The sequence below is a fragment of the Crinia signifera genome, chromosome 1 (genome assembly GCF_055691185.1).
Source record: "Crinia signifera chromosome 1, ASM5569118v1, whole genome shotgun sequence".
In the NCBI taxonomy this organism is placed as follows: Eukaryota; Metazoa; Chordata; class Amphibia; order Anura; family Myobatrachidae; genus Crinia; species Crinia signifera.
The window spans coordinates 325,349,394-325,413,944 of NC_139217.1; the positions used below are offsets into that span (position 1 = coordinate 325,349,394).

Here is a 64,551-nt window from a genome sequence, read left to right on the forward strand (position 1 = left end):
GCAAATGATCCACCGGGACACGCTGACGCTGTGCCCGCCCTGATTGACTGTGTGCTGCCTGGCGCCTGCCCAGCTGATCCTGCAGCTGCCCGCAACCCGATGTCTTCCCTGGCCGTCAGCGCGTCACGTGTCCACTGCTCCTGCTCTGTCCTCCCTGCTTGACTGTGATGACGAGCCACTGCAGGGCAGCGCAGAAATCAGGAGGACACTCCCCCTGCTGTACTCCGTCCTCCCTCAGCACTCCGTCCCAAGCGTATTACGTGCTGGCTGTGTGTGTCACATGTTGGAGGAGGCTGAGGAGAAAGAGGGACAGTCCAGAGCCACGAGTCACCCACAGTATCTGCTGTACAGTGCTGTGCAGTGATCCATATAAATTGTTTTAAATTGTTTTTAATTTTTATGCATTGTACGTATTTTTAACTCAGTCTTTTTTAATTATTCTTTTTTAATTGTTCTTAATTATGTCTAATTGTTGCTTTTTATACATCGTGGATTTTAACATTGTAATGTTCATTTACTGCTGCTATGACCATTGAATGTGTATGGGATAGTACAATAGAGGGTTAAATGCTGTATAAATTGAAAGCCGGGCTTAGGTGAGAATCTATAGGTCATTGGAGACCCATGTGACCCGGCCAGCCACCCTTAAATATATCCACGAATCTAGAGGCGGATCATCTTGAAAAAGGATACAGAGTATATCCGAAACGCGTTGATGACCACACACCGCCGCACAAGCCTGGAGTGACAGCGTCCCGTTGACATCACATCAGACGGAGATCAGCGCGGCTGCTCCCTTACAGCGTCCCGTCTACTTTACAGCAGACGGAGATCAGCGCGGCTGCCTCCCGGCTATCTTCAGCCTGTGTCCACGCGTCTGCAGCGCAGAGATTACAGGCGGCTGGAATCCTTTCTATTTGGACTTTTTATATGGTTTTAAGTTGTGTCTTCAGTCTGGAATTAAACCTACTTTGTTTACACCGCTGACTCCCGACTGGTGGATAAAGAAACTGATATGTGAACGCGTGACTGAAACAAAAAGTAAGTTGAGTTCATGCTGCCACTATCTGTTTGCTGAAGTAAAGATACCATTACGTGAACCCCTGCCAGAATTACATTGTAAGTTAAGATCCATTCGGTTGACTACAGGGGATGTTCTGAACATAGAGGAATATATAAGAAAATTCCCATTAAGAAGCCCTTCATTAGGACCTCTGTGCGCAAGGCTCCTTATACCTTTTTTTCTTGTATGCATATTTTGTTGGGTTGGGCGTTAACCCTATTTAAGGAGACCTGCTGCCTAGATCAGCGCTAGGTTCAGAAAAAAACTTTTTCCAGTGCTGTGCTGCTGGCTGCCTGTCTGGGGATGTCAAGGTGCATTTTACAAATCATACATTGGACATTGGACATTTAATAAATAACAATAACTATTGATGGGGTCCCACTGACGTGGGGATGGGGGGGTTTTGGGGATTGGTGGGGGTGCAAAACATACCCTTGCTCCGGGCACCATGGCACCTAGCTACACTGCTGGTCATAGGCCACGCTCAGTCACGCGGGTGTCCCAATCATTGACTTGAGGGCTTTAATATTTTTGTGTGTGTGTGTGCAGTTAGGACCTAATATAGGGACTTATTGAGTTTGCTGATGCAACGGCTTTCTCGACAGGCCACCCAGCATGTTGGGTTCCTCCCTGACTGCAACATATTTGCAATCGCACTACAGAAATGTGAAAGCAGAGCAAAAATGCAATGTGCTCACAGAACTATGGTAACTTCCTGCGCAGCCTAGTTGTTTTGGCTCACAGTGGCTGCGTGCGACACACACAGCCGTCGCAAATTGACACGAAAACAGTCTGGACATGCCTCTGTTACCTGGACCGCACCCACCCAACGTCTCTGTCGCTGCCCCGTCACCGTCATTTTAAACTGCAGTCACACGTTTTAAATTGCAACCACAGTTTAAGCCCTCGTGTATGCGCAGAATAGCAAGAAATCGCAGACTATCGATTTTCGATATTCAGCAAACTGTACTTAATCGCCACCATAGTACAACCATCAGATTGACATTGCTGACCCCACAACGTAGGGCTATAATTTTACAAGAGGATAAACTATAAAACAACAATGGGAACACTGATGATAGTATAGTGAGGCAGATAGCAAATGGTGTTAGTTGATATGGAAGGTAGCACTTTCCCTTAAATAAAATCTTTCCAATGCAAACAGTGTTAAATACGGAATGGATACCTGCTGTGGCTCAACACATTACAAACAGTCAGTTATGGACATTAGTGCATGGCTGTAGAAAGGGAGCCTTATCTTTAGTATCCCTTTTAGCTGCCCTTCTTGTAAGTTGAATGACTGAGTCTCACAATGTAGCCTGACCACCTAATAGTCCAGAACGCACTGCACCTGCAAGACTTTTCTCGTCAGGCAACACTCCTTCCTCCACACTGCTACTTGCTGTCAGTTGCTGATACTGCTGGCATAATAGAGGTAAAGCGAGATCTCATTTAGCTTATGTACCTTGCTGATATCAGATTTCACCACATGACCGCAATTTACAGAAGGGAAACTAGGTGGATAATGTGGTCTGTTTAAATGCTGTGTTTGAGAAATGACAGCTGATTGGGTGGAACTTTATTTCCAGCCACTTTATCTCTCTCTGTGGGCGGGATGCTCTAAACCGAAAATGTGGTAAAAACCTCATTATCAGGGTTTTTACCACATTTTCCTATGCTCTAAACCCCTTCCGTTGTGGCAGCGCTGCAGAGGGAATCGCCAGCAAAAGCTGGTGATACCCTGTAGAAGCCTATGGGCTTCTCTCTGCGGCGCTGTGTGAGGGATCCGCCATGAATCCCTCCCAGCATACCCAGAGGGACTCCTGGGTCTCAGACTCAGAAGTCCAGGGACGGCGCCGCATCGCAAAGGACAACTCTTATTGCAAGAGTTATCCTTTGCATTACTAATCACATATATTAGAGCATATGCAGTTGTTAAGAATGCGGTAGCCGGTAGAGAGAGGCTGGCAGATGATAGAGCATCCTTCCTTAAAGACTTAAGGATTATTGATTTTGACTAGATCTTCAAAATCACCTAGAAGTTTAGCCAGAAATTGCCCCTTGTGTGTGCAGCAGGCAATAGTGATGCGCAGCCCCGCAGTGTCACTACTTCCCAGCCATATAGACTGTGCGCTAAGTCGAGTCCCATGTGTACACTCCTTTAGTACATAGGCCAGGCATTCCCAGCTCTGGTCCCATGGGGTACGTTAATACCAGATGCCCGGAGGTGAAATAGACCATGGTGCCCCTCCCTAGTGGCTGTCACTGCAAGTGCACTGGCACAGCTGAGGGGACAAAGGAGATATCTTGGTCATATCACCCAAGTTACAGCCTTGTTGTGTGTGTGGTCTTCAAATCTGGTTACTGGTATCATCCAGTGCTGGGAGAAACAATGGGTTTCTTCGGGTTACGGTCACTAGGTCATCAGGGTTAAGGTCGACTGGTCGACATGCATCAAGGTCAAGACACCTGAAGGTGGAAATGGGGTTAGGTCGAAAATAGTGTTCCATGCATAGCCAGTGCAGCGTGCCATGCGAGGGTGCTTGGTGTATTTTTTTTTTAGTGTCCATGTTGACATTCGGGACAAAAACCTTGAAAAACTCCATGTCGACCCTTTGACTATCAACCTATTCCATGTCAACCTGTTGACCTAACCTCATGTCGACCTTGATGCATGTCGACCTTAGTGCTGTTCACCCTATTATGACCCATACCCTCTCAAGCACCTGAGTGATATCGCTAAACTGATTGAGCATAGAATATGTGCATTCGCAGCCCCCCCCCCCCCCCCCCCATCGTAACGGGGCCAAATACTTCCCGCTCCGATCACTTTTGAATTACGCCCTATATTCTTTAAGTATTTGACTAGCTTGTCCAACTCCAAATGTTGTGCAGCAAATCTTTAAAAACTTTCAACATATTTTTCTTCATCAATGGAGTCTGTATTATTATTATTATTATTGTTGTTTATTTATATACAGCCACCAAGGTTCTGCAGCACCTTGTGTTGTAAAAAGCAATGGTATGAATAATTTACAGATGAAGCAGCTCTCATCAGAGGGGGCGCAGGAACAAGATGCTCGCGTGCCCCGTTCTGACGGAGCCCTTCGCTGCCTCCCCGCCGCTCCACCATAGCTGCCTGCACCCCGCACTAACCATGCCCGTCTCCCTGAAGCGGAGACAGGCATGGTTTCTGCTCCCCGCCGTTGAGTGCACGCGCGCCCCTGTCAGATGCAGCGCCTCTCCATCAGCAATTCCCAGCGTTCCCTGAGAGGCGCTACATCTGTATATAATAAAATCAAGTTCTGATAAGAGAAATAGGAAGAGATGTATTAAACCTTTTTAAAGAGGTAAACTGGAAAAGCTTCCCCTAGCAATCTATCAAGTGCATTTTATAAAATGATAGCTAGATGCTGACTGATTGCTATAGGAGACTTCTTCCCCACATAGAGATGAAAGAGGAGAAAAAGAGTAGGGGGAGCGCAAAAGAATAAAGAAGAAACATTTGCGCTGGGGACAACATCTAGTTTATCATAATTTATATAAATGACTCAAATGAATAATCAGATAAAATAATTGGATTCAATCATTAAGTTGTTCTTTATTATTTATAATTGAAAATTTATGAAGGAAAGTAAAAATAGACTTTGCATGTAGATTAAAACATTTTATGTATTGAAGGTATACAGGAGAATCGGCTTAAGTGAAATACTGTTTAGTAAATTCTCCAGCAATTACTATAGAAAATATACTTTTCTCATCACTTCGGCTTAGAAGCTAGAACTAACACATTTTTAAGCCACACTTCAATTTTGGTTTCATTAGTTGACACTTCCATAACGTCCAAGAGCCTGAAACAAGATTAAGGAACATCACATAGCTACAAGATTCTGACATATTATTTAGTTAAGCCATTCTTTTTACTAAATATAGAAAAATATTTTGGCTCCATGTTAATAATATGTATTGACAGAAATAAATAACAATACCCTGTAACTATCTAGGAAATGCAATATCAATATATAGTCGGTAACTGTGGTATTGGTGGCGAGTACCTATGTGATCAGACACGTCTCGTTGCTTGTTAGAAGCATTAGGTATGTACTGCACATTTACTATTGCAAATGGTGATTTGTACATTGGAACACTCTATCTGCAGTTCATAAGTATCTGAAAGGACGAGCGGAGTGCCGGACCACCCACATAAATCCATCTATCTATCTATCTATCCTCTATCTATCTCTATCTATATACATACATACGGAGGCACTGCCCGCGGATTGCATCGTATGCAAATATGATTTGCATACGATGCGATTTAGCACACCCCCACTATCCAAATCAGCCCGAAGTGTGGCGAGCGGATGCGGTACGGATCCTCCCGACCTGTTCATACCGCCACTATCCATGTCGGCGTGGAGTTGATTTTATATAGTGTGGGGAGCGCAGCGAGCCACCAAGCCCTAAGCGTGGCAAGCGGACGTGGAAAACGAGCCCGAAGCATGGCGAGCAACACATCAAGTAATACGCGTCCCCTCGCAGGACTCTCTGCTCTATCCTTGCTTTAAGAACTCATCTCCACACTGACGTGGTTAGTCTGTGTATGAACAGGTCGGGAGGACGCGTACCACGTCCCCTCGCTGTGCTCGCCACACTTCGGGCTGACGTGGATACTGGGGGTGTGCTAAATCGCATCGTATGCAAATCACATGCAAATAATGTGCAATTTGCATAGGATGCGATCTGCGGGCAGTTTCGCCGTGAGATCCCGACAGTCATTAGCCCGACTTCAGGATCCCCACTGGCCGGACTCAGACAGCATGGCGAGCGCAACAAAGCCCCTTGCGGGCATGGTGGCTCGTTATGCTCGCCTCCTATTCTATTCTCCCTCTATGGGGGTCGTGGACCCCCAAGAGGTAGAATAGCCAGTGGCCGTCGGGAACCCGTCTGTCGGTGTTTTAACCGACTGTCGGGACCCCGTCCGGCACCTTTAGTTTTTGCAGAGAAACCCTGCTTATGGCAGGTAGAGTTTCTTTAGATGTATGAGAATTGTTGGCAGAACTTCTGATTAAAACCTGGAGTTGTCCTGATGGAAATGTAAACTCTCTAGAATAGTTTATTTACCCTTTGCAGATTGACAGATAGAAGGTAGGGGGCCAGATGCACTAAGCTTCAAAAGTGATAAAATGGAGAGAGATAAACAATCAGCTCCTACCTGCCATGTCACAGACTGTATTTGAAAAATATCAGGCAGGAGCTTATTGGTTGGTTGTTTATCACTCTCCATTTTATCACTTTTGAAGCTTAGGGCATCTGGCCCAAAATCTCCTCTCAAGGTAGATGCTCCTATTACTAGGTTGACAAAGACTACCACCGTCCCATTTCCCAATGCTTAAAATGTCAAATGTCCAAAAAGGGCTTGGTATTCAGATCAGTTGAGCATATTGCAGACTGACCTGTCCCATTATGGAGAGACCTGGTATGTTGTTCCTGCATTCAGCATTATTGCATCTTGATTTAACAGCCTAGAGGGTTTTTATATAGGCAGATACAAATCATGATGAATGCTAGGAAGACGGTCAGCCATATGTTATCAAAGATAATTGCATGACTTCTTTTTATATTTGGGAGGATTGTGATGCAGGGATAAGACTGGATAAAAAAAACTTGCGTTATTATTTTTGCAGGGAGTTCTCCGTCTGAAACCTCCCATTGTCCCTCCTGTACCAAGAAATCTGAGCCTGGCTCTTCAAGCCTTACAACAGTTATCTTTTTTGGCCTTTATCAATAGACTTCAAAAAATTTTAACCTGGAAAGTTGCTTTTCTTTGGCCTTATCTTTGGGTCTCAGAGTATGGTACTTTCACATGCTTTTCCCCCTTTCTAATTTTCAAAATTTTTATTACAATAGAGCAGTTTTGAGTAGCTAACCTTCATTCCAACCAAAGGTAGTCTTCAAGCTTTATGTGAAATTGTTGTTCCAGCAGTTCCCCAGATTTCTGGTCAGAATGTATAGGACTATTTACTGTCCTTGGAGGTAGTTAGGGCCCTTAAGATTTATGTTATTAACCCCTTCCTGACAGAGCCAGTTTTTGCGTTCCTGACAGAGCCCTTTTTTTCAAATCTGACATGTATCACTTAAGTGGGGATAACTTTTTTTTGCTTTTACTTATCCCAGTGATTTTGAGATTGTTTTCTCGTGACACATTGTACTTCAAGTTAGTGGTAAATTTTCGTCGATACAGTCTGTGTTTTTTTGTGAAAAATACCAAAATGTCGTAAAAAAATGGAAAATTTTGCGATTTGCAAAATGTTAAATTTTCTGCTTGTGAGACAAATAATCTTACCACTCAAAATAGTTAATAACTAACATAGACCATATGTATACTTTATGTTGCCATCATTATTTCAACCTCATTTTCATTTTTTTGGACACTAGGAGGCTTAAAATATGAATAGCAAATTCTCAAATTTTCAAGAAAATTTCAAACACTGATTTTTTTAGGGACCAGTTCAGTTCTGATGTGACTTTGAGGGACTTGTATGTGAGACACCCCCATAAATGATGCCATTTCAAAAACTGCACCCCTCACAGTATTCAAAACAGCATTTTGGAAGTTTGTTAACCCTTTAGGTGTTTCACAGGAATTAAAACAAAGTGTAGGTGAAATTTCAAAATTTAATTTTTTTTGCAGATTTGCAATTTTAATACATTTTTCTAAGGAACACAGCAGATTTTACTAGAGAAATGTGACTAAAAATTGATTCCCCCAATTCTTTGGTTTTCATAAATATCCTATATGTGGCCCTAGTGTGCACGTTGACCAAACCACAGGCTTCATAATAGAAGGAGCACCTACTTGATTTTGGAGCCTCCTTTTTATGAGATTATTTTTTAGGCACCATGTAGGTTTCTAGGCACCATAAGATGCTAAAAGTTAGGAACCCCCCCACAAGTGACCCCATTTTGCAAACTACACCCTTCAGGGAATTCATCTAGGGGTATAGTGTACATTTCAAACCCCCAGGGGTTTCACCAATTGTGGTAGAACTGGGCAGTGAAAATGAAAAAAATTAATTTTTCATTTTCACAGCTCAGTTGTATCAAAATTGGTGAAACCCCTGGGGGTTTGAAATGTACACTACACCCCTTGATGAATTCCCTGAAGGGTGTAGTTTGCAAAATGGGGTCACTTGTGGGGGGGTTCCACTGTATGGGTGCTTCAGGGGTCATTCAACCAGAATCTGTGCTGCAAAATCCAAATATCACTCCTTCCCTTCTGAGTCCTGCCATGCACCCAACTGGTATTTTTTGGTCACATGTGAGGCATTGCCGTACTCGGGAGAAATTGGGGCACAGATTTTGGGGTGCTTTGTCTCCTTCATTCCTTGTGAAAATGAAAAATTTTGAGCCAGATCTGCATTTTTGTGTAAAAAAATGTAATTTTTTACACAAAAATGCAGTTCTGGCTCAAAATTTTTCATTTTCACAAGGAATGAAGGAGACAAAGCACCCCAAAATCTGTGCCCCAATTTCTCCCGAGTACGGCAATGCCTCACATGTGACCAAAAAATACCAGTTGGGCGCATGGCAGGACTCAGAAGGGAAGGAGTGATATTTGGTGGTGGAATGAATGGTGGGTGCTATGTCGCATTAGCAAGACCCCCGAAGCACCAATACAGTGGAACCCCCCCACATGTGACCCCATTTTGGTCACCAGCTTTGGGAGGGGGGCTGGCGCTGCGGCTGGAGGGGGGTTGGGAGGGGTGCTGGCGCTGCGGCAGCCAGGTGGGTGGGAGGGAGGGGGGGCTGCCGGGTGGGAGGGGGGGGGGGGCTGGCGATCGGTGGTGATCGGTGCTGTACTTAACAGCACCGATCACCACCGATCACTGTGTTACCGAGCGGCTTAGCCGTCGGTAACACAGAAAACGCTGCAATTGGCTGTTCACATTTGAACAGCCAATCGCAGCGATCGCCGCGAGGGGGGATGTCTGCTGTCAGGGACAGCAGACATCTCCAAACTGTCACCGCGTCTATAGACGCGGTGACAGTTTAAAAGCATGACGTATATATACGTCTTCGGTCGGGAAGTACCTCCCGACCATGACGTATATATACGTCATATGTCGGGAATATCTTTCTAAAATATATATATATATATATATATGTATGTGTGTGTGTATGTATATATATATGTGTGTGTTTGTGTGTATATATATATATATATACATACACACACATATATATATATATATGTGTGTATATATATGTGTATATATATATATATACACACAAACACACACATATATATATACATACACACACACATACATATATATATATATATACATATATACACACATATATATATATATATATATATATATCATTCAGTTCATAGTTCATTATGTTATATCATTCAGTTCATAGTTCATTATGCTTTTTAGGCAGCTCATGAAGCTGCTGCTGCGGCTGGAGGGGAGGGGGGAGGGGGGAGCGCTGCGTGCGCTGCTGCTGCTGCCGGGGGAGCCTGCCTGCTTCTGGACGGGTGAGTGCCGGGTGGGAGGAGGGGGCCAGCTCATCGGTGGTGATCGGTGCTGTATTTAACAGCACCGATCACCACCGATTTCTGTGTTACCGAGCGGCATAGCCGCCGGTAACACAGAAATAGCTGTGATTGGCTGTTCACATTTGAACAGCCAATCACAGCGATCGCCGTCCGGGGGGGGCATCCCTGCCCCCCCCGGGCGGCGAGGGGGGATGTCTGCTGTCAGGGACAGCAGACATCTCCTAACTGTCACCGCGTCTATAGACGCAGTGACAGTTAGAAGCCATGACGTACATGTACGTCAAATGTCGGGAAGCCATGACGTACATGTACGTCAAATGTCGGGAAGTACTTCCCGACCATGACGTACATCAGGCCCGCCGGGCGGCTTTGCTGGGAGTCAAGTACAGTGGAATTCTCACGAGAGGTCGGTAGTTCTCGTGAGATACCTCTTAACAGCAGCCGGAGATTCTCAGTCCTATTCAGCGGCAGCCGCCGGAGCGTGGGACGGCTGCAGCAGGAAAATTTGTAAGATAAATTTTTACATATGGCCCCCGAAGGATTTTTTTCCCATACAAATGGCCCTTTGCACAAAAAAGGTTCCCCACACCTGCCCTAAGCAAACTATAGCTAGATGAAGTATGGCTGCAATCCTTCAGGCTTTGAAGAAAATAGGCATCTGTTCAAGAAATAATAAATGCCAATGGGATACTGTATATTTGTACCCCTCCCTAAAAAAAGTGGAAAATGGGGGGTTTGACTGTATAGAGAAACTAATCCGAAAAATTGGGAGGCTCTTACACATGGTTTCACATTATGGCAAAACAAACACACAAAAAAATTATTAAATGAATTATGGGATACAATTGGATTATAGAGTACATAAAAAACACATTTATCACAATATAAATTAGTCATACATTTCTCCGAAATGGGAATCCTGACTAGAACCCCACAAGGGAAAATAGCCTGTGTAAGTCAGGATTTCGACTGCCGGGCTCCTGACAATCGGGATTCCAATGTCAGAGAAACGACCAATGGAATCCTGACTGTCGGTCAGTCATGTGTTGCACAAGGATGGGTATGTTATAACTCTCCTACAGTCGAGATTCTGCCAGTCGTTTCTCCAACATTGTAATCCCCGCTGTCAGGAGCCTGACAGGGGAGCGAGCACATTCAAGCTCCTTGCGGGCTCGGTGGTGAGCACAGTCTGTCTCAGTAAGTATTCTGTCACAGAGCTATGTAGATAGAACGCTTTTCATACCTTTGTTCTGTTGTTTTAATGAATTCATTTGCTTTCTCAGGTTCCTGACTATGAAATGTTTGAAAACTGGAGAAGCTCTTAATAAGACCAATCAATTCTGCCAAAGTCATTGTGACCTTCCTATCCATGTCAGTGATCCTGCAATAAATAAGTAAGTAGAAGCAGATATTTACTACATAAAGTATGAGTTCTTATCTTTGCCCGAGTACTTCTATTCTGTCGCTTATCTTTTACATGGTGTCTCAACCGCAAAGTCTCCTGCGAGGCAGCTGGGCATATTCTAGCCTGGCCTTCTTATATCCGATACTAAGCTAAGGATGCAGCAGGACTGGCTACATACACCCAGTCCCCTGCAGATGCAGATACATTCATTACATATAGGGGGTGATTCAGCAAGGCTCACTAAGCAGCGGTCACTCGCTGCTTATCAAGCCCATAAACGCCGTCCCATGCTGAATGCCCACCCCTCCCTGTGGCCAAATCCCCTTGGTACCATGCAAGGGGATGTATGTGAACATACTCCAAAGGGGAGAGAAATAATTTGATGGTCGCCAACCATCTAATGATGTCTCTCCCATTCGGAAATAAAAGTTAGTCTAAACCGACTGTCATTTCTGTCTGAGTCCGCTGAAGAGGGGACAGGCGCTGACAATACGTGATGTCAGCTTTCCACCCCGAGCAGGGGTTCCCAGGGGAACTTTTTCATGAGGATCCCCATAAAACGTGGAGCATTCCCCTTCAGCTGCCCCCAGCCCTCCCCACAACGAATAGCCCGGCGAGTATATAAATTACCAAAGCCGTTCGGTGCCAGGGTTTGCAAAGGTACAAACCCCGAATATCGGGTAGGAAGCCGAATTCGGATCCCACAGAGCGATCCTGAATCAGCCCCATACTCTCAGCAGAGTATCTAACCAGTGACCAGCTTTGTTATGGGTTACAGCAAATTATATATATATATATATATATATAAGGTGATGAGGCCGGCACTCAGGACTTAGGTGATCGCCAACAAATAACCGGCTCCGGTGCCTTCTCGGAGAAGGATGGTGTCCTCCCGGTATACAGCACAGGAATAAGCGGCACTCAGAGACTGTTGTAAATGGTGTAAACCTCGTGGAATCTTTATTCCATGTGCAGCAGTCAAAACGTTTCGGAGCTCGCAGGCTCCGTCGTCAGTTGCAGAATAAGCACAAAAGTGAATGCATACAAACAGTGATATATATAGGAGACTTACCCGCCCCCCGTGTGTCCCGTTCGTGTTCTCCCTCGGCGGCTTCCGGGTTGGCGCCGTCTCCGTGACGTCACCGGCGCAGGATCGATTGTCGCGATGGTCGCGATGTTTGACCTGCACATCGTCACTGATGCGCGCTCCCGGTGGCCAGCTAAAGGATCACGTGGGACTGCTGTGCACTAAAAGAAGACATAAGAATGTCCATATTAAGCTGAGGTGCATAACGTAAAACAAATGTGAGATAATGAATAAAAACTAAAGTTTCCATATACAGAACATAAACCTTAGGGGAAACTATAAACATGTGGGAAACAAACGTAATGCAGACCTGTGAAATCAATATACATGGTAAGGTGCTGCCATCTACTGGGCAGAAAGAATACAATTCAGAAACATACGACATAACACAACAGACAATGTTAAAAAAATGCAGACAGCATTAGGGATCTGTCCCTGTCTTCTGTATCGACACCTGGGCACGTACCTGAGCAGAGGCCACTTTGGTGGCCATCACTAATCTGCTACTTGATTACGGGGAATACACTGAGAAATAAATCAGATTCCCCTATGGGACAAGGGTACATGGTCTAAAATACCCACGCTGATACCTCAATGAAAAAAATGCAGAGAATAAAATGCGAAAAATACCCCCACTCACACTGACATAGTAGGGTCGAATGGAAAGGGGAAGTTATGCAGTCACCCAATTGAAGTTGAATACCTGTCTGTGACTATGGGTCAATAGATGGATTAATAATGCAAGTGACAAATAGATGTGGGCACCTAGACAAACTAAAGGTGGGCCTATACAATACCAGGGGAAACGAATTGTCAAAGGAAATTATGCAGGCCCAGATTCTCGTTAAGTCCTCTAGGTTGTAGGGAATCCAGCTTAAAAATCCATTGGGATTCTAGCTGTAACAGCTTCCTAGATCTGTTACCCCCTCTGGCAGAAAATGGTACGTGATCCACTATTTTGTATCGGAGTGTTGCCATGCCATGTTTGAATGTGGCAAAGTGTCGCGCCACTGGCTGCTCACTTTTGCCCGAACTCAGGGCTGCACGTATGGCACAACGATGTTGGGCCATTCTGATCTTAAAGGTACAGTCGGTCTTTCCGACATAATATAAGCCACAAGGGCAAATAATTACATATATTATGAATTTGGATGTACATGTCAAAGGCCAGCGTATTTTGAATTTCTGCCCGGTATAGGGATGTTGGATAAAAGCACTGGGTGTAAGGGAACTGCACGTAGTGCATCCCAGGCAGCGGTAGCACCCATTTGCCCGTTGTCTGAAACCGGGTGGTTGAGAATGAAATGAGGAGATGTCCAACTTTACCAGACGATCTTTTAAATTACTGCTACGTTTGTAGCTCGGTACTAATCTGGTGGTTTTGAGGCTTTTCAGATCAGGGTCTGACGTGATGATAGACCACCAATTTTTTGCAAGTTTGGTGGTGATCTGGCTAGAGGTGCTATATTCATTGACCCATGGTAATATCGGGGCTTTCGATTTTTTGGGCTGGTTACTTTTGATCATGTCTAGTCGATCCTGTGCTAACGCCCTGTCCCTGGCCTTGATGAGATTGGCCCTAGGATACCCACGCTCTACAAATTTGTTCAACATTTCTTCCAGTTGCTGTAAACGCACTAGGGGGTCAGAGGTAATTCTACATACGCGCAGAAACTGCGAGTATGGTAAACCTTCCACAGTGCAACGGGGATGAAAGCTATTGTATCGAAGTATTGTATTTCGATCAGTGGGCTTAACAAAAAGTGCAGTGTGCATCAGCTCCTCTGCTATGCTAATATGGACGTCCAAAAAATGGATTTCATACAGACTGGAAGTTAGCGTCAATTTTATGGGATGATCAGAAGAATTCTGTACTGCAATAAGAGCCTCTAGGGGGGCAAGTGGCCCGTTCCAAATGATTAGCAGATCATCAATGTACCGTATGTACAGATCTAAATGTCTGCGTATAGGTTCCCTGCGTAAAAAGAGACCCTGTTCTACCTCCCACATGTAGGCATTTGCAAAGGACGGGGCGACGGAAGAACCCATCGCACACCCCGTCCTTTGCAAATAGAACCTACCGTCAAACAGGAAAAAATTGTGTTTAAGGGTGTACTCCAGCAACTCCAAGAAAAACACAGGATCCGGACCATTGTATAATGGGTTGTTGGCAATAAGATTACCAACTGCCCGGAGACCATCCGAGTGTGGTATGCACGTGTACAAACTAGACACATCAAGCGTTGCTAACATGGTATCCTTGGCAACATGCTCATAGGTGGATAGGATACCGAGCAAGGCATTGGTGTCCTTCAGATAAGAAGGTAGCGCCTGTATGCAAGGTTGCAAAAAACTATCAAGAAAGATGGAAATAGGTTCACACAGCGACCCCCTGGCAGAGATTATAGGTCTCCCAGGGGGGCGCTGTGTGTCCTTATGGATCTTGGGTATAGTGTAAAAAATGGGTACCACTGGATATTCCACCGTGAGCTTTTTACATACAGTATTGGAAATGATTTTGTTATTAACAGCCTGTAACAAGAGTGAGTCCAGGGATTTTTTGTAGTCAACGGTGGGATCCTGTGCCAACAATGAGTACGTACAAGTATCATTAAGTAAACGGTTACATTCCTCAATGTACATACAGGTGTCCATGACCACTATGGCCCCACCCTTGTCAGCCCCTCGGATGATAATATCTTTTCTATTACTGAGCTCAACAAGTGCGGCTCGTTCTGGGGCAGTTAGATTCAAATGTACCTGAGGGGGTGGGTCCGGTAGGGCACCATCCAACAACCGGTGGTATGTTTTAATGGCTGCGTTGGTGGAGTGTGGGTCAAACTTAGAAGGAGGTCCCAAACGTTGCAAGGCCGGAGGTAATATCTCAACTTCAGAATGAGTGGCTGTTCTATCAAAAAATTCTTTAAGTTTTAATGTCCGCTGGAACTTGAAAGAGTCCACCTTCCACTTGAACTTGTCAGGGGGGTTCGTGGGGACAAAAGAAAGACCCTTACTTAGGAGGCTGAGTGGCGAGCCGCCGAGGGAGAACACGAACGGGACACACGGGGGGCGGGTAAGTCTCCTATATATATCACTGTTTGTATGCATTCACTTTTGTGCTTATTCTGCAACTGACGACGGAGCCTGCGAGCTCCGAAACGTTTTGACTGCTGCACATGGAATAAAGATTCCACGAGGTTTACACCATTTACAACAGTCTCTGAGTGCCGCTTATTCCTGTGCTATATATATATATATATATATATAAATATATATATATATATATATATATATAGTCTCTCTCCAATTGCATAGAATATGCAAAAGATGGGACCAGCCAGCACATCCAATAAACGTATAAAGGCAGTTTTAATTATATATATAGCTCACAGCTCTGTTCTTTCTTTGTTTCTTTCCCAGCACTACAGCACTTTATGGCCCTTATTCACGTTGACACGTTCGCATGCACATACGCACGCATCAACCAACTACTGTCATTGCGCATGTGCAGTGTACGCACAGCGCATGTGCAAACTGCTACATTCCTATTCGCAAGCAATCTTCCAAGCGGTTTCTGCCGTCCGAGCGAAAGATTACCCAGTAGGCGTGATGTAGGCGTTTGTATGGGCGCGTCCAGTATAATGAGCAAAACTGGGCGTACACATGGGCGTACACCTGGGCGTTCACTTGGAGTGGTGGGTTTGGTTTCGCATTACTGCAACACGGATTGTTCCCACACAAGCTCACAAACTTTCGTAAGCTTAAAGCAGGTTTTCAGTTTCGCATAGCATACTTCTTGTGAACTGCTCGTTCGTACGCTTAAAACACAGTTGCGAAATGTGGAAGTTATTAGCACCTGACCCCCATTGTGCGCAATTATTGGTTGTTTGTTCCAATTAGTTAACTCAGCTCCACTTCAGGTTGCATCACCAAACCAAACAGGAGCTAACAGACACATTAAAATTACGATGTTTGGGTGAATTGTAAGGCACAAATGCAAATGCACTTAACACATGTATTAATTGCCCTTATCTAACACACCTTTATGTACATTTTCACTCTGCCATGTGTAGCATGTTAGCACTGTCAACATGAGTCGACATGTGTCAACTCACATATACAACATATATCTAATATATCTGCGTAAAATCACAAGACAACGCATGCTCAATGTGAGTATATTTTTATTTGCATATACTAAAGCATTAAACAAAAATTAAAAGGAACAGAATTTGAACCCACAAAAAGGGAAACATAAAAAAATGGAAAATAAACAAAAATACAAAAATACTAATAAAGAAAAAAATAAAACATTTTATTTTCGCGGTCGCTTCTGGACTCCCCCTTTGGTGGGTCTACCACACCTGCGTGTACGCAAAAGTGGGGGTGCATTCTGACCTTCACCCTGTGAGGTCGAAGCTGCTGGTGTGGGCCGAGTGGAGGATACTTCAGTGGCCATATGGTCATTGAAGCGTCTGGCTTCATGGTGGAGGCCCTCGAGACTGTGTGCCATTTTCACAACCACCTGCAGCATTTGATCCTGGCATTCCATAGTGGTGCGGCCCTGCTCACGTATGTCCTGCAGTACATGTGCAAGGGAAATGTTCTCAGCTGCTGTTTTTCCTTGACCACCATTGCTTTCAGTTGTTGATGGTGGTGGTGGTGGTGGAGGAGCAGAAGCGTCAGCCTCAGTGTTGTCATCTGTGAAGAAACAACAGACAAGAAAATATCAGATGTTGCTCATACACCTGTCAATCTATAGTGTGCCACTTCAATTTCACATTTACCGGCAGTATCTGCGCCAAACTCATCTGGCCCCAATTCACTGTCCATGCTGGAGACACCTTTAATCTCCTCCTGGGAAATACAGTCCTGGGCCAGTTTCTCCAGTGACGTAAGCTGGAGGTGGTCAGGGAGATTTCCTCCACCTGTTTTTTGGCTTGCTGTCCATCTGTTGGACAGTTTCCTTTTAAGGCGTGATTTGAAATCTTGCCACCTGCATAAATGTTTGCAAAATATTAATCAAAAATGAAACATATATGTCTGCATTTAACATGTCTATATATGTCCACCGGGTTATGATGCACATGGTTCAATTTCTGCCCATATAAATGTCATACCTTCTTCCAAGCATTACACTACATTAGCATTGTAACACTGACACATTTACTTTATTTACACATGCACTACATGCCATTACACATAAGAAACACCTTGTCATCTTCACCCCTGAAAGTGTAACCATTACCACTATTTTGCAGACATTCCACATGTGGTGATACTACCTCTCTTTTCAGCTGCACATACATCCACATACCCATGCCTTCTACATTTGTTATTGTTTAAAAAAACACCCATACACACTTAACAACACACACACACACACACACACACACACACAGACACACACACACAGACACACACACACACCATATCACACTTGCCTGCGCTTCACATGTTGCCAATCACGGGCCTGAGGAGAGATGGCATTGATGTCGTCTGGGATTTGTTGCCACACCTTATCCTTGGCATTGGTGCTCATTTTTTTTGGGCCAAATTCAATGAGGTCTCTGGCTTTAGGCACTAAAATGCCCAATTCAATTTTAGTGAAAGGGGTGTTGCGGCTTCGGTTAGCCACATCTGTAGGACCCCCAGCACTTTGACCTGCCACTGCAGCACCCACGGACTGATGTGCAGAGTGTGTTGGAATGGCTAGCTGTGAGGATGAGGATGAGCCTTCCCCTTCTTTTCCTCTTCTCCTCTCCATGAGGGCTTCAGTGATGGCAGTGAGTCTTTCAATGATAGCCTCGTGGTCTGAGGTAACGTCTCCCTCTGAATCAAAACTCATTGAGCTGCCAAATGTGCTATGCACTCATGTGTCCATTTGTAGGCTGGCTCGTGTGCTAATTGGTTTTTTCGGACGCCAGCTAATTTTCACAAACGCGCGAGCACGCGTGCGTTAGCAGTGAAAACCTGGCAACATGGCTCTTTAGGTTTGCTAACGTCCATCACTTTATTTTGGTGCGTTCCCACATGTCTAACTTATCCACCACTATCTTTTGGGGCGTCCTCACATGTGTAAGTTATTAAGCGCATGGCAACCATATTTTTTTTTGGTCTAATGTGCACTGTGGATTCATTAAATTGGAATGTGTCATTCTCAATCCATGCCAGTGTTTAGTGCGTGTTTGCTTGCGCATCATTTGTGTGGTTATCCACAATCATGGTGTGTGCCTATAAATATGGCGATTGTTGAGTTTGCTTGCGGCTGATGTATAGTTCAACGGTATTCGCGTATGTTTCAGGAGCACACTGTGTAAGTATTGTTGCTATTTTTATAGAGTACCAAATATTGCCATGTGTTATGTTGTCAATCTTTCTATTGCATGACACATTTTGCCTTAAAGGTGTGCCATGCATACAGAACATTCCATCTGTAATGTTACTATGCATCTCTGCACTGATGGTTTATACTGGTGTCATTGTTAATGGGGCACATTGTAATGCTATTTGTATTGTCTATTTTTGCTTTAGGATTGGATTAGTGGTCAAGTACTGTGCCCAATTCTTGCTTTCCTCAGTAGTATATTAAGGTAAATCACAGCTCACCGGACATTGGTGTGTGGTGTTTACAGTTGCAGCTGTTTATTTTTTGGTGTGGGAGTATGTTTTGGGTGTGTAGCCACACATCATAGTACAGTGCTCTGTCATTATCATACAAAATGTCTAGGGGGTACGTCATGCAATCAAACCTAACTTGGGTGGATTGTTACTTAAGGAGATGGTAATGTTATGTGATGCTTGTGTGGTAATGGTCATCTTACAATACATGCCCTTTTTTGTTGGACTAGGATTGAGTATGGATCTCTACAGGCATCCTCTGCCCGTATGTATTTGCTGTGTTGTTGGTGGGGTGAGTCTGTGTGTCTGTGTGTGTTTTGGTCATTTTGTCCACAATACCTTTTTACTTCCAGATGCAAATGGTGGCCATTGAGGTGGGTGTGCAGCAACAGGCAGAACGTGTGCCTCCACCTGTTCGAGGAAGGAGGCTGGGGCGTGCCCAAATCTTCAGCACACGTGTAACCCTCTTTGGGATGCCGGATGATGAGGTACAAACAAGGTACCGGTTACCACCGCATGTGATCCTAGACACTCTCTCATTAATAGAGAGTGATCTTGAAAGCAGTCACCGGCTCCCAACAGCAATTCCGCCTCTCACACAGTGGTTGGCGGTGTTGCATTTTTGTGCCTCAGGGTCATTCCAGCAAGTGGTGGCAGTGCTTGCAGGAGTTTCCCAACCTACTTTCAGTAGGATCCTGAGGCGTATCATGTTGGCCATGTTTCGACGCAAGGGGCACTTCATGGCCATGCCATTAGACCGGGATTGCCTGGATAGGGTCAAGCTGCAATTTCAACACATTGCGGATTTCCCTAATGTGATAGGTGTTGTGGATGGGACACATGTACCATTTGTGCCACCATCACGTACTGAGCACATCTTCCGTAATCGTAAGATGTTCCATTCCCTCAACGTGATGGTGGTGTGTGGCCCATCCATGCAGATCCTGGCCTTTAACTCCAACTTTCCTGGAAGTGCCCATGACTCCTATGTCATTAGGCAAACCAGGATATGGCAAAGATTGAAAGAGTTGGAAGGACGTGATGCGTGGATTTTTTTTTTTTTTTAATTGAGTCTTTATTTAAATTTTTCACCATATAAAAAAGAACAATACATTTACAATACATGACGAACATAAAACACTACAGCAAGTACAATATGTACAATGATTACATCTGCGTCAGAATATACACTTATCCTAATGACAATATACAGGTCTAGGTAAACATATTAGATAATCTTATGAACTTATCCCCCATTTCCTGGTATAATTATTGGAGGGGAAAAACCTATCTAACTTGCAACCTCCCCACCACCCCTTATGCATCCCCTCATAAGATACGGGAAATCAGAAAACCCCCCCTTGGCAAATACTCTATATATAGCGATATCAATTTGTGCATAAATAAAAAAGAATACTTTCCTATGTATTTTTCCTAAATCAAGACTTAGTATTAAATATCCAATGTATACATATACTCTTCAATCAAAAAACAATAAAATTAGTGCAAAGTGTTTATATTTATATCAACCACTTCCTACCCACCCTTGTCTACTTATGAATGATAATATATACCGTGTACAAATCTTAATTTTAATTTAATTCAATAACCCTTTACCTCATTACAAATTCTGTGATAAATTGAGCGGTTCCAATAATCCCATATCCCATGATACTTTAAAGATGATCCCCGAGATGCGTATACAAATTTCTCATGCTCGGTGGTGGAGTTTACCAAATTGATCCAATCGGCCACTTTCGGACCCATAGAGGACAACCACTGACGGGCTATAATAACCTTAGCTAAGGCAGACAGATTTTTTAGAAGTTGTTTAACATCTCTAGATAATCCCCATTCTTCCCACACCCCCAGTATCAAATTACTTTTACTCAAAGTGGTTCTAGGGATACCGATATGTTCAAGAATTTTGCTTATCCCTGCCCAGAAGTGACTAACTCTTCTACAGCTCCATAGCAGGTGAATAAGGGTCGCACCTTCTATACCACACTTGGGACATTTATCCGATCTAGAATTTGTGTATTTCTTTAATCGCACTGGGGTCAGGTAAGTTCGGTGCAGAATATTAAACTGTACCTGCTGTACCCGTATGGAGTTAGTTGCATCTTTCGGAGTAGCAATAGCTAATCTCCACCTAGCCCCATCCAGGGGGGGAATATCCTCCTCCCATTTTATCCGAAGGGCCTCCAGTTCCTCGTCTTGTGTGTAGGAGTGAAGGTATTTATATATCTTAGATAGATGTTTTCCCGTCCCCATAGATTTTATATATTTCTTACACGGGGCATCAGCCAATATCCGCCTATCCTCATTTCTAAATTGAACCAAGGCACTCCTGACTTGCAAATATTTATAGAATGCTTCCTTCGGAAGGCTGAATTCTACCTGCATCTGGCCAAAGGACTTCAACCCTTCTCCGAAATACCATTGTCCTACTGACCTAATCCCTAGCTCATTCCACCACCTCAGGCCCTGTTGCTCTCTTAGTTGACTCAACGTATGTAAATACATAAAGGGGGTATCGGGATCAAGATCGGAAAATTTAGTAACTCTGCAAGACCACCACCAGACTTTTACTGCTTGACTGACTATGGGGGGAAGATCTCTAGATAGCCCCCTCATCATCAATCTCTGTAAAGGAGTAATAGCTGGATTACAATGATTAATTAAATTTCGCAGCTCTTCTGTGACTTCTTCTGGTCTAATCCATGAACATAAATGAACCAACTGGGCGGCAATATAATAAATTTTAAAGTCCGGCAGGGCCAGCCCGCCCTTTTCTCTATCCCGACTCAAAATATCCATCTTTACTCTAGGTCTCTTTTCCCTCCAGACAAAGGATGAAATAATACTTTTTAACTTCCTAAAATACAGATCTTTAATAAACACCGGAGACTGTTGCACTATATACAAAAATTTTGGCAAGACTACCATCTTGACCATATTTACTCGTCCTATTTGAGACAACGGTAATTTAGACCAACTTCGGCATTTGGACCTTAATTCAATCATAAATGGGTCAATGTTATCTGCAATAAAATCTGTTGATTTACATGCGAGAACTATACCCAAATAACGGAACCTTTCCACCCTTTTTAAAGGAGTGTTACTGCCCACACTTATCTCCTCCCGCTTACCAATTTGTATATAGTTAGATTTATTCCAGTTCATAAGCAGCCCAGAGTAGATCCCGAAGTCCTGAATATTTTCTATTACCATGTAGAGGTCGCAAGGTGTGCCCAGCCCTACCAAAAGGTCATCCGCATATAGTGATACTAAATTTTTCCCTTGGTGCCCTGCCCCCCCCACTCTCTCCAACACTGATCTTAACTGGCAGGCTAGGGGTTCCACTGCCATTGCGAATAGAAAAGGGGAAAGAGGACACCCCTGCCGAGTGCCTCTGTAGAGGGAGAAGGGGGGAGAGGTAAACCCGTTAATAGTCACTCTGGCTTTAGGCTTACTATATAACAGTGACACCCGATTAATAAACCGTTCCCCGAATCCAAGTGCCCGAAGTACCTGCCACAAGAAATTCCATTCGACCGAGTCGAACGCCTTGCTCGCATCGAAAGATGCAAGCAATGCGTCCGACCCGCCATATTCAGCACACTGGAGGTAAGTGTAGGCCCGTCGTATATTGATCATTGTCGATTTCCCTATCATGAAACCGGTCTGGTCTGGATGGACTACTTGTTCAATTACCTTCCTCAATCTATTTGCAAGTACTTTTGCGTAGATCTTTGCATCAGAGGATATCAGAGATATGGGCCTATAAGAGTCAACTCGAGTGGGATCCTTTCCGCTCTTTGGTATTACAATTATTGTAGCTTCGGTCATGGAGATGGGAACACTCGTCTCCTCCTCCATACACAAGAACGCATTCAGAAGCCTCGGGCCCAGCTCTCTAATATATCTCCGATACACCTCCACTGGGAGGCCGTCCAGCCCAGGCGCTTTACCCCCAGGGAAAGAGTTAATTGCTAATGTGACCTCCTCCAGAGTCAGAGGCTGTTCCAGGGAGTCTCTATCTGCAATCGAAATTTTGGGCATACTAATCCTCCCCAAGTACCTCCCGATCTCTTCCAAATTACAGTTGGAGCTAGAGCTGTACACCCCTTCAAAATGTGAAGAAAACACTTCCGCTATTTTGGCAGATTCTAATACAACTTCTCCTGAGTCTAGCCTAATCATTGGGATGATGTTAGATGGCTGTTCCTGTTTCATTAAAAAAGAGAGAAATTTCCCAGCGCGGTCAGAGTTAAGGTACCATGAATGGGACCTCACAGTCAGCCTACGACAGGTCACATCCTGGAGGTACTCCACCCATTCCTTATAAGCCGACTGCCACACAACTCTGTCTGATTCCAACTTACTCGCTAGGAAATTGTTCTCTAATTCAACCGCCCTTATTTCCAGCTCTTTTACCCTCTTACGGTTAGTAATTTTCACAGCAGCAATTCTCTTTATAAAGATGCCCCTTAGGAAAGCTTTAAAAGCATCCCAGACAGACGCATTTGCGGCTGACCCCTTATTCTTATGAAAAAACTCTGCTATTATACCTTCTATTTCCTCTTGATCCCCCATTTGAGAAAGCCAATAAGGTTGCAACTTCCAGTAACGGAAGCCCATCTGGTTCTCTAAATTGATCTGCATAAAGACTGGCGAGTGATCGGAAATCCCGCGCGTCTTGTATTCCACCTGGGTGATCTTATCAAGGACTTGACTCGACACCAGTATCATATCAATTCTGGAAAAAACTTTATGAGAGGACGAGTAGCAAGAATATTGGTGGAGATCAGGATTCCTCATCCTCCATGGATCCTGCCACCCTATCTCCCTCATAAAGTTAGCAAACCTATTATCTTCCTTAACTGCTTTCCTTCCAGCCCCATTCCATCGATCTATTTTTGGAGAGAGTACGTTATTAAAATCCCCCAAACAGATTACCCAGTTTTCGGGATAGGACGCCACAAACTCCACTGCCTGTTTAATTACATCATATGTGAATGGGGGAGGAATGTAAACACTCAGTATACAGAAGTCAATATGTTCGATTTTACATTGCATGAATATAAATCTACCCCCACTATCTATCTTCATATAACCCAATTCAAAAACCAGTGATTTCCTAATCAGTATTGAAACCCCTCTAGATGACGATGAGAAGGGTGAATGATACATATGACTTATCCAAGGCCTTTTTAGAGAAGCCAGACGGCCCCCACTCAAATGGGTCTCCTGTAGGCACATTATATCAGCATTCATATTTTTACACTCTTTAAGAACCAAGGCTCTTTTAATCCTACAGTTTAACCCTCTAACATTCCAGGTTATTAATTTAACCATATTGTAGCTAAAAACAGGAAAGAGGAACGGATAATTGCAATTGTCCTTATCAGTGTTTGATATCGGGCGTGTAGGTTAAGCATATTTTTTATTCCCAACCGACCGACACCAGACCTGTAGTCAATATTAAGCAGACTTATCTTGTACTTGCTGAACAAACGAACGGACAAACACAGACACCCCGTCCCCACCCCCCCACCCCCCCTCCCTGTATTACCTACAAAGCTAGGCATACCTTCTATCCGGAACCTCCCCCCCCCCAATTTACCCTGAGCCACCAATTGCACTTGTGGAGCAATAAACTAATGACCACCAAAGAGGCCCACCCCCGTCCTCCCCCATAGCCCGCCGTATACTAATACAAATTTATATATCAGTATTTTTAATTATAACAATCCACACCTCAACCCTCCGCTAAATATGCTTAAGCCCCAGTTGTGAAAGAAAAGATACTGCGGGTAAAATGACATAACTGTAAGCAGAACCTGACCATCTCTTTTTTTTTTTTTTTTTTCTTAACCCTTAGAGCGACTAACCGGGTGCCAGCTGTTTTTTGCCTGGATAGTTGTTATCCACCCAGCCAGCCGCCTCTTCAGGGGTAAAGAAAAACTTGGTGCTTCCTTCCGCCACTATACGGAGTTTAGATGGATACAGCATTGAATACTGCATTCCCAGCTCTCTCAGGCGACTTTTAATAGCTTTAAATTTTGCACGGTCTCTTTGCACATCCAACGGGAAATCAGGGAAGGCTGAGATCCTCCTGCCGTTATGGCAGAAGTCTGCCTTCTCCCTCGCCAGTCTCAGAACACAGTCCCGGTCTCTAAAATTAAGAAATTTGGCTATCAGTGTCCGCGGCGGTCCCCCAGGTGGGGATGCACGCCCAGGAATACGGTGAGCACGCTCTATAACAAATTGTGCTGAAAAGGCACTCCTACCAAACATCTGTATGAGCCAGTCCTCAAGAAATTTCTCGGGGGTATTGCCCTCAATACGCTCCTCAAAACCGATGAAACGGATATTATTCCGTCTTAGCCTTCCCTCGAGGTCTGACATTTTTTGACGCATGTCCACCAACTGCCCGCACACCGATTTGACCTGCTTCTGTAATGGGGCAACAATATCTTCCACTGCTGCCACACGGTTTTCTACCTCAGCGACTCGTTCGCGAGTCTTTTGCGCATCGTCTCTTAACAGGGTAATGTCCGACTGGACCTTGTTTATTTGCTCTAGAAGGCGGGACTCGCATGTGTTAATTGCCTCTAACACTTGTTGCAGTGTAACTTCGGGTTGTTGAGGGGTTTTGTTCTCTTTAGTTGGGGTTGATTGAGGGGTGCTCATCTGTGAGCTGCTGCCCGCTTGCGACCGGGCAAATTTCTCCAGGCGGGCAGCTGCGGTGTTTTGGCCCGTTTTGCCCATTTTAGCTTAATCAATTTAGGCTTGTGCGGACAAAAGACAGTTTGTGGCAAATACTTTGGTGCCTAACAGACAGTTTATTAATATATGAGACCGTGATTCCTGCCCGAGTACAATGACTCCAGCCAAAAGCTAGTGTTCGTAGGTCCAGGCCCCAATAATATGCAAGATACAAAAGCCCCAATTATTACAGCCTTATTACTCGAGCTGTTTTGTCATCCGTTAATGAGAAAGACACTCAGAGATCACAGCTATGTCCTAAGGTCACAGACTAGCAGTCACCACGTTTTTTTTTTTTTTTTCCCATACATAGATCAGGGCCAATGATATGTTCAAGACACAGATACAGTCACTTAGGCTCAACACTCACAGGTCCCAGCTGGCTTACTTGGTGCTGGCTCTTATCACCCGGATAGCCTTCCCTCTTCTGCTGCAGATGGTAAACGCATAAGCTGCTGGCGTCCTTATAGTCAGGGGAACACAGGCACCGATCCTCGCTCTTAATTCCAACTGGAAGAGGGGGGGGCTTTTCGCACCTCCACGCCCGCGGTCGAGCAGTCCGTCGCCTGGGGTTATATTCCACCCGGAGCCGCGTCTCACACACGCGTCGGGGTTACAAGTCGGAGCTCGCCGAGTGACCTGTCTGTCACACTCCGGCGTCTTCCTTTCTCCGACGGACAGGCACTTGCGCGGGCAGCCACAGGGGACCAGTAGTTGTCCTGGCGCCTTTGATCCGACGCTCTGCCCCGGGATCACGTCTCTCACTCGCGCCCGGGTCACCACGGCAGACGCGTGAAGACGCTGCACACATACAGCGCCACTTGCCGGCGTTCTTCTACCAGGGTCAACAGGTACCAGCGAGGCAGCCCTGGGAAGGTCCGCCGGCGCCCACAGTCAGTCAGTCAAGGCAGAGGAACTGGGCAGATACAGCTGGGGAAAGCTGGGTACATTCACCGGAGCATGTGGAAGAGGCTCAGGTATGGACGGCAGCCATGGGGGAGGCCGAACGCCAACCCTTACTCACGTCCTGCCGTGGTCACGCCCCCGATGCGTGGATTTTGGGTGACTCCGGTTACCCATGCACACCCTGGCTGCTAACTCCTTACAGCTCACCAACACCAGGCCCACAGGAGACATACAATGCGGCCCATGTCGGCACCAGGCAAGTCGTGGAGCGCACCATTGGCCTCTTGAAGGGCCGATTTCATGTGCTCCATCGCACTGGTGGTGACCTCCAGTATGCGCCAGCCATGGTGGCAAAGATTGTGGGGTTGTGTTGTTTGTTACACAACATAGCTGTAACGAGGTCTGTACCCTTCCCCGAGGAGGAAGTCCATCCACCTGAGGCACACGACACTGCCCCCTGCCGCTACAGACACCCTGAAAATGTTCGAGGACACACCCTCCGAGACTCTGTGGTGGGCCGCTTTTTCAGGTAGGTGTAGTGTCATTCATTTACAACATATTGTCAACTACTAACCATCTTCCATTGGCAGATTGATGTGTCACTATATAACATAGATTGAAATACATTATCACAACTTGTGCGTATTTACTTGCACCAATATATATGTGATGCTTAGCATTAGTTTGCATGTGATGATTGGTTTCTAGTATGTATTTCTAAATGATTTGCCTTTTCCTATCCTTGTAGATGAACTCATGAAGGTGTTGTGGTGCGAGGTCAATGGTCACCTACGGGATGCTGCTTGGTGTGTGTACACATGTATAATGGCGACTGCACACTAATGGAGCTGCTCTGCCTTTTATGGAGCAATTAGACCTTTTCACATAATTTTTGACAGCAAAATAAACATTTATCATATCACATACATTGGTGTGCCTCACTATCTCTGTATTGACAATGGTTATGGGGGACTAAGCACCATTACACTGATGTGGTTGTGAAAAGGTGAATGGCATATGTTGTAAAAATAACACACACAACTTATAACATTAGCCTACTTTTTTAATAACAAAGCAAACAAAAAATCAAGAACAATGCAGAAGAGCCTGCAGTTGAGCAACAAGTGTGGCCAGGTAGAGGAGGGTGAGGTGTATGAAGGCCACAAGAAGTTCTGCATCTGGCTGCTTCTCTTCAGTTTCTGGCTAGAATGAAAAATATTCTTGTGTAAATGTACTGTAATAAATGCAGTTCTGCTGTATATTTGGCAAAACTAAGAAGTTGCAATTTAACTGTGAAGACCACACCAATTGCACAAATACATTGTACATGGGCCTACAGCTGTTTGAGTCATGCATGCCTCAGCATTGCCTAACACACTATTAAAAGAACAGTGTGAAAATGTATGTGGTTCATCATGCTGGGAACTACACTTATATAACAGCTTTGCCCACAAGTCTCCAACACCACTACTGTAGGATATGTTATGACCTGCCCCTATAGATTGTAAGCTTCTGAGCAGGGCCCTCCAGCCTTTTAACTGTCTGTAAGTACCATGTTTGTTGTATCACTGTCTCCTTTGTAAACTGCCACAGATTATGGTTTGCTATAGGAGACACTGTTCTAAAATAAAGGAAAAGATGATTTCTAAGTTTGTAACTTGTAATTTCTGGCATGGTGAGGCATGGCCACACACCACAATTCAAATCCAACAGTGCTGTTTAAACCTGGAGGACAAGACCCCACAGGTAAGCCTAGGACTGCGGTGTATATGTGGGACAAAGAATGATGTGGCCATCACATATGTGTATGTTGTGTTTGGTAATGTGTTGCATTTTGGGTGTCACCATTATGCACATTCTTTACTTACGGCTGCCATTGTCATCCTGCTCTCTGGTGGTGGTTGGCCTGTAGCTGGGTGATGGAGCCAAAAGGAGGGATGCTGGAGGGATGGGTGTCATGTCCAAGGTGTTGGGGTGTGGTGGGGTTTGGGAGGGGTTTGGGGAGGGTGGTGGGGAGTAATAGGGTGGTTCAAAAGGGGGTAGTGGTGGGTTGAAGGGGGGAGGGGTGGTGGAGGGGGAGGAGGTGTGGGAGTGGGAGGTGGATGGGGATATGGTGTGCTCTCCAGGGGGTGCCAAGGTCTCTGACCACACAGACTGGGAGGGGGAAGGGGAGGGGGAGGAGGTGTGGGAGGTGGATGGGGATATGGTGTGCTCTCCAGGGGGTGCCAAGGTCTCTGACCACACAGACTGGGAGGGGGAAGGGGAGGGGGAGGAGGTGTGGGAGGTGGATGGGGATATGGTGTGCTCTCCAGGGGGTGCCAAGGTCTCTGACCACACAGACTGGGAGGGGGAAGGGGAGGGGGAGGAGGTGTGGGAGTGGGAGGTGGATGGGGATATGGTGTGCTCTCCAGGGGGTGCCAAGGTCTCTGACCACACAGACTGGGAGGGGGAAGGGGAGGGGGAGGAGGTGTGGGAGTGGGAGGTGGATGGGGATATGGTGTGCTCTCCAGGGGGTGCCAAGGTCTCTGACCACACAGACTGGGAGGGGGAAGGGGAGGGGGAGGAAGTGTGGGAGTGGGAGGTGGATGGGCTTGCGGCTGGTGACATGGCTCGTGCAGCTCTGGCCTGCTCCATGGCCTCCCTCGCAGCCTCCTCCTGACGGGCCCTGATGCGTGCCCTGGCCTGAGCTGAAATGGCCATGATGGTTCAGGAGTCAGGGATGGTGGCAGAATATGAAAGGAAAAAGGAAAGAATAATTTAGTATAGATTACAACATAGAAACTTTATATATATGGGAAAGGTGACATTTTTTATTAGGACATAATTTATCTCAAAATAATGCACACTAATGTACATCCATATATGGACATATACACACTACCCATATATACCACTACACAACCATATATTAACCTAGCAGCCCATATATAGGCCGACATAGCATAGACATAATATACCCATAGACTAATGTACAACGAAATATTAATTACAAAAGTGCTATATAAACACTATAATATTTCGCATTTTTAAAGCAATGACAAAATACTCACATCGCTAATGTAGCGGCGAATAGAACATAGCAGCTCCGGCTGCCTTCGGCGGAGGTCGGACCACCGGCGCTCAACCTGGCCTAAGGTCCTCCTGACGCCCGTCCGAAAGAAGATTCGCCGGCGGGCTGCATTATACGCCCGCCGCTTCTCTGCATTGGACACACAGGGGCCCCTGCCACCCAGCCGATGGTCCATAACCCGAACCAGGGCCACAAGCTCCCTGAGGGAAAAAGATGGTGCCCTTCCAGAAGACATCTTGGCAATGGCGCAGTTATTAATTGCAGGCACATATATAAGTTTGCCTGGTGTCTGATTGGTCACAAAAATTGTAATGTAATAACTTTATTAGTCCATCTTCACAGAACAATATGTTTGCGAAAATTAAAATACGCAGACCGTACACATAACCACGTCAATACATACAATATGCATTACATGGAGACGTCCTGTATATACAGTATGCGCGTGTATTGATGCTACGGCTCAGACAAGCTGAGGAGCTGTGGCAAAGGCAAAAGCAGGCTGACCCACCACCAACACAAGCACAGGCAGGGACCAGCACACAGCCTACTCCTGACCCTACTTTGGCCAATGGTGGGCAAACTATCAACCAGCCTTCTAAAATATTGCCGAGTCGGTATTGGATAATGAAGTGCGAAAATTTAAATAGCATATATGCGTCATTTTACGCGAATTCTGATACAACATAAAGGTGTATGAGTGTGTGTCTGTACATTTGTGACGAATGACATGTGTCACCATATTGTTAGTGTGTGATATGCGTATCTAACATGTGTTTATTATAGACATCGCTACACATTCAACCATATTCGCGAAAAAGGTAATGAGAAACCAACACATCGAACATTAGACACTTTATTGAGGTAGAAATATGCGTTAATGGAAAACAATAACGAGGTTAAGGGGTTGTCTGCGTGAGTAATGAGGTTTGCAGATTGAATCAAGTCTACATCCATCCCACTTAATTGAGGAGCGTGAAATCATTGATTGATGTGGTGAGTGCATGTGTCTTGCGTGCTTAAAAGTGTATACTGCAAAACATTACGCACAGAAAACATGTTCGCACGCACAATGTGGTGCGTGTGCGTGTGGAAATGTGGTGGGGCGTGCGAGCATTTCTGATTGCACGCCGTGGTAGACCACACCTTTTTTGGGGATATGTGTGCGTACGTATGAGTTGGCAAGTTTATAGGCGTGACTGCAAGATGCGTGCTAGCGGTTTTGCAGTGTAGCACTGCGTGCGTATGTGCATGCGAACGAATGAACCTGAATAAGGGCCTATGTCACGCATCCTGATGAAAAGACCGATCCGGTCTTGAAACGTGGATGGCTTAACATGTGAACTTTGCACAATATACTTATTTTGATTTACTACTAACCGAGTGCCGCCTGATTCTTTGGAGTAGCAGTACCCAGGGAATAGCGCTATATAAACCCTACTGAGGAAGGCACCAGTGCATTAACCCCTCCGACGAGAGTGCCAGACAACCAGACTCCTCCTATATATATATATATATATATATATATATAGACGTTTTTGTAATGACGCGGCACTCCAGACAGTTTCCAACTTGTAGTAAATTTTTATTGAAGCATCTCAGCAACATTTCAATACGACAGTATTATCATCAGGCTCGTATTGAAAAATTTACTACAAGTTGGAAACTGTCTGGAGTGCCGCGTCATTACAAGAACAACTGCATACCCTCTGGGCGAGGGCACCCGACGAGAACCTGTCATTCGGTGGTTGTGCCCGGAATTCCCAAGTGTGTATATGTATAAAATATATAAATATGTAATATATATTATATACTAGGTGATTCATTGCGCCCTACGGGCGCTCTTCACACCACCGTAAGGGGCTGGTCCCCTTCTATGCTGTAACCTGAACTGCATGCACTACCTCACCCTGCACTATGTCACACAGATGCACTACCTTGACCTACGGCTCGTGCTGTCATACCAACGCACTCTCCCACCCCGTGGCCTGCGCTCCCTTTCCCCCGCCACCTGGGCTCTATTACTGACGCACTCCCTCACTGTGTGGCCTGCGTTCTATCACACTAACGCACTCCCTCACCCTGGGGCCTGCGTTACACTGACGCACTCCCTTACCCACCCACCCACCCCCCACCCCCCTCGCCTTACCTCCTATCTGCCCCAGCCGCCAAGCGGGGCAGGCGGGTTGTTGGCTAGCCATGTGAGGGGGAAGTGGGTGGGGGGCCTATTTTGGGGCCCCTAAGATTGGTGGGGCTCGGGTTAGCTTTCCCCCTTACCCCCCCCCCCTTCCTGTGGCTGGGCCTGCTGCCATGTGCCATTGCTGCCGGTTTGTGCTTGGTGCCACACTTACCCCGCAGCCTGCACTGCACACTGTGGGAAGGTTGAGATTTCGTTTGCAGCGCTTTAGCCCGGAGAGTCGTAGCTCCCTCCCCAGTCCCCTGCCTTCCGCTCGGTCCATGTGCCATCACCGCCGGCGTGTGTCCGGCGGTGCATGTACCCCGCTGCCTGCGCCTCCTGCACTGCAGCGCACAGGGTGGGTGGGAAGTGCTCCAGGCTGGGGTGGTCGACAGCCGAGCGCAGCTGGGGTGGTCGACAGCCGAGCGCAGCTCGGCTGTCGGTGGCCCGCTCCACATAGCTGGAGGTTGTGCTTGTGTGTGTGTGTGTGTGTGTGTGTGTAAGGGGTTTGTGGCTGCTACCTAAAAGCACGCCCCTCTCCCACTGTGTGGCTCTCCAGCATATGGGGGTTTGGCCACCCCTGATAGGGGGAAGATCACGCCTGTGGTGACGTCACAGGACCTTTGTGTGGCTTCCCTGGGGAGTAGGTATATGAAAATCATGTATATAGCTAACCTTTTTCTTGGGGACTGCTCCAGCTGTAATCTAAGGTGTGCAGATCATGTATATGGCAGCCCGATCCACCTGTGTGTATGACTCCGCCCAGCGTTATACAAACAGTCACATAGTGACAGTTCTGGCTAAATATATAATATATATATATATATATATATATATATATATATACACACACACATATATATTTAAAAAAAACTTGAGTTCACAAATGTTATGCTTTAGTAATATAATATATTGTATGAATGTGGCACCATGTTCTAGGAACATAAAAAAAAAAAAAACATTTACAACAATTACATACCTTTTTTTGTCTGTATAGGGAATAGCCTCAAATATCTCCTTGTAACCTGACTTGACAAGACTAACTTTTTCATGTTGATACTGTTCCAGTAAATCTTGCACCTGGAAAATAATATTTTTTTTTTATTATTAGAAAGCATGAACATAGAGCACATGTGACAATATGTAATAGATTCGAGGTGCAGGCTATTCGGGAATATCTGCAAGTCTGTACATATTTTTAAAGTGGCAATCAACTAGATCAGTTTTGTCTTTTAAATGATTGCCACTTTACAGATAGAGACAGAAATTCCCAAATAGCCTGCACCTCACAGGCTATTACATGTCATGTCACTTATCACAGGCTGCCCATGATAAGTGACATGACGTTACCACACTACATACAGTAGCTCTGCCTGGGCACGTAATACGCTTGGGACGGAGTACAGCAGGGGGAGTGTCCTCCTGATTTCTGCGCTGCCCGGCAGTGGCTCGTCATCACAGTCAAGCAGGGAGGACAGAGCAGGAGCAGTGGACACGTGACGCACTGATGGCCAGGAAAGACCGGGTTGCGGGCAGCTGCAGGCTCAGCTGGGCAGGCGCCAGGCAGCACACAGTCAATCAGGGCAGGCACAGCGTCAGCGTGTCCCGGTGGATCATTTGCAGTGCGTGCCGCCACCCTGGACCCCTTCGGCGCCCAGAGCTCGTGCTCCACCACCTCCCTATGCCCCACCGACAGTATGTGCCAATAGACAATATCCAAGAGGCAAATACAGGCCCTTGAAGCTACTAAGGGTTTGCATGGAAAATATTTAATCTGTCACATTAAAAGTGGACTTTGAAGTTATTCGCTCCTTCTGACTGTTTGTTTCACTCAGTGGATGACTTGTTTACATTGATGTTCCTATTTCCTGTCCCCTTCTTTATGTTCCCTCTTTTTATTTTGGAAAATTCAATATAATTGATTGATTTAAATAAAAAATAAAAAGTGGACTATGGTTTAAAATGGAATACTATAAATCCTATACACTTTACATACAGAACACTTTTGTTGGTTCAATGCTAGGCAAATGTTACATTTTCAGGGAGAATGTTTATTATTCCCGATCCTCTGATACGACCGATGCGGGAATGGGGGATTGCTGCAACCCATCACTGGTGTATAAGGGGGGGGGGGGGGGATAACTTTGATTTACCTAGGTTTTTTTTTCCGCTAGTAAAACATTTTTTTTCCTTGGTAGAATACACATAGGCGATCATTCTGATTGACCCACAAAGCTGCGAAATTTGCAGCTTTGTGGGTCATCTTAACGCCGCCCACAGGCAGATTTATTTATTATTTAGTTATTTACAGTTTCTTATATAGCGCAGCAAATTCCGTTGCACTTTACAATTGTATTTCACCTGCACACATGCGAATGGATGCATAAACATCCATTTGCAGCTTGCGTGCGGGGCAGAAATCATTGGATGGTTGCCAACCATCCAATGATTTCTCAAGTGCTCGCAGATCTAAGTCAGTCTCTGCTGACTTAGATCTGCGGCGCCCCTGTACAGGAAGAGGGCGGGCAGCTGACATCTGCTGCCCACCCGCGACACCGATGAATAACCATGGGAACGCCCATGAAATGCTGGGCGTTTCCATGGGTGCGACTGCACTTTGCCGCCACACGTCCCCCGTCCGCACTGCTCTGTGCGAATAGGCCAGCGATTACACAACTCGCCGCTTCCGCTCACACAGATGGGCTGCACATACGAGTAAGCAAATATGCCCTTGCGCAGTCCATCAGCATTGCTCACCCTTGCTAATTCGCAAAAAAGTGAGGATGAACCAGAATGACCCCCATAGTATAATCATGTTTTTAATAGTATGTTAAAAAACATTTGTCCTGATGTTGCAAGTTGTTGTTCCAGTGTGATAAATGTTGAAATCAGAAAAGGTACAGGTCAGATTAAATGGAATAGATCAGCATTTATATATATGGCATGTAGCTAATCATTACAAAACCTTGTGATGTATTGAAAACTAATACAGATTTCTGACCTCTGCAAAGATCTTTGACATCTGTTCTGTTTTGTTCTTGTAATGAGCTTCCACTGAAGGTAGATAGCTACAAAAAGCAAGACATCCATGAGGCTTAAGGATTCGATCAACCTGAAATGATCAAAGTATAGTTAATAATAATTAAAGATAAAATAATGATAAAATGATGATGATAATAATGATTGAAGCAGCATGTTAACACAGATCGAAAAGCAAAGAAAAATGTTTTGACATATAAATAGCAAATTGTCATTGGGAATGAAGCATGGCTCCACCTTTTCTGATTCACTAGCATCTATATCTATTCTGGATGATATTTCCAATAGTTGGAATTAACAGCCAGGACCTATTCATTCCGGGCATTTTTCATCTGGGGCCCGGTGCTGGGGCTCGGGGCTGCTGATTCAGCTTTTTGAAAAGCAAAATCCGTATTGGTGGAAATGGCTGCTAATTTTTTTAATTACAGTAGCTTCTGTTTCTGCCTAAAAAAGACATGCATTCACCTATCCACGTCTTTTCCGACTATCGGAATGTTTCATAAAGTCGGAAAAAATACAACACATTGAATAGATTGAATGTGAATTTGATCTATTATAGACTAAATAAACAATATTTCCAACTTTCTGAAATATTGCCAGGGATTGACTACTCTCCTAAGGCTTTAGTCTAGTCTCCAAACTTTAGGGCGTTTCCTGGAAACTTCCCTCTTCAGCCAATATTATCAAATCCCAGAACCACCCAAATTATCTCCATAAGCTATCCTACCCAATTACATCCTCACATAACTTTACATATTTCTCTCTCTTGACTTTCACATCCTCCTGACAAGTTTGCCAACATTGCTGGGTGTCCATATCATACAGCCCCCCCCCCCCCCCCCAAGAACCTCTGCAATCTGGCAGGACCAATATGCAAATAGGCGGCACTTGTCCTGGTTTGTCAATGCCTAAAGCCCCATCCACACTAGGCATCCGCACCAATGCCAATATTGGTGGGGGGGCCCAGCTGGGGGGGGGGGCACAGCATCGGAATATGGTAATACTCGATAATTAATTGTTAATAAATAATAATAGTCCAGATCCCAAGGTGGGGTAAAATTCTGGGTGTAAATAATTGTTGTTGCAAACTACTAACATCTCTACAAATTAATGTAATTGTGCACTTCTATAGGCGGTATCCTATTGTCTACAATATTTTCTCATGGCTAATGGTTTGCCCAAGGTACTGAAATGCCGCGGCAATGGCACATCCCACCATTTGCTTATAATTGGATTGAGCCCAGAGTTGAGCATAAGAGATGCCTGCTTGTACATTATCAAACACGCATCTGCATATTTAGGGGCTCATGTACACAAGGACACATACGAGAAAAGATGCACACAAGACAAGGATGAACAGTTCACATTATTATCATTATTATATTATAATTTTTTTTTTTTTTAATGACAGAATAATAAACCGTTTTTTTCTTATGTGCAATATACAGATGTGTTACCTCCTTTAGAAACTTCTCAATGTTGAACCAATGGACAGCACACCATGCAGTTATTAGATCTACAGAGCCATCTTCCACTGGTACTTCCTCAGCTGGAGCGACACTGTAGGAATTACAAATTATTTCAATTGATTTAATTTAACTCTCCATGACAGCCATGACGGATGGGATGTACTTATAACCAAAAGTATGTGGACCCATAAACGTCACACCCTGGTATGCTTGTTGAAAGTAAATTCCAAAATCAAAAACATTCGCTTAAGGCCGCCATCCACTAGTTTGTTTTGCCCACTTTTTATGCATTTCCGATGCACTACTGCGAAGGATAGCATTAAAAGTGACACATTGCATGTCATTTTCATGTGGTTGCTTTGTGAGGTGTATTCCCATTCGCCACGCATTGCAATCGCAGATCCTACGGGCACTATGAATATTCTTGGCAGCCTGTAGCCCCTGCAAGGTTCGCTTACGCCCAAAAAGTACCTCATACAATGTATCATATGCAATAATATAGTCTAGCAGCTGCCTGGTGAGTTGGTGGGGTACCGCATGCAATACCTCGCCCTAGTGGATTGGGGGGCCTTTTAGATGTAACATGTGCAGAGAGAGTTAGATTTGGTGTTATTTTGTTTCTGTGCAGGGTAAATACTGACCGCTTTATTTTTATCTCACTTTGAAGTAAAACCCCACCCAAATCGAATTCTCTCTACACAAGTTACATCTGCCCCACCTTCAGTGCAAATGGTTTTGTCTATTTGAGAAGGAATTAGCATTTGTGAGTGAACCAGAATAAGGGCCTGAGAGCCATAGGGGGTAAATATACTAAGATGGGAGTTCCATTGATGATTGGATGTTATCTATTATCTTGTAGACAGAGCTAAATAAATAAGAACTAGAATCTGGTTGCAATGGGCAACACCTCATATGTAAAAACTACCCTGGCTAACAGACTGAGACATTAGTTTTAAATTACATGTAAGGTAATAGATCAGGCAGAGAGAATATAATAGGATGTTTTATGTTCTTGTTTTTGGTTGCAACAAAATAAAAAAAATGTTAAAGAATAAAAAGTTAAGCAAAAAATGTATCACATTTCCTTCAAGAATCATTATCACACTCAAGCAGTGGGGTAGTTAATCGACCCCTATGTTTCAAAAGCAAAATGCAGTGTTCTACAGCTAAGTAAACAACCTGAAATAAAATATATTTCAATAATTTACAAGTTGGATTATTCCTTTCAGTGTCTGCATTCCCCTTCCAATATAATAAATGATAAAGGGCCTGATTCAGACTTAGTTGCCATTTTGTGAAACTCCGCATAAAGTTCAACTGCCGGCGCTAGGCTGTGGGTGGGATGCCTGTGAAGCCATATTTTGAGTTGCAGCAGCTGTGTGTGACATCTCCCCATGAGCGGTCCAGACTTGCCTGCAGTGTCCGGGCCACTCCCACAAAATACAGCGACCTGCCCCTATAACGCTGCCCCCAGCCAGCACTGAAACTGCGATCTGCTGTGATTGCAGTAACATGGCTCACGCATGTTCAGGAGGGCGGCATTAGCCGAATAGCAATTTTTGCCCTTCTGCAGCCCAGTCTGAATCAGGCCCAAATAGCAGTATTTTTTATTTTGCACTGTTATTTCCCTGCATTGATTATAATCACAAAGCTCCCCATGGTTTAATGCAGTTTCAAAATTGATTCTTGTGGCCACTTATAAGGGACCTCCCCAGAAAGGTGTCTAACAGGTTTCATACTACGCAGTTATTATCAGTGATCATAAACTCAATCAATATTCATGAAGGTGAGGCCTATTTTTAATTGCCTCAAAATGACTGTCTTGAACTTTTTAGCTGCCCGGTCCCTCTGCACTTAATGAACCGTTCTTCAAATACCTAAAACACACTTTTATTTACACAGTTTTCTAAAATGATTGGAATTATTAGCAGCTCATCTCACCTAAATGTTATGTTTGAAAACTCAGGAGCTTTTTTGGCCTCTTCTATCTGGGCTTCACTAATGTCTGTTCCCAGCACCGTTTTAAAATGAGGAGCCATAATTCTGGTGCCCTGTCCTGATCCACAGCCAACATCCACAGCAAGCTCATAAGGCTTTGGCAACTAGGAAGAGAAAAAGACCTTTACCATCAACAGCAAAACAAAGAAAACCAGCTTAGCATGGGTACACACATAGAACCTTATTCTGGTTGACTCGCAAGGCTTTGAATTTCGTGCGTGAGTTAGTTTATTAGTGAGATAGCAAATTTAGTAAGTTATGTTCTGCGTTTGCAAACTCATGACCTCAAGGTGACAATTGTATTTATGATGCAGGAAACCAATGAATGTTTTCTTACTTTTTGCCCAAGATAGCTCATGATGATGTCTTGGATCTCCTGTGGTGGCGTGGGCCTGTATTTCTGATAGCAGGATGCGTGTTCTTTTGTCTCATATAGTCGTGTAGCCATTTTATAGAAAGTGCAACCTACAGTAATAAGAAATAGCTGAGGTCAGTGGAGGTGTAGGGGTGATCCAGCAGTTTAACAGCTTGTGTTGCAACTTAGTGCCATTTTCTGCAACTCACAAAATCATGAATGAGGGCAATGGTGGCATTTGGACTGCAATCTGAACACAACCAGCCCCAGTGCTGAAAAGCTGCCAGTATTATATCCTGGCCATACGCTAGACCAACTTTCATGCCACCATCTAAATAGTTGGATGGTTGGACTGAAAATCTGCTACTGTATGGGAGCATATTACAATCAGCAATTTACTCACAAACCTAGGAAAATGGAGAAAAAAATAACATTTCATGCATCAGATTGACAGCAGGTCCAATGCGATGTGCGATCCCGTGCCCACGCACCGAAACCTGTGAGTCAAACTGGCTGCAGAAGCAATCTGTTGAATTTCTACTAAGCTGGGCAGGCTTGGCTGTGATCACATACAAAGGACTGTATGCGATACTGCCCCCCGGGAAGCTCTGAGGGGAGAAGTCACCCTAGTGTATGCCCAGCTTTACACACATACAACACCGGCTGTAGCTATTTATATTATATGTAGATACCAAATGTATGTAACTGAGTAAAGCTGTATAAACTACTGCTCAATAAACTATCCTACTGGTTAAGTCTTACACTCTTTGGTGGATCCGCTAGTGTATACTGTTTACTCTTTTTGGGTTCTACATTGAAAATTACAAATTATACCACGTTCTCATTGCCGCCCTTGCAAAAACCGGGGTTTTTGTTCCCGTGTTTTTGGCAGGGCACAGATCATCTCAGCTCACAGACCCCGTTCATACTGCACCTTAGACCTGGGAAATTCCTGTGTCTGCCCCATTCACACTGCTTCCCCTGGTCTGCCCTGCCAACAAGTGTGAGGAATCTTAGAGCAGCTTTGATTGGCTGTTGAAAAAGCATCTTTGAAAGAGAAGCCTTTAATGGCTGGCTAAGATGATGCCATTTAAAGGGGACTTTATTTCTCAGCACACTGCATTGCTTTAATCATGGCCAACGAGGCACTACTGAGTAGCTTGGAGTTCCTGGTTTATTGCAATATTTTGCTGTTTCATGCAGCAAATGAGAGCTTGCTTCAGCTGCTAACCTTGTGATACCTTGCACATTGTACTCTGAAGAGGAGGAAAGCGCAATTTATTGCTGAGAGAGAGAATGCTCACCTTCAATATTTGCACAGGAGAAGAGCTTTCATCATGCCCAGCATTCCCTCCATATTGAAATTCAGCACAGCGACTACCTGGCGAATGTGGACCAGAGACCGCAGTCATGGTAAAGTGTTTTGGTCTACAGTGAAGGCTTATGAGGATGACCAGTGGATGGAACATTTTCGCATGTCACGTGGGACCTTTCAATATATGCTGGACCTTATCACCCCTGCACTTTCTAGGCAGTCCACAAACTGCAGAAAACCCATTTCACGAGAAAGAGACTACCGATAGTGTTGTGTTGGTATGCTACTCATGGAGAATACCACACAGTCGCCTGCTTGTTTGGAATGGGCAGATCAACGATTGCAATTTAGTGCATGAGGTTACGCAAGCTTTGCTGGAAGGCCTTTACCGTCGCTTCATCACCTTACCTCAAGGACAGCGACTAGATGATGCCATCACTAGTTTCCTGCATCATGGATATCCGCAGTGTGCTGGAGCCATAGAAGGGACACACATACATATCATTGCCCCCCCCCCCCCCTTACAATGATGCTGATTACTTCAACCGCAAAGGCTGGAACTCTATTATTCCAAAGGTTGTAGTTGACCACAACTATTAAGTATCGTTTTTTTTTTAGTTTTTTTATAATGTTTATTGTAAAACAATTATAAACACTTTTTATTTTGCAGTTTCACTGATCTATTGGCTGGCCTGGTCGTTCCCATGACCTTGAAGTACTGCTTACGGAGTGCTTTTAGTTATTTCACTACCAGTTGCTGGGTTTTAATGATGCTACGGGCAGACAGGATTTTGGAGATGTTGTAGTGCACTATTGAATCCTTGACAGTGCCAGTCAGTTGCTTTTTGATCTCCTCCTCCCCTCTCACAGCCAGCAGCTCCAAAATGTCCTCATCCCTCCAGTGTGCCATCTCTGCTCTCCTTTCTTCACCATTAAATGGACATCACATGTCACCTGATCTCATTCTCCAATCAGCTTGCTTTTTCGCGTCCTGTATGAAAACCCCAGGTCTCCCATGTTCACAATGTTGTACACCTATGTATTTACCAGGAATACCCCGGCAAAAAACCTGTGTGAAATTACCGGGGAATTACACCCCGGGAATTTTACTCACACCCATTCACACTGAGACACAACATTGAAAATTACCGCTTGCCCTGGCAAATACTGGGGTTTTTGCCGCAGTGAGAACGAGCCATTAGGCAACAGATACTCATTTCAATACCAAAATTAGACAATATGGAGTAAATTTACTAAAGCTTCTTAGAATAAAAAGAGGTGATGTTGCCGATAGCAACCAATCAGATTCTGTCTATCATGTCTCTATTGCATCCTTCTCTAGACCGAATCGGATTGGTTGCTAAGGGCTACATCACCTCTTTTAGTATTTAGAAGCTTTGGTAAATGTACCCCTAGGAGTTTAGTTGAACAATAATTTCTTTCCTAACTGCAATTTTCAATCCTCACACCTCTGTTTATAGAAACAGGTCACTGCTTTTCCATTTACCAAGCCTGATGCCTACTGCATACCTCCCAACATTGGCATTGGTGGCAGTGGGACATGTTTTGGGGCATGGCCTCTTGACCAAGGGGTGTGGCCTATGCGCATGGTACACCAATAGGCCAGACCCCCAGTCCCTTTCAATAGCCACTGCAGGCATGCGAGTAGCAGGGCGGGGACTCCCAACTTCCCCCCATCAACTTGCAGGACACTGCCGGCCCTGGGTGGGCCGACAGTCATCAAAAACCAAGGATAGCCAACTCCAGTCCTTGAGCGCTACCAACAGTTATCATTTTCCAGGTCTCCTCAGAGAAGCACAAGTTAATTCATTGGGGGTTATTTTGGTTCAGTCCTTCTGGCAAATTCCTTCTTAGATGGACAAAACCATGTGCACTGCAGGTGGGGTAGAGGTAACTTGTGCAGAGAGAGCTAGATGGGGGGGGGGGGGGGGGGTTACTTCAAAGTGAGATCTATATTGCAGTGTAAAAATAAAGCAGTCTGTATTTTTCCTGCACAGAAACAAAATAACACCTAAATCTAATTCTCTCTGCACATTTTACATGTGCAGCCCCCCTGCAGTGCACATGGTTTTGTCCATCTAAGAAGGAATTTGCCAGAAGTAGTGAACCAGAATAAGGCCCAGTATCTCCACCTGTGGATCTGTAGTAATTTGTCAGTTAGTAATGAGTGCACCTGTGCACCTGCTAGGTGGTCTGAAAAACATGAACTGTTGGTAGTTCTTGAGGACTAGAGTTGGCTACCAAGACTCTATTCAGTGAATATCGAGACAGTTGGGAGGGGTATAGATCATAGGATAGCACAAAGAAGAGAAAAGGGTGTCCTTTGGGTGGGTGCACCTAAAGTAATTGACAAATTAAGAATTAACCTTTATTATTTATTAATTAAAAGGCTGCGAAGAAAATTTATTAAAAAACATTCATGGACATAAACAGTTTGGGATGACACACATAAAACGAAGGTGGTGGGCAGAAATTGCTCTGGTATAATCTTTATAAAAAATGTATGCAAATATGACGTTCAGCAGTGTTTCAGACTAGTGGATCTGTGCAGTGGGTTGGTAGTATTAATACTAATGCCAGCCTCTTTTGACTGCCAGAATCTCTGTTTCTAGGTTAGATAGTCATATCTCAATATATCACAAATTACTTTGAAAATATAAAGGCGTGACAGTTAAGGGTTATAACCCATACGTGACACCCGATATAAGTGTGAGTAGGACGGGAGCTACCTTGACAGTTAAACGGACTCTGTATCTGATCCAACATACAGGCGTATTTAAACACACTGCTTAGCGCGGTGTGTTTCTATGACAACTCAGACGCCCAGACCTGGGAATGAGTCACTAATGGGCGGTATGACCTTCCGGGTGTTTCCGGGGGCGCGCCCTGTACCACAGCCACGAGTGGACCATACCTTGACTTTACAGGTATATAAACCCCTCAGACAATTAGGCAGGTTGGCCCTGAGGAAGCTGAACTGCGAAGCACGTGCCGGCTAGCGGTGTGCGGGCAGTTATAATTGCTCTCTTTATTATTTTTCTTACAATGCATTTTGATTGACTGTTCGTTCTAGCGGTGATTTATCACTGAAGCCCTTTTCAGGGCTCTTACTTTGTAGCGTGCTCCCTGCATGAGACCTACTTATAGACTCCCCTGATAAACCATCAGTGACATATTCCCAGTGTGTTTTCCCTTATTACACCTACTCACCTGCAGATTACCATTTTATGGTGGCAGTGGGTAGAGGAACTGGGCAACACACTGTGGTTCATTCAGCACTGAGATAGTCCCCATTAGAGACTCTACATAGGGGTTGAGGTCCTTCTGTGATTATACAGAGTGACACCCCACTTAGCATTTCTAAGATCCAATTTTTTCTCTCTGCTGATAAAATACTTAATGTTATCAAAACCGTGCAATAGTTGATACTACACCGAGGGCAGGAGTGTGTCTATCTTGGATAGGCTACTCAGCCCACAGACTACCGCTTCAGGTGTCATATTGAGGTCTATATAGTATTCAGTCCATCCATAATTGGGAGAACCGGGTTACTATACCAGTGTACATACCATTATATCGGGTGTCACGTATGGGTTATAACCCTTAACTGTCACGCCTTTATATTTTCAAAGTAATTTGTGATATATTGAGATATGACTATCTAACCTAGAAACAGAGATTCTGGCAGTCAAAAGAGGCTGGCATTAGTATTAATACTACCAACCCACTGCACAGATCCACTAGTCTGAAACACTGCTGAACGTCATATTTTCATACATTTTTTATAAAGATTATACCAGAGCAATTTCTGCCCACCACCTTCGTTTTATGTGTGTCATCCCAAACTGTTTATGTCCATGAATGTTTTTTAATAAATTTTCTTCGCAGCCTTTTAATTAATAAATAATAAAGGTTAATTCTTAATTTGTCAATTACTTTAGGTGCACCCACCCAAAGGACACCCTTTTCTCTTCTTTGTGCTTGCAATTATATTGTGTCCAAGGGTAGCACACCCCTGCTCCCCAGTAACTTATTTATCTCGGAGGATATATTAGGGGTCCGATATGTATTGTATTTTTGTCTTGTGCGAATGAAACCCACCCCCCTCTCTTGTAAACTATATGGTGAGGATCCATAACTCACCTTCTTTGTCATTCAGCACAGACTTTCGTAAGAGTTTCTTTTCTCTCATATTTAAATTTAGTGCGTGAGACAGTATAAACACGCATTGACAACCTGCCCTATGCCCTGAGGGGCTTTTTCCTTAAACAAAATCTACCATTTATTCCACACGCGGCAATATGTCTAACTCTGATGCTACTCGTGACAGTACAGTTGTATTCAGCCTTAGCCAGGAACTGTCCAATAGACAGTCCAATCTCCAGAAATGCATGGAGTCTTTGTTGAACACAGATATTTCACAAATAAACACATCTAAAGAGGACTGGCTTAATGACTTACAATTATTAAAATTTGCGCTCATTGAACAATCAAAAACTTTCTGGAATAAGATGACTTTTGAAAGTTATCTTAAACAGAATATCACACCGCGTGGCTTGAGACCACGCGTCTTTCCATCATTTGAGCTAGCAGATGATACCCTCAGATCAGACTGGGAAAAAACTCTTACTAGATGTTCCCTGGAACTCATTGGGATCTTGGTTAAACATGATCAAATTATGTTGGAGAGACACTCGGCTGAGATCTCCCGACTAAGTAACAAACTTAAAGAATTTGAAGGTCTCGATAAGTTCCAGAAAACCTATCAAAAGTTCAAAATTGAGATAGAAAATATGGAAAAAGAAGTGATAAGTAGAAAGAAAAATAAATTGCAGAGAGATGTGGAGGATTTTAGATCAAACAGGGTTTATAGATGGAATACTTCTCATAACAAAAGACCTCCATCAGTTAACCCTTTGAATTATAGTACATCGGATATAGACTCATCTGAAAATGAGACAACATCAGATACTGGCAGCCGAAACTCACAAAGGAATTTTTTAGGGATCAGTCCCAGAGATACGAGAGACCGTTTAGGCTGGGACACCGCAGGACAAGGAGGGGGAAGAAGAAAAAAGAGAGCCACAAGAGAGTGGAGAGAGGATCCGAGAGATTATCAGAGATACCGGAAATAACATCTGATTCCGAGGCTCTTAAAATCATCAATCTCTCGGACCACACTCTCACTAATACACAAATCCAAGTCTTACAAAGAGGGCTCTCCTTCTCCCCAACTTGTTCATTTAACCGTTTTGAAATTGAGAAAGACCTTAATTTGTTCGCGAGGAAGTTGCTCCTTAAAAAATTCTACTGTACAAAAACCAACACAAGTATAATGCCTATGGACGACACACAGAATCCTGCTGGGTATGAGACCGAGCCATCTCCTCCCCTGTTCACAAAAGAGGATGAATTAGCACTGAGTATTCTTGAGGAATTAGAGACAGGAGTCCCCTCTGAAACTCCTAGTACCAGTATAGGAGAACAAGAAGAGAATCGGCTATTAAAATTAAGGAAGAAATCCAAATTTTATCCGAACTTCCAAATCTGCCCTGTAGTAAAAACCTTTATAGATGTAGTCAGCCAAGATCTTGACGAGTTGGAATGCTCTAAACCTATTTTTCAACATCAGAACAACATGAATAAAGAGGAGAGGGCAGCACTGAATGAAATCAAAAAGTGGGAAGACACCGTCATCAAACCGTCGGATAAAGGCGGCAATGTTGTCCTATGGTCTAGGACACTTTATGTGAAAGAACTAGACAGACAGCTTAATGACATCACATGTTATAAAAAGCTAATGTTCAACCCCACCCAGGATTTCTTGGAAATATATACAAGAATTATCAAGGAAGCAACTGACTCAGGTGTCTTAACCAAAAGGCAGTCAGAATTCTTACAGGTTACTGAAGTGAGGATCCCTACCCTGTATCTCCTCCCCAAGGTCCATAAGAATGATAAGGTACCACCTGGCCGGCCTATAGTGTCGGGCATAGGTAGCCTGACTGAAAGAGCCAGTCAGTTTGTTGATGCTTACCTCCGTGAATATGTCCTCACTTTACCATCTTATGTGAGGGACACAATGGAGGTACTCAACAAACTCCAGGACATCACTGTTAATCAGAATACATGGATTATAACTTGTGATGTGGAGAGTTTATATACTAGCATCCACCATCAGTATGGGCTCGAAGCTATCAGGTACTTTCTCAAAATGGGCAAACAAGACAATCTTCATGAACTCATAATTCAGCTACTACGTTTCGTTTTAACCAAAAACTATTTTGTCTGTAATGAGAACTTCTACCTCCAGGTACGGGGGACTGCGATGGGGAGCACTTGTGCCCCCACGTATGCCAACCTGTACCTGGGGTGGTGGGAGCGTGAAGTTGTCTTTTGTGAGGAGAATGAAAAATATACAGACCATGTCCTATTGTGGATACGCTATATAGATGATCTCCTTATCTTATGGGAAGGAGATAAAGATCTATTTATAGAAATGATGGGTATCCTTAACAAGAATGATTTGAATCTACATCTTACCTTCGATATCAGCAAAAAGGCAGTCAATTATCTGGACCTTCATATCACCATTGAGGACAATGGCTCAATATCCACTGATCTCTTCAGAAAAGAGACAGCGACTAACTCTCTACTTCATCATACCAGTTCACATTTTCCTCCTGTCATCAAAGGGCTCCCCAAAGGAGAGTTTTTGAGGACCAAGAGAAATTGCTCCAGTGACCTCACTTACAAAAAGAGAGCTAAGGAACTCAGCTCTCGCCTCGAAGACAGGGGTTATAGTAAGAGAGGAATCAAGAGAGCATATAATGATGCTAATTCATATCAGAGGGATAGACTACTGATACCTAATACTCACAAGACTAACAAGACTGCAGAACCAGTCCGCTTTATTGGATCCTTTTGTCAGGAATGGAAACAGATACAGGGCATCCTGAATAGACATATGTACATTCTGAAGACTGATCAAGATCTGGCTGGGATACTTGAGGATCGAATCCAGCTCAGTTGGCGCAGGAGCAAAAACCTTAAAGATATTCTGGTACAGAGCCATCTGGATAAAATCAACAGATCCGTTCCACTAAGGGCAGGCTCCTACAAATGTGGCTCATGCAAAGCCTGCTCAGTCATGGCCCAGACACATGAGTTCACAGATAAATTTCAACATACATGGAAGATCAATCATTACATTAACTGTAATACAACAGGAGTTGTGTACCATTTGAAATGCCCCTGTAATAAGAGCTACATAGGGAAGACGATCAGACCACTCAAAAAGAGGATCCTGGAGCACTTGTCAAGTATCAAAAATGCAGAAAAGGATAAAAAAGCTATGAAAATCCTCACTCCGGTCGCGCGACATTTTTATAGATATCACCAAAGTAAGACCACAGGCCTTGAAGCGTATGGCATGCACAAGGTTGACTTGGGGATTAGAAGAGGAGATGTTGACGCAGAACTACTTAAACATGAAACCCGTCTCATCTTTCTCATGAATACCTTGACACCAAGGGGCCTTAACGAAGAGAACAGTTACTCTGCTTTCCTCTGATAGGCCTATCCATTACCCAGTCATGCACATAGCGTCTCTCCATACTTACCCAATACTGTTTCTCCTTTTTTGAAATTTGTTCTTCTCCCTATTTTTCGACCTCCTTTTACAATAAATATACAGTAACCATTACTTATGGATGAGGTCAGCACATTACCCCCGGTTAGGGATCCAGGCACAGGGACATGCCACGTATTTTCTTTTTTATTTTTCGCCACACGGTTTCTCCATCCCTTGTATGATGGATTCACTCTATTCCTCATTTTTTTATTTTTTTGGTTATTCACTCAGAGTGTTTTCATAAATTTTTTGATTTTGTGTAGTTATCACATAGGAATAGACCCCTTCCTCACACTGCCATCTCTTTACAATGGCCTATATGCACTTACTCATGACAGTGTTTATTGTCAAATTTTTTTCATGCAGCATCACTAAAAAATTTTCTTGAGTGATGACACGTAAATTTCACACGGTTCAATCTTTATTGAGTCACAACACAGAGATGGGACATTACAATTACAATTCCTTAAGATTGTCCCACCTTCATTCGAGTCACATTTCACCCTTCGAAGCACAACACAACGACACAATTTACTATGAATCATGATCCTTATTCTGGATTTTATTGACCCTTATGTATACCTCATATTCATACATACGTCCAGCTGAATATATATATATTTGTAATGTGTATAACTAGGGGCTACCAATAGGGCATGTATATCATGCCATCCCCCGTCATAAGTGGTTTAATTCAATATATAAGGATATACCCACATTATTTAGATATATATTCATGAATATTATACCCATTGGGTTTCCACCCTTGTATTTATGTCATATTATTCTTCTTTTTTAATTCTCTATGATGATATAGTGTTAAATATATGTATTTTTGCTCCAATCCCCGGATATCCGATCTGGGACGTTCGGGGGACTAGGAGTCTAGGCTAAACTGCCCAATTTATTTGATTGCTATCACTGTCCCTATCGACACAGTTCAAACAGTGGACACACTTCTCATTTGTAGTAAATGGGAGATCATGTTTCAAGAACATAGAATATGGACGATAGACTGTCCCAAATCAATACATACATACTTACCTGGAATGTTTAATAGCAATTTTATGACATTATCCTAGGAGCGGATTTTACATTGTGAGCAACACACGGACGTTAGTGCAGATTAGGGTTCCGGTGGCTACCATATTGTCACCACATTTACCCATTCGTCAACATCCCCTGTACTTCTCATAGGATGTTAATCCATCCACTTTTATATGTATCGGACTGGATTGCATTCATTTAGATACAGACTCCAGAGAACGACTTGCGCAAAATAGACCACAGAGGCTTCCGTCTTCTAAGCGTCAGTGAGACGCTGGTCACCATAGAAACCGGACGGGTTCCAACCTCGTCATCTGAGGTGGAATCCAGTAACGATCGTTTGCAATTGAGCCATCTAGGCTTCCGTCCTCTGAGTGTGAGTATGACACGGGTTACCATGACAACCGGACGGACTCTTCATCTCCCTCAACAGACACCAGTAACGATCTGTCACGATCGATCCAGTCAGACTTCCGTCTTCTCAGTGTGAGTAGGACGGGAGCTACCTTGACAGTTAAACGGACTCTGTATCTGATCCAACATACAGGCGTATTTAAACACACTGCTTAGCGCGGTGTGTTTCTATGACAACTCAGACGCCCAGACCTGGGAATGAGTCACTAATGGGCGGTATGACCTTCCGGGTGTTTCCGGGGGCGCGCCCTGTACCACAGCCACGAGTGGACCATACCTTGACTTTACAGGTATATAAACCCCTCAGACAATTAGGCAGGTTGGCCCTGAGGAAGCTGAACTGCGAAGCACGTGCCGGCTAGCGGTGTGCGGGCAGTTATAATTGCTCTCTTTATTATTTTTCTTACAATGCATTTTGATTGACTGTTCGTTCTAGCGGTGATTTATCACTGAAGCCCTTTTCAGGGCTCTTACTTTGTAGCGTGCTCCCTGCATGAGACCTACTTATAGACTCCCCTGATAAACCATCAGTGACATATTCCCAGTGTGTTTTCCCTTATTACACCTACTCACCTGCAGATTACCATTTTATGGTGGCAGTGGGTAGAGGAACTGGGCAACACACTGTGGTTCATTCAGCACTGAGATAGTCCTCATTAGAGACTCTACATAGGGGTTGAGGTCCTTCTGTGATTATACAGAGTGACACCCCACTTAGCATTTCTAAGATCCAATTTTTTCTCTCTGCTGATAAAATACTTAATGTTATCAAAACCGTGCAATAGTTGATACTACACCGAGGGCAGGAGTGTGTCTATCTTGGATAGGCTACTCAGCCCACAGACTACCGCTTCAGGTGTCATATTGAGGTCTATATAGTATTCAGTCCATCCATAATTGGGAGAACCGGGTTACTATACCAGTGTACATACCATTATATCGGGTGTCACGTATGGGTTATAACCCTTAACTGTCACGCCTTTATATTTTCAAAGTAATTTGTGATATATTGAGATATGACTATCTAACCTAGAAACAGAGATTCTGGCAGTCAAAAGAGGCTGGCATTAGTATTAATACTACCAACCCACTGCACAGATCCACTAGTCTGAAACACTGCTGAACGTCATATTTGCATACATTTTTTATAAAGATTATACCAGAGCAATTTCTGCCCACCACCTTCGTTTTATGTGTGTCATCCCAAACTGTTTATGTCCATGAATGTTTTTTAATAAATTTTCTTCGCAGCCTTTTAATTAATAAATAATAAAGGTTAATTCTTAATTTGTCAATTACTTTAGGTGCACCCACCCAAAGGACACCCTTTTCTCTTCTTTGTGCTTGCAATTATATTGTGTCCAAGGGTAGCACACCCCTGCTCCCCAGTAACTTATTTATCTCGGAGGATATATTAGGGGTCCGATATGTATTGTATTTTTGTCTTGTGCGAATGAAACCCACCCCCTCTCTTAGATCATAGGATAGACAAGCATTAGGTCAACCACTGAAAGTTGACATGGCTGAAGGCCGACACATGCATTATGTTGACAGTCAAAGGTCAACATGGGGGCTTCACTTTTTTGGCCCAAATGTCAACACGGTCACTGCGCTAGGCATGCTTTGGACATGTTGCCTACTATTTTTTTTCTACCACCACACCCTAGTGGATGGTAGGGCATGAAATACCGCCTGTCGGCTCCTGTCTCAAAAAAAGTGAACAACCTCATTTCGACCTTCCCCATGTCAACCTAATGACCCTGTTGACCTTCAGCCATGTCATCCTTCATGCATGTCAACCTTCAGTGGTCGACCTTGTCACGGTATCTCGTTGGAAGGTATGTTTCTGGATCCATTACCTTCAGCAAAGAAACCAAATGGACTGATCTCAAGCCCCTCCATTGCTCGCACCTCATGTCACCTGTCTGTCTCCCCTCTCCCCATAGATCACAGGTCTTCAACCTGTGGCCCTCCAGATGTTGTGGAACTACATGTCCCAGCATGTCCTGAGGTTTTTTGGCATGCTCTTAAAGGAAAAAATGTGGCAATGCAAGTTGGAACATGTAGTTTCACAACATCTGGAGGGCCACAGGTTGAAGACCCATGCCATAGATTGTAAGCTTCTTCGATCAGGGTCTTCCTCCATCCTGCTCTTGTAGCCCTCATCTCTTACACTTCGACTACAGCCATGGAGATGCTGGACTGCCCCCAGAGACAAGTATGTGTACAAGCTAACCCCTACCAGTGCCAGATTAAGGTCCATATGGGCCTGGAGCTGACATTTATGGAGGGCCAAGTTGGTTTATATGTAAAGATATAAAGAGGGCGCTCCACAATGAGCTGGTAAGCCAAGTAGCTCCTATTACAAAATACTGGGGGTATTAACTCCCCCAGCCAAAAACATACAAGAAAAAGAAAGAATGTAACAGCGCTTGGTCACCGGATTCAAATAATTAAATTTCCTAGCACGGCGCCCAAATTTTCTACGTACGGCACCGTAAGGACATCGCATCGCATGCGATTTTTATTGCATGCGATGCGATGCATTTTTTTATGTCTTTTTTTTCTATGGGCATTGTACCCCAGTATATCGCATGACATCACATCGCATGTCCTGCAAGATCGCATGCGATTTTATAGGGTGTGCGATGCCATGACATAAGGTATGCAATAATATGATTGTATGTTCCAAAAATAGGTTTAACACCCCCCCCCCCCCACTATCCACGCCACTCCGAAGCGTGGCGAGTGGCAGCAGAATGCGTCCTCTGACTTTTTCATTACCTCACTATCCACATCGGCGTGGAGTCTATTTTATATAGTGTGGCGAGCGCAGCGAGCCACTGAGCCCCGCGAGGGGACACGGATTACTTTACATGTATTCCGCGTCCGCTCACCACGCTTCAGGCTCGGTTGCTCGCTGCGCTCGCCACACTATATAAAATCATCTCCACACCAACGTGGATAGTAGGGTAATGAAAAAGTTGGAGGACGCATTCCAACGCACCTCCTGCGGGGCTCGGCTGCGCTCGCCACGCTTCGGGATGGCGTGGATAGTGGGGGGTGCGTTAAACCTATTTTTGGGACATACAATCATATTATTGTATACCTAATGTCATGGCATAGCACCCCAGAAAATCACATGCGATCAAAAAAATTGCATGCTATTTTGCGGGAGGTGCGATGCCATGCGATGAGATGGCCCCGGGGACATAACAGCAGTGAACACATTAACTTTAAAAACGCATCGCATGTGATAAAAATCGCATGAGATGCGATTTTTCTAACGTAGAATAGCCCTCTACGCAATTAACGTAGTGGGCGCCGTGCTAGGAAACAAGTACCGATAAAGTAAAATAAGATAAAATGGTGCAATCAATAAAAATGCAAATAAGGTTTTGTTTAGGTATATTCACCCACTGGTACCACTTGGTTGCTGCAAATTGGCTCTGGTGTAAATGTATATTCCTTATGGGCCCAATGGATTATGGTGTACAGTCTGTATCCAGGTTCCTCTGTTCCTAGTACACCTCTGGGGATAGCACACACCTCTGTTCCTTTAGTTGCCACAGGGGGGGAAGTCTCAACCCCTACCTCTGAGATCGTATGTAGAGAGGATTGTTGGCTGTGGAAGAGGCTGGTTCAAAGGATAACACCCGGGAGGGTGTTAGGTGATCCCTCGTTTGGTGGAAGACTGATGGAGTGGATGCAATTTGGACTCAGATGTTCAGCAAAACAGCAATGGTGGGTCTAGGGGTGGTAGCCTTGACGCGTTTCGCCACTTGGTTGCAGCTTTTTCACAAGGTTTTGCGGGTATAGCCACAGAGGGTTTATATACCGTATCCAATATGGCTGCTGATAAGCACCCGGTGTGTGCAATCTAGCAGTTAACATTATAAAATACAATTTAACAGCAGAGAGTTCAATAGGAGGCAGACAAAATGATATATTTATACATTAAAATACTTAAAAATCGGTGTATAGCAGTATATTTAATAATATAGATAGGTCTGGATGTGCAGCCTATCAGGATGTTTGTATATAGTTGTCACATAGGCCCCCATTCTGGTTGGTGCGGTCGGACTGCCGTGCGTACGGACGGTCCGACCAGATGCCGCAATTTTTCGGTGAGTGCGAGTCCGCCCATAGTACATCCGCACACGGACGGTCAGAGAAACCGACAATGGGGAGTGGCGTGCATTTGAGCGTAAGCTGCCGTACATGGACGGCTCTTAACCTTAGCGATCGGAGACAGAGCGCTGCTCCGATCATAAGCAGTAGCGTATGGCAGAGCACGGTAGTGTACGCGTCACTTGTATGGACCAGCAATTATTCGGATAATTGGAAAATTGCTAGAAGGCAACTTCAAAGGGATTTCCCTTTGAAGTTGCCTTCTAACAATTTTCCAATTATCCTAAGTGTGATGTTTGATTAGCTTATGATTTCCTAATTTGTCACCCTTAATTTGTCTACAATTGAACCCTCAGTACATGTAGATTTAATGTGTACTAATGTGGAAATGTTATCTCTATCTAGGTTTCCCCCAATGTGTATTTTTGTAATATTTTTGTTGTTTGTTTACATGCTGTAAAAAATGTGAAGACTTAATATGTTCCTATTTATTTACATGTCTTGCTACCCTAATGATATGTGTGATGTTTTACTGCACCAACAACTAACATTCATGCATTTACATTATGTGTTATTTACACAACATTCATTCCTTACCCTTCACTTTAAATTACATATATAACTTACATTATAAATCTTACATGTACCTATGTCCACCTACCCTCCAAAACACTCTAATATGGGGGTTATTTTGGTTCACTCTTTCTGACAAATTCCTTCTTAGATGGACAAAACCATATGCACTGCAGGTGGGGCAGATGTTAATTGTGCAGAGTGAGTTAGATTTGGGTGGGGTTTTACTTCAAAGTGAGATCTATATTGCAGCGTAAAATTAAAGCAGTCAGTATTTTCCCTGCACAGAAACTAAATAACTCACCCAAATCTAACTCTCTCTGCACAGTTTACATCTGCCCCCCTGCAGTGCACATGGTTTTGGCCATCTAAGAAGGAATTTGTCAGAAAGAGTGAACCAAAATAACCCCCCTATGTTACTAGAAAAACCACAGATAACTTCTAACTTTTCAGAAACTTTTTTTATTAATTTAAAAATAATAACAAAAAAAAACAAATTAAAGGAGACCATGCATGCGCCCAAGGAGAATGGCAACATGCAGAAATGCCCACTCCAGCTCTGCCACTGTGGTGGCCAAGGCCTCCTAGTGCTGTTGATTTTCTGTTGCAAAGGAAAAAAAAAATTGTCATTGAAATGTGAAGGCCAGACAAATTTTAAAAGAGCATTGAAGATGGACCTGCTGTGAACATGTTACAAACTACACACACAAACATATCACATGACTTCAAATAACTGCACTTTGCCTTCTTAGCTGAATGTACTGTATGCTGCATAATTCTAGCAAGGTGTGTGTTGTGTAAAACAGCTCAAACCTCTGGACTTTAGGTATGCAGTGTAACGATCATTACAATTTTGTTGCTTTACCAGTTTTCCATTCTCATAAACTCATGGTCCTCCAGCTGTTGTGGAAAAGCATGGCCCAGCATGGGCTGCAACAGTATTAACAACCCAATATCTCAATGTATGTGTCCGGTCATTCTGGGAAGTGTAGTTCCACAACAGCTGGAGGCCCATGAATTTGACACCACTGCTCTAGGATCTTGCAATGGATGTAAGGTGTGTCAATCACTGAAGAAGGGATGAGGCATGGCCACACTTCCAGATAAAAAATATATGCTCGGCCACCATGGCCACACTTCCAACCTACACCAACGGACTTATTGTTCCTGGAGGAGGACACCCCACAGGTCATGTTGGGACTGGAGTGATGTGGAGGAACTAACAATATTTTGGAGTTCACATATGTGGGTGTAGTGAATGTAAATGTGTATGTCAACATTAGGCAGATTGTTTACTTATGTCTGCCGTCTACATTCCTCATTTGTGGTGCTGTAGGTGGCCTGGTTCGGGATGGGGGACCAAGGAAGGACGAGGCAGGGATGGGAATCGGGATGAAGGTAGTGGGGTGTGTTGGGGACTGGTAGGGGTTGGGAGTGGGTGGTGGGGAGAAGTAGGGGGGTTGGAAATGGGGTTGGGGGGGGGGGTGGGGAGTGGGTTGAGGCAGGGGAGTGGGGTGAGGCAAGGGAGTGGGTTGAGGCAAGGGAGTGGGTTGAGGCAAGGGAGTGGGATGAGACAGGGGAGTGGGTTAGGGCAAGGGAGTGGGTTGAGGCAAGGGAGTGGGTGGGGGCAGGGGAGTGGGTTGAGGAAGGGGAGTGGGATGAGGCAGGGGAGGGGGAGATGGGGTGGGTACCAGCAGGTGCAGCTGCCATGTCGGCCTCCTCCTCCTGCTGTCGAGCTGGTCTTGCCTGGATGCGTGCCATGTTGATTGAAATGTCATTGAAGGTGGCGGAATATGAAAAGAAAAAATTAAAAAGTAAACAGTTATTAATGCAAACAACATACTTAAATATAATTATTGTGTGTTTTAACATTTAAAGGTCTAATTACAAATGCTTAATAAACAACACACATATAAACACATACACACACACACACACACACATATTTACCTATACACATGCATGCATGCATTGCATACATACATACATACATACATACATACATATACATAGACACACATATACACATTTTGCATACATTTGCATGAACATACTGTTTAAGAAATATACATTACTTACAGTGGTTCACATAACACCGGATCCGCCCCAATAGCTCCGGCTGCCTCCTGCAGAGGTCTGACCTCCGCCTTTCCAGCTGGGCGATGGTCCACCTGACGCCCCCCCGTGCAAAAATTTGCCACTGGGCAGCATTATACACCCGGCGCTTCTCATTGTTGCTCACATAGGGGCCCCAGGCGCTGGTCCATGACTGTGACCAGCGCCAACAGTTCTCTTTGGGAAAAGGGTGCAGCTCTAGTGGAAGTCATATTGGCAATGGCGCAGCAAATAATTGCAGGTACATATATAAGTTATGCTGTTTTCTGATTGGTTGTTATAAACTTTATTAATCCATTCTGTATTAACAATATGTGTGCATTGTAATTTACGCAACCCTGTATAATCTACACGGCCGTACACATGCTTATACACCTTCCATGTAGTGTGCTTTGAATGTTTTGGTGTCCATTTCGGTAAAGTGTGCTTTGACATCTCGAAACAAATATCACTGTAACAGTAATGCACACAACCACATATACGAAACCTTTCATTATATTGCCATTTAGGACATAGTGGGACATGGAGGCTGATTGTCTTGTTGGTAAGCTCGCGTAATGTAAGCAGTTCTTACGCCGTACTTTTGGCAGGAATTTGTGCAAATTTACCCATTTAAAAAAAAAGGGGGGGGCGGAATGTTGGCTATATATAGCTCACCAGCTACATTGAAAACTTGCTGCTAACATGTCTGGCTCAGGGTCTGATGGCTCTACCTCAGACAATGAGCTGATTTTGGCAAAAATTCAGTCCATGACTGAAGCCATACAGAGGAAGGAAGAGGAGCGGAGGAGGAGAGAGCCGCAGGCAAATGACCCAGTTAGACCAAGGGTCAGGCTCACAACCAGACCCAGGGCCAAGTTCTGAGGCTCAAGCAGGGCCAAGCAACCAGGCAGAACAAGATGTGCCATTACTTGGAACATCTGAGACCCAGTAGGTGTGTGCTGAGGTGACTGGTTGCCCCAGGAAACGGCCTGCATCATTTAGGAAGCGAACTAGTCAGGATACCAGCAAAAAAACAAAAAAGAACCCTGCATTTCAGGAGAATGAATTACAGATTTTGGTACCCCGAGCACGGGAATGGATAGAGTTAACCACCAGGAAGCTGACAGCCTCTGCGAAGGACAATATTTGGGGACAAATTACAGATGAAGTCAATAAGGTGGCACCACTGTTTTGCACATTAGGCTGAAATGCCAGCGCAGGTAGCCAATATTACTGTAAAGGAGCATGAACTGAATAACTTAATTAGGCGCTATCTGCTGGCTACTGGCACGCTAAGCATTGAATTCCCCCCATAGACCTCAGGCGGTAGCAGAATGAATGGTGACCAAACCCCTTATTGGTGAATATACACACAATGTATGATGTCCCTGGTAAGAAAGTTATGCTCAAAGCACTAAACAAAAAGTAAACGTACTTCAGGAACAGGAGACCACTGGAAAGCTAGGCACCTGCAGAGTCATAGTGAGACATACAGATGTAGCACCTCAGCCAGCTCGGGGAATCGCCTCACGTTTGTGCATCCTAGTCACTCGGCGATGAGGAGCTTAATCCCGGATGGACAGGGTTATGGGGAGTGTGAGGGGCTACGGACAAGATGGGGGAGGCGGCGGAGGGCTCTGCCAGAATGGGGCACGCAAGCATCTCGTACGCGCGTGCCTCCTTTTGGGAGATGGCGAAAGGCGGCGATTGGCGATACAATCGCCAGGAGCAGCTCTAATAAGAGCTGCTTTAGAAACATAGAAACATAGAAACATAGAATTTGACGGCAGATAAGAACCACTTGGCCCATCTAGTCTGCCCCTTTTTTTAAACATGTTACCTCAAACCATATTTGATCCTTATTTTTTGTAAAGATATCAATATGCCTATCCCAAGCATGTTTAAATTGTACTACTGTATTTGCCTCTACCACCTCTGATGGGAGGCTATTCCACTTATCTACTACTCTTTCTGTGAAAAAATTCTTCCTCGCATTTCCCCTGAATCTTCCTCCCTCTAGTTTCAGTGCATGTCCTCGTGTTCTGTTGCTCCTCTTCCTGTGAAGAATGTCTCCCACCTGTACCTTGTTAAAGCCCTTGATATATTTGAAAGTTTCTATCATGTCCCCCCTTTCCCTTCTCTGCTCTAAAGTATACATATTAAGATCTTTTAGTCTTTCCTGGTACGTTTTGTGATGTAGGCCATGCACCATTTTAGTTGCTCTTCTTTGTACAGTCTCTAATGTATTTATATCCTTCTGGAGATATGGCCTCCAGAACTGAACACAATACTCTAGGTGAGGTCGTACCAATGACCTATACAGTGGCATTATTACTTCTTTCTTTCTACTGCTGATACCTCTCCCTATGCAACCAAGCATCTGACTTGCCTTCTTCATTGCTTTGTTACATTGCCTACCTGCTTTTAAGTCCCCTGAAATAGTGACACCTAGATCCCTCTCTTCCTCAGTAGTTTCCATTATAGTGCCATTTATACTATATTGAGTCTTTGGATTTCTGAGACCCAAGTGCATGATTTTGCATTTTTTGGCATTAAACTGTAGTTGCCATTCTCTTGACCATTTCTCTAATCTGCCTAGATCCTCAATCATTTGTTTTACCCCTCCTGGTGTGTCTACCCTGTTGCATACCTTTGTGTCATCTGCAAAAAGGCACATTTTACCCTCAATTCCATTTGCAATATCACCAATAAAGATATTAAAAAGCACCGGTCCAAGTACAGATCCCTGGGGTACTCCACTTGTAACCTTTCCCTCCTTTGACTGTACTCCGTTTACTACAACTCTCTGTTTTCTGTCCTGCAACCACGCTCTTATCCATTCAACTATCTTAGAATCCAATCCCAAGCTTTCAAGTTTATTTAACAGTCTGCGATGTGGGACAGTGTCAAAAGCTTTACTAAAGTCTAGATAAGCTACATCTACAGCCCCACCTTGATCTATTACTTTAGTCACCCAGTCAAAAAAGTCAATAAGATTTGTTTGACATGATCTTCCCCCAGTAAACCCATGCTGTTTTGGATCCTGTAAATTGCTGGTTTTGAGATATTCTACAACTCTTTGTTTTAAGAGTGTTTCCATCAATTTCCCTACTACTGATGTAAGGCTCACTGGTCGATAGTTGCTTACCTCTTCCTTGCTTCCACTTTTGTGCAGTGGGACTACATTCGCTGTTTTCCAGTCCTCTGGGATTACTCCAGTAGCTAGTGACTGGTTGAATAATTCTGTTATTGGTTTTACCAGCTCCCCTTTAAGCTCTTTTAGTATCCTTGGATGTATCCCATCTGGCCCCATTGATTTATCCACTTTCAGTTTTGAGAGTTCTGTGAGGACTTTCTCCTCTGTAAATGTACTTGTCTCTCCCTCAGTTTTCTGACTATACTTGCAACTTAACTGTGGCCCCTTCCCCTCTCTTTCAGCAGTGAATACTGAGCAAAAATAATTATTAATATTATCTGCTATTACATTGTCCCCCTCAAGAAAACTTCCACTCTCTGTCTTCAGTCTAATTATTCCACTTTTTGTTTTTCTCCTTTCACTTATATACCTAAAAAAAGTTTTCCCCCCTTTACCCACTGACTGGGCCATTTTCTCTTCAGCCTGTGCTTTTGCACATCTGATAACCTTCTTAGCCTCCTTCTGTCTAACAAGATACACCTCTTTGTCCTCATTCTTCTGCGTCTGCTTAAATTTCTTAAAGGCCAACTTTTTTGCTTTCACAATACTTGCTACTTCTTTTGAAAACCATCTGTAAGCGAGTGTAGTGCTCACAGCATATAACACATCAATAAGGAGCTAAGCAATCCGCATAAGTCCAAAGATCATCAGCATTAACACAGCCAGAAAGTAAGACTAAAGATAAAACAACACAGGCATTAGACAAAGTCAGGCATCATGTGGAAAGCAGGAACATAGATCAATTGCTGGGCAGCTAAAATCACAGACAACACAAAAGAAACATATCTGGTAATACCTTGTTGTCACGCAGAGAATGTAATTCACCACTGATTGTCAGCTCAGAAGGCTCATGAAAGGTGCGTGTCCCAGAGCAATGCACACTGAGCAGGTTCTCTCTCATGCAAGTTGTAACAATGTTACTTTTCCTTGTCAACCTTTGACCATGTCCACCTATTGCTGTTGACCATTTTCATGTGTTGACCTTATGACTGGAGGAAGAGGGGGAGGTAACGGAACTCTGGAAAGTGATGGAGGGTTGCATACCTGGGTAAATGACACAAGTATAGGGGGCAAAGGGAGAGAGCTCACTTGAAAAGTTAGCTTTACCAGGGTGGTTGAAGCTAAGGGGGGGAGGAGTGTGGCAGGGACAGTATAGTTCAACATAAGGTTAATGTGGAACAGTAGGATCTCCGGTTTAGCACAGCAGTAGCAGAACTGATATTCCAGTCCCGGTTTTTCCTAAGATCTGATCATAATTGGGCTAATCAACAACAGATATTAAGGGTGACATTCTATGGAGTTTGCGATTTTTTTCGCAAAAACGGCCGAAATTGCATGTTTTTCCATTTTCGCATATTTAATGAGCTGCGAAAATGTGAAAAAAGTGCGATTTTGGCCAACAAATTGGACATTCTGGAAATGCGATGGCTGTTTCTCGCAGCACATCGCATCCAGATGTTTTCACATTGAAAAGTATACAAATCGCATATTTAATGGTATGTGATTTGTATAAATGTGTCTAAAATTCGCCCAAAAATCAGACCAGGTTCTGATGGGCAAATTAGCCAGAACCCTGCACAGATCATTGAGATCTGTGCAGGGTTCTGGTGGAAAAAAAAAAGGTTAAACAGTTTAAAAAACAAACAAACTGTGAGGGGTCCCCCGCCAGAGCATAACCAGCCCCGGGCTCATTGAGCCGGTGCTGGTGACATAAAATCACGGTCCCCGACAAATAGGGGTCCCCTTGATTTAATGAAACCAGCACCAGGCTCAAGGTCCGGCGCTGGTTCCAAAAATACTGGGGGACAAAATGACTAGGGGTCCCCTGCATTTCAAGAACCAGCACCAGACCCAACCAGCCAGCAGGGTAATGCCACAGCCGGGGGACATTTATTATATAAGGTCCCACGGCCAAAGCATTATCCCCCTGGCTGGTCAGCATGGACAGTGCTCCTGGGGACCCCCCCAAAGAAGGGGTCCCCCCCCCTCCAGGACTTACCAGCCCATGCTGAAAGTCCGGGGCTGTCCCCGATGCCCCTGGGCGGTGGGCATCGGGCTGATGAAAAGTGTAAAAAAAGAATAAAAACGATTGTCTTATACTGTAGAACTATAAGTCCCAGCAAGCCTACCCCACATGCTGGGACTTGGAGAACCACAAGTCCCAGCATGCGGGGCATTAAAGGGCCCGCTGGCCCTTGTAGTTCCACAGTACAAGAAATTGTTAAATAAAACACACACTGACACCCAGAAAAATAAACGTTTAATACATCCACAGCCCACACATACTGATACTTACCTACCTTGAGCCCGTGGGTCAGTCCCTGGATCCGGGGTCCTGGCTCCAGGGCTGAAGAGTCTGGTTCCAGGGCCTTGGTCCTGGTTCCGGTGCTGGTCCGGAGAGTCCGGTTCCGGGGCCTTGGTCCTGGTTCCGGGGCTCCTGGGCTGAAGATTCCGGGGTCCTGGATCCGTAGTAATCCAAAGGGGTACCTGAGGAAGGAAATCCTACTCACCTGGTCCCCGGCGACGACTCCGCTGCTCCCGGCTGGTACCTGCTCACGGACTGGAGAGACGCAGAGATTTTCATCTTCCGCGCCTTTCCTCCGGATGATTCTATTGGCCGCCTAGCGGCCAATCAGGAGCCGACTTTCTCGGCTCCTGATTGGCCGCTAGCCGGCCAATGGAATCATTCTGAGACGAGGCGCGGAAGATGAAACATCTCTGCGCCTCTTCAGTCCGAGAGCGGGTACCACAGCAGCCGGGAGCAGCGCGTCTGCCGGAGAGGATGCCGATGTCGTCGCCGGGGACCAGGTGAGTAGGATTTCCTTCCTCAGGTACCCCTGTGGACTTCATCGGATCCTAGACCCCGGACCAGCCCCGGAACCAGGACCAAGGCCCCGGAACCGGACTCTTCAGCCCTGTAGCCCCGGAGCCACAGGACCAGCCCCGGAACCAGGACCAAGGCCCCGGAACCGGACTCTTCAGCCCTGGAGCCCCGGAGCCCGGACCCAGGATCCAGGGACTGACCTACGGGCTCAAGGTAGGTAAGTATCAGTGTGTGTGGGCTGTGTATGTATTAAACTTTTATTTTTCAGGGTGTCAGTGTGTTTTATTTAACTATTTCTTGTACTATGGAACTACTACAAGTACCAGCGGGCCCTTTAATGCCCCGCATGCTGAGACTTGTGGTTCTCCAAGTCCCAGCATGTGGGGTAGGCTTGCTGGGACTCATAGTTCTTCAGCATAAGACAATAGTTTATCTTCTTTTTTTTACACTTTACATCAGCCCGATGCCCACCGCCCAGGGGCATCGGGGACAGCCCCGGACTTTCAGCATGGGCTGGTAAGTCCTGGAGGGGGGGGGGTCCCCACTTCCCCAGGACCCCTGCCCATGCTGACCAGCCACGGGGATAATGCTTTGGCCGCGGGACCTTATATAATAAGTGTCCCCCGGCTGTGGCATTACCCTGCTGGCTGGTTGGGTCCGGTGCTGGTTCTTAAAATACGGGGGACCCCTAGTCATTTTGTCCCCCGTATTTTGGGAACCAGCGCCGGACCTTGAGCCTGGTGCTGGTTTCATTAAATCAAGGGGACCCCTATTTGTCGGGGACCCTGATTTTATGTCACCAGCACCGGCTCAATGAGCCCGGGGCTGGTTATGCTCGGGCGGGGGACCCCGCGCTCGTTTTTTTTTTTTTTTAACTGTTTATTTTTTTTTACACCAGAAACCTGAACAGAACATTGCGATCTGTGCAGGGTTCAGGCTAATTCGCCCATCAGAACCTGGTCTGATTTTTGGGCGAATTATAGACACACTTTATACAAATCGCATACCATTAAATATGCGATTTGTATACTTTTCCATGTGAAAACATCTGGATGCGATGTGCTGCGAAAAGCAGCCATCGCATTTCCAGTGTGTCCAACTTGTTGGCCAAAATCGCACTTTTTTAACATTTTCGGAGCTCATTAAATATGCGAAAATGGAAAAAAATGCGATTTCGGCCGTTTTTGCGAAAAAATTAGCAAAAGTCTATTTATCTCTCCCCATAGAATGTCACCCAATGTGTACAGTGTCTAACAGTGTTAATTCTGTGTACATAAAACAAAGATATGTTTATTAAACTACACATACATTGTACATACAGAGAAGATACATTTGGAATCCATTATGCTCATGCTGGTTATATTAGTACTGCTATAGTAACTAGGAGAATACAAATACGTACACAAATACAGGATACCAAACAGCACTCGCCATTCCCAGGTTGGGGTGCAGTGGCCTGGGACCACACACTCTAATAAATACAGATAAAGGGGGCTCAACACTCACCATATTAAACTAAATCATCTTAGTATACAAATAAATAACTAATGGGGTTTTAGTTCATGAATTGATAAATGCATTTAAGCTTGCAGCCCATCGCCAAGGGACCCCATTACCAGGGGCCTAGCATGGGCGGAGCACGAGCTCCGGTTGCCGAGAGTTAATAGGGCGCCGGAGCCACAAATGATGGGGGGGTGCGCGAAACATGCCCTTGCTCCGGGCATCAGGACAGGTAGCTACACCGCTGCCTATTTCACTGCAAGTCCTACACTAACAATTAGTCTCTTAAAAACCTGGCAACTGCTGACACATCATAGCTAAACATGTGTTTGTTTTTTGGTTTAGAGCTCACCTGCCAACTACCTTATGGCTTTTAAAGGTGGTGAGACAATCACCAACACAGCTCCCGAATTAGCACTTAAAGCGATTTGCATGTGATGCGTTCTAAAGCTAGTTCAAACAACATGTGCCTCACATACTTTTTGAACTGTGCAATGGGATGTGTGTGGGAACGCTCATCCCATTGTACCTGCAAAACGCACCGTGTATTGGCACTTTTAGGGGGCAGCTGTCACAGGTTTCAGATAAATGAGCTTACCTGGGGTGCATGAGTAAGCTATGATCATAGAATGGTTAATTAAAAATGATCCCACATATATACATACAGGATACCAACACACTCGCCATTCCTACGAATGGGGTGCAAACAGTACTTGCCATTCCCAGATTCGGGTGCATGATGTCTTATTTAAATTAAATAAAACATTTTTATTTACTAGAATCTGCACCAGCATTTTGTCACTTTGTACTTTTCTGTAAAGGCCTGCTTGTCCTGATGAAAATGCAATATTCACACACAGCACCTTATATATATATATATATATATGTGTGTGTGTGTGTATATATGTATGGATGTTATGGGTATTATGTTTCAAATAAAGAGAGTGTGACGTTTAAGGTACTGCTAGGAGGAAGAGCCAGTCACAGAAGCAATATTGATGGCTTTCAATAAACTGATTCAAACTTGCAGGGAAGGAGAGGTGCCCCCTTGGGAGCATGAGCCCAGTGGCAGATGACTCTGTTGCCTTCCAGAGTTATGCTCTGTGCCAGGCAGAACTTTGACCGATGATGCCTGTTTAGGCATTCCAGTGAATGGATTTGGAAGAAAACTTCACAGAGGTAACATTGAATCCCAGAAGACATACTAGGGAGTTGGGGTTCTATCCAGACCTCCCATTGGTGTATGCTGCCCAGAACGTTGACCCATG

The 64,551-nt window shown here is 44.5% G+C and overlaps 1 protein-coding gene across 1 annotated transcript; it reads right to left on the reverse strand.

The window, feature by feature from the left end:
* Positions 1-4,639: 4,639 nt before the first annotated feature.
* On the reverse strand, positions 4,640-59,916 carry LOC146080767 (putative methyltransferase DDB_G0268948). The gene is made up of 8 exons (XM_083188414.1): positions 59,756-59,916; positions 38,515-38,642; positions 38,121-38,281; positions 36,168-36,270; positions 34,673-34,783; positions 32,651-32,751; positions 10,876-11,013; positions 4,640-4,914 (listed from the first exon to the last, which is right to left on the reverse strand). Exons 2-8 carry the CDS (start codon positions 38,623-38,625, stop codon positions 4,824-4,826), a joined length of 816 nt encoding a protein of 271 aa, XP_083044540.1. The 5' UTR covers positions 38,626-38,642; positions 59,756-59,916; the 3' UTR covers positions 4,640-4,823.
* Between the last annotated feature and the right edge of the window lie 4,635 nt (positions 59,917-64,551).

Excerpts from the sequence above, each read along its gene's own strand:
- LOC146080767 (XM_083188414.1), bottom strand. The coding sequence starts at position 38,625 with ATGGCTACACGACTATATGAGACAAAAGAACACGCATCCTGCTATCAG. Across the intron at positions 34,784-36,167 it reads TTGAGAAGTTTCTAAAGGAG|GTTGATCGAATCCTTAAGCC; the intron begins GTAACACATCTG and ends TGATCATTTCAG. Across the intron at positions 4,915-10,875 it reads ATTAAAACAACAGAACAAAG|GCTCTTGGACGTTATGGAAG; the intron begins GTATGAAAAGCG and ends ATCTTGTTTCAG.